Source organism: Hylobates moloch, unplaced genomic scaffold (assembly GCF_009828535.3).
Source record: "Hylobates moloch isolate HMO894 unplaced genomic scaffold, HMol_V3 SCAFFOLD_19, whole genome shotgun sequence".
Classification (NCBI taxonomy): domain Eukaryota; kingdom Metazoa; phylum Chordata; class Mammalia; order Primates; family Hylobatidae; genus Hylobates; species Hylobates moloch.
The window spans coordinates 13869921-13939861 of NW_026652294.1; the positions used below are offsets into that span (position 1 = coordinate 13869921).

Below are 69941 nucleotides of genomic sequence, written 5' to 3' on the forward strand. Positions count from 1 at the left end.
CTCCTACACCTTTATTCTAGCATTAGTCACACTGTGTGACAGGTGCCTTTCTCACTCCACTGAGAGCTCCTCAGCCTGGGGCACCTTTGTTTCCTGATGGTTTAACACAAAGCCTGGTGCTTCACAAGGGCTCACAAACACTGCTGAATGAATCAACAAGTGGACTCACCTGCTTCGTCCCCCGCCTGTCTCCCTCAGCCCGAACACACACACTCTCATACCCACTCCTCTCACCTGCCCACCCACCATCACCCACGTCTCCCAGGAGAACATTTCTATTTTTGCCACAGCAGCTCACCATGGGCTGGCCAGCAAATAGCTGTTTCCCTGGAACATACTGATTTTAAGTGAGGAGAGGGATTTCTCTCAAGGTAATAATTGGACAAATCTGCGGGGAGAAAAAGACTAACATTTTGCTATGGTGGATTTGAAACACAAGAATTGGCATTGTAGCACAGAAACGTAAAAATCTTTCCTAATGAGCCATTGATGTTCGCAAGACACAACCCTGACTCTTCACAATCCCCATTCCTCCCCATCCCATCTCAGCTCCAAGGTGGTCACTGGAAGGATGGTGAAATCTGTATTTAATGACACTGAAAGGTGTCCACTTTATAGCATTAAGGGAGAAAAGCAGATTCCAGAAGAGTGTGAATAGCGCGATATCATTTTGTTAAAAAATTACATCTACAGACAATGTGTATGTATGTGTATATACATACATACATAGGTGTACGTGAGTTTAGGCATAGAGCAGAGACTGGAAGATTGGTGAAGATGTTAACAATGGTTTTATGGGGGTTATGGACAGTTGTTTTGTCTGTATTTTTAAAATGGTTTTACAAAGAACAAGACTACTAACATAATGGGAAATAAAGTTCAAGTAATTTCAACATTTAAAAAGTGGAGCGTTTTGCGCGGCAGGGCTATTTTTTGTGTCTCCGTTCCTGGACAGCCCCAGCTCGATCCCCCGCCCCTCCTCAAGTGGGAAGCTGGGATCTGGGCTCCCCAGAGCAATGGCGGAAGCTTCGCGCAGCTGCGGGCGGGGAGAGGGACGCGGCCGGGTCGGGGGGCCGGGAGGGGTGCTGGGAATCGGAAAACACAGACATGACCGCGAAGGCGGCTTCTGCCGAATGACCAGATGATGACCCGCTGTGGGCCCAAGGCGGGGTGCGGGGAGCCCGTCCCTGCCCGCGGTCCCTCTCCCTCCCCCACTGCCACACCGGCCCCGCCGAGTCCTCCCCGGTCTCCTGGGCGAGGGCAGGTGCCGCCCGAGACCCCGGCCGCAGACAGATGCCCACGGTCACTCCGGCCTTCCTCGGCCCCATTCGCCGCACACCCCCTTCCTGCGGTGGCGTTTTTGTTTTAACTCTTCTGAACTGGTTACAAAACCACACTCCCACGAATACATAAATAATGGGTGGGGGGCGATGTTTTAAAGAAATTCCTGCAAGGCCTGGCAAGGCAACAGCAACTGCATTTCTGCTGCATCATATTTAACTGTTTGCAGGCTGCTGCGGGAGATGCGCAGTGGCGGCGAGACTCAGGCTCCACAGCCCTTCTCCGCCCGGGGCCTGGCGAGACTCGCGTGGGGATTAAGAGGCGAGGAGAGGGTGTCAGCGATCGGGCGCCGGCAAGATGTGAGGGGGGGGTGATAAGCGTAAGGCCGCAGCGTGCCCACTAGCCGGGCACCCATCGGGTCGGCCGGCAATTGCTCCCTCCGCCGGCGCGGCCCCTTTAAGAGCCGGCGCGCGCCCCCGCCCCGCGAGCGCCGACTTTCCCTAGCAACCGCCCCGGGGGAGGGGGAGGTCCTGGCAACCGCGCGCCAGCCGCGAGGATCACGTGACGGCCCGCAGCTGGAACGCGAGCGCGCGCCCCGCCGCGCTCCCGCCCGCCGGGGCCTGGGCGCTGCGGCGCGTGCGCGAGCGGTGCCGCACCGGCCGCGGGCGCAGGGAGTATTATGGGCTGTGGGTGCCGCTGAGCAAGATGGAGCTGTCTGCAGTGGGCGAGCGGGTCTTCGCGGCCGAATCCATCATCAAACGGCGGATCCGAAAGGTGAGCCGCCGCCCGGGGCGGGCCGCCGCTGTCCGCAGCCGCGGCCGGGGCCGGAGGCCCTCGGGGCGAAGCGGTCCCGCTAGCCCGGCTCCCTCGCCCAGCCCCGCGCCGCCGCCTCCTCGCGTCCCCGCATCCTCCCCACCCCCACCCCCGTTTTTCTCCCCTCTGTTTTTCAGGGACGCATCGAGTACCTGGTGAAATGGAAGGGGTGGGCAATCAAGTGAGTGTCGCGAGGTCCGGGGGCGTCGCGGGAGGGGAGGCAGCGGGCACCGGGGCCTGGGGTGGGGGTGCGCGCGCTTGCTCTCGCCGCGTGCCTGTCCCTCTCTGGTCTTCATCCTGATTTTGTGCGTTTGTGACTCGGCAGGTACAGCACTTGGGAGCCCGAGGAGAACATCCTGGACTCGCGGCTCATTGCAGCCTTCGAGCAAAAGTGAGTTGTTGGGGAAGCTGGCAGGGGCTGCGAGGCCGAGGCTCGGCTGGGGCGCCGCGCGGGGAAACGGGAGAGCCGGGGAGGGCGCGGAGTGGGGCCCGGGAAGGGGCTCTTTTTAACCTCTGGTGTTTTTCGGCCGCAGGGAGAGGGAGCGTGAGCTGTATGGGCCCAAGAAGAGGGGACCCAAACCCAAAACTTTCCTCCTGAAGGTAACCTGGCCCAGCCCCAGCAGCATCCCCCTCTCGGGCCCCCAGCCACGGCACAGCACGGGGCCTGGAAGGGAGGGACAGATACGCGGCCGCCCAAGCGGGCGGGCCTTTTCAGAGGGGCCCCAGCTGGGCAGGGGGTGGTTGTGAGCCCCCCCAGAAGCCCCTGATGGCAGGCCTCAGCCAGCTTCAGCTTCAACAAGAGGGTCCTGGGACTGGGGATAATCCTCCCTGTTGAAACCAGGGGCTGGGGTTGCCTTTAGGGCTCCAGGAAAGGGGGTGGCTGAGGCAGGTGGGGGATGCCCATGGGAAGGGGGCATTTGAGCTGTTATGACTGTGCTGGGAGTTGGAACCCAGAGGGAGAGTGAGTGGGGTCTCACCTTCTGGCAGGGCACAAGGAGAGGATTTGGGGGACCACCTGCCTCCCTGCCCGCAGCTTCCCCCGTTCCCTGTCTTTCAGGATTTGTTCTTCATGGCTCCCCTCCTTTCTTGGGGATCCAACTTGAATTTGACCTCAAATCATTTCACTTTGAATTTATCGCCCAGGCTGGGCCACTAAGTTTAGGGCTCTGAGCCTCAGTTTCCCCCCAGTCCCGGCCATTTCTGGGGGATGGGGATGTGGGAGTGAGAGCATAGCATATTAGCCTCTGCTAGGGAGGGAAGAACTTCCAGAGGAAGCCATCTTGGAGGATTTGGGTTTTTATTTTATTTTGACAAGGAAAAACAGAGTCTGGGAAAGGAAGGGCAAGATGGCCCTAGGTGGCAGGCACGGCTGCAGGTGGGACTCACTGGACCACCTGTCTTCCTGTAGTGCTACGGATGCCTCAGGGCCCCCTCCCACCCGACAGCTGGTGACTTTATGGGAGGACTCTTTTTCGGAGAAGAGAAGCAGAAGTGAAAGAAATGTTGGTTTCCAGAATTTCATATTTTTATAACCCCCACCCTCAAGCGACGCGCATCCTAGGGGATCCGGGGAGTAACCTTAACCCTGATGCTTCTCTTGGGGAGGGATGGGCGGAGCAGCTGGAAGGCTGGTGGGCTGTGTGACAGCCTCTCAGTGCAGCTGGGGCACCCTCTAGCGGCGAAGCGAGTATGACCATGAGCGTTGACACACACAACGTCTTTTTTTCTTGATAGTTCTTTTGGTTCCTGAGCTGGCTGTGGGCCTAATACAGGGCTGAGCCTCCACATGGATTATCTCCTTTAATTCTCTCAACAGTTCCAAGAAGTAGGGAGTATTATCCCCATTTCACAGATAAAAAATCAAGGCCCAGGAAGGGAAAGTGACTTACCCGAGGTTCAGCTTCCTGGCTTCATCCTGTCTCCTTTTCTTCATCTTGTGCCTTGAGGAGTCCATGTCAGGTTAAAGGGGGAAGGCAGACACACACAGGAAACTATGAAGGCTGCAGAGTTGGCATGGCAGGGGATAGAGACGCAGATAGTAGGACTTTTTTCTCTGGACCCTAAGAAACAGGTAGCCTGAGAGTGGTGTGGATATTTGTGAGGGGCCATGGAGATTAGCTTGGGCCGAACACATTGCTCTGGGGCTCCCTGAGAGGCAGTATGGCAGAGTCAGCAAATTACACTCAGCGCTTTCTGCCAGGAACTGCTCTGAAGCAAACAGGAGCCCATGAGATAGCTTTCATCCTCCCTGTTTTATGCATGGGGAAACAGGGCCAGAGGTGTCCAGTAACTTGCCCACAGACATGGGGAGGCCATGGTAGAGTTCAGGTGCTTGAACCTTCACACCATCTGCAGTGCATGCCAAGCCCACAGAGCTATGCCTGTCACCTGGTCAGGGTGCAATAAGCATGTGGCTACAGTTATTTTTAATTCATCAGGCAGACCCAGGTCCCACTTTCAAAGAGTTCTCCATGTGGGGAGGAAGAGGAAGAGTGAACCCTTTAAAAAGTAATAATATATAGGAAGTATAAAGTAAGAAATGTCAATGTATGCCAAGCATACATTGGAAAAAGATCACTGCCTGTAAGTCCACCACCCATGGGTAGGTCTGTTCAGTTATTTGCTGCATGCCAGGCACTGTGCTGAGCAGGTGCCATGTACTCTCTGATCATCACAGGAGTGCCCGTAGTAGGCTCTGTGATGGTCGAGCAGATAAGGAAAGGAGACTCACAGAGCCAGGGTTTCTTTCCGGGCCTGCCATTTGCCCACACTCTGCCCCTCCCCCAGGAACAGTCCGTCACCACTGGACTCTTGGAAGCATAATTGCAGAAGTCAGGAAGCTCAGGTAGTTTGCAGAGAGAGTAAACACTTAACTTTCTGAGAGTCAGAAAGTGTGGGGATGCACCTGCAGAATGTCTGCTTACCACGCCAGAAAAGCCTGGGCTTTTCCCTGCCTTTGTGTGGGAAGGGGTCTGAGGGGCCCAATCCCTGGGAGCTGGGCTGGCAGCATTGGCATGGGCAGGCCCGACTTCATGTGCTGCCACCTAGTGGCGGAAGGGATCGTTAACCAAGCTGCCCCAGGAGGCCCTGCTGGGAGGACCATGTGGAGTTACAGTCCCTTCTCCCACGGGGCTGAAGGCCACGTTCTAAATGAAGACATCCTCGCTTAGCCAACAAATAGGCCAGCAAACACCTCTCCTGGGAGTTGTGGTCAAATGTAATCTAGTCTTGTCTGAGGGGCATGTGGGCTACCTCCAGGTACTAGTTAAGCATCCAGTGCTTTGGGGAGTGGGAGGTAGAGAGACCTCACAACAGATCCCACCCTCAAGGACCTCACAGACCAACCATGAGGACATGGCCTTCCTCTCGGTCCCAGCCATCTCCCACCTAGATTGAGGGCAGCCATGACCTAACAAGCCTCCCGCCCCAGTAGGATCTGTAAAACCCATGCCCCTTGTGGCACCCCACATACACCCCAGCCTCTGTCCCCAGCCCTTGCTTTCAGTCCTGTGACTCCTCACCATCTTCTCACACCACTGGGACCTTGCCCAGAGGACTCTCTGCCTCTACCATTTGTCGTCTTAGCAGGCTCCGCGGCCTCTGGAACTGTCTGGGGTGCCGTCAGGGCTCAGTAAGGACCAGGATTTTCTCCTACTTAGGTGTCCGGGCCAGGCTTCGATGTTTCATTCTCCAAGCCTGGGGTCTGTGCTTCTCTGGGCTCTGTGGTTCTTTCGCTGCACGAAATCACTTCATGTTCCCGCTGCCCACCGTCCTCCCTGTAATAGGGCAGCTCTCCAGGGGAGACTCTGTGTGTGTGCAGCTGTAACCCCAAGCAACTGGTGCCTGGCGCCTCAGTACCTTCCTTAGCAAAGAAAGGACTGGCCATGCAGACAGCTTACGTTGGCCTTACGAGTCCCTTAGCCTCTCTCCATTTAGTGGCATCTGACAACGGGTGGGTTGGACTGGAACCTGGGGTCTCTTGAGAGCCCTGCGGCTTTAGAGAGATGTCATGCCTGGAAGGACAGCTGGAAGGACAGGCCTAGGAGCCTGGGGCCGTATTCCTGGCTGCCCACAACCTCTGCACCACCATCCTGCCCCAGAAAATAGGGAGTGGTCGGGCCCACCTTTAGGCCTATCCCCACCAAACTCATGTCTGACCGGGTTGGGTTCCAGCCCAGGCTTTGGGGTGCAGGCTTTGGGATGCATAGGTACCAGTTCACTCTGAGCCAGGCACTGGGCAGACAAGTAAATGAGACCCATCCAGGGAAGTATGGTGGCTGAGGTGCTAGCCAGCTGAGGAGGCAGACTGGAGCCGGAGGTCAGCCTGCTCAAAGGCGAGAAAGTACGGGGCATTGGGGACATGGTGGCTCAGCGGGACTGGGTGCGGGGGAGCAGGGAGGACCCACCTCCTCCTTTCTGTCACCACGAATGAGCCCGTGGAGGAGTCCCCGCTTGGGCTGGATCTGCCACAGAGCAGGGGTTTGGCAGGGGCTTCTGAGCAAAGGGCTGCCCTCCCCACACTGTGTCCCAATTGTCGACACTCCTCCGTGTCAACAAGGGCAGCCGTGGAGTGTGGCCCAGGGCCCTCCGTGGAGCTAGCAGAGGTGGTGGGTGGTGGAAAAAACACAGTTTTGGAATTGGGCCTGGACAAGGGTGTCCTGACTCTGACCTTGGAGTCAGAGGCAAATTGCTTCATCTCTGAACCTCTGTTTCCTTTTCTAAGGCGAGGTCATAAAGACCAGTGATTCTCTTAAGTGCTTTCGGGATCGCTGGCTGAGAGGCTCTACTTAGGGCTGGCTGGCGCAGGGACATCCAGGGGAGGTCAGCGGGCAGCCCTGAGGTCCCACCCACCCCTCCCTTTGCCCGCAGGCGCGGGCCCAGGCCGAGGCCCTCCGCATCAGTGATGTGCATTTCTCTGTCAAGCCGAGCGCCAGTGCCTCCTCGCCCAAGCTGCATTCCAGCGCAGCCGTGCACCGGCTCAAGAAGGACATCCGCCGCTGCCACCGTATGTCCCGCCGTCCCCTGCCCCGCCCGGACCCGCAGGGGGGCAGCCCCGGACTGCGCCCGCCCATCTCGCCCTTCTCGGAGACGGTGCGCATCATCAACCGCAAGGTGAAGCCGCGGGAGCCCAAGCGGAACCGCATCATCCTGAACCTGAAGGTGATCGACAAGGGCGCTGGCGGCGGGGGCGCCGGGCAGGGGGCCGGGGCGCTGGCCCGCCCCAAAGTCCCCTCGCGGAACCGCGTTATAGGCAAGAGCAAGAAGTTCAGCGAGAGCGTCCTGCGCACCCAGATCCGCCACATGAAGTTCGGCGCCTTTGCGCTGTACAAGCCTCCGCCCGCCCCCCTGGCTGCCCCGTCCCCCGGCAAGGCTGATGCCTCAGCCCCGGGCCCTGGGCTGCTTCTGGCCGCCCCCGCCGCCCCCTACGACGCCCGTAGCTCTGGTTCCTCCGGCTGCCCCTCGCCTACACCACAGTCCTCTGACCCCGACGACACGCCCCCCAAGCTTCTCCCCGAGACGGTGAGCCCATCCGCCCCCAGCTGGCGCGAGCCGGAGGTGCTCGACCTGTCCCTCCCTCCCGACTCGGCAGCCACCAGCAAGCGGGCACCGCCGGAGGTCACAGCTGCTGCCGGCCCGGCACTTCCCACGGCCCCTGAGCCCGCCAGTGCCTCCTCCGAGCCCGAGGCTGGGGACTGGCGCCCCGAGATGTCACCCTGCTCCAATGTGGTCGTCACCGATGTCACCAGCAACCTCCTGACGGTCACAATCAAGGAATTCTGCAACCCTGAGGATTTCGAGAAGGTGGCTGCTGGGGTAGCAGGCGCCGCTGGGGGCAGTGGCGGCATTGGGGCGAGCAAGTGAGGGGCTCCACCAAGGAGGGGGGGCTTGGGGGGGCCCTCCTGCCCGAAGTCATACTCTTGCTCCCACCCCGCCCTTGCCCCCAGCCCTCTCTCCCTGTGCTTTGCTTGTCTCAAATGGCTCGGTGTTGACCCAGGGATGGGGCTGGGTAGTTGGGGTCCCAGAAAGCCAGGGGGTAGGGGCCACCCTGGAATGGGGCAGGGGAAGGGCACACCCCCTGCCCATGCATGGTAGGGCCCACTGGGTGGTTTCTGGAAAGCCCTAGAACCTAGGGTTCCTCTGCCCCTTCCACATCCCACCCGTCTCTCTAGCTTGCTTCCTGCTCTCCTGTGCGGCGTCTGATTTCTCGGTGCTAACCTGGCAGCTGTGGGGCCCTTAGGAGACCCCCACTGAGGGTGGACACAGCCCCTTTCCTTCCTGCAGATGCCTAGGCAGGAGGAGGGCATCCTGCCTGTTTGGCAAAGTCCCAGGCAGAGGCCAAGGATGAGGCCAGACTCGGCTCCTCCCTCCACATCAGCCAGGGCATCAGAAGTTGGGCCAGGGCGGGGTCTTCCCTGCTCGATTTTGGATGAGGCCTAAGTAGACCCCCTATGCCCTGCCCCAGCCCTGTCTCTTTCCAAACCCCCTCAACAGTGGGAGGAACTGGCAGAGGGTGCACCTGGCCACAGCCTCCCCGCATCTTAAAGGCCCCTTCAGTTCTTGACCAAAGGTGCTACGAGAACCTGCCGTGGAAACTTCCAGTTGCGCGTCTGCCCCACTTGCTGTGTTTGTCCGTGGGTTCATACGTGCATTGGGTGCTAGGCCCCAGGCTGCCAGGTGGCACCCTTTACAGTTCCTTTGAACAGGGGCATTGAAGGCCTGGACCGCCTCTCGCCTCAGTAGGCCTGGGGACCAGGCTTGGGTCTGGAGGTTTGCTGTGGAAGTCACCAGGCCTCCCCTCCTGGCCCAGGTGTGGGGGCACCATGCCCCCCACCCCCCTGCCCTCCTCGGGGTGGTCAGCCCAACCTGTCGGACCTTCACTTCACATCATGTTGGGAACCGAGATAGAGAGGGAGACCCCGTTCCAAGCTCCCCCTTCCTCCCGGTGTTTGGGGAGGACGCCGAAGAATCCATTCCCGAGGGCCTCCCGGCTTGTCCCAGCCCCTCTTTTGCTTCTGACCATGGAGGCTTTCTCACAGCCCAGCCTGCCTGAAGCAAAGGAGCCTCCCGTGTCCTGGGCAGCTTCTGTTTCCCTCTGCTGCCGGAGAGCTGAGGCACCCATGCCAGTGGCAGAGGCCACAGCGCCAGCCTTAGGCCAGGCCCTGGGAGGGCAGGCAGGCAAAGGTGAGACCAGAGGGGCTGTGTTCTCCAGGAGAATGAGGGTGTTGGTCCCAGGATTGGGACTGGGGCCCCGCTGGCCAGCCCTGGGCCACTTCCCGGGTCTCCGTTGTGCGTGGGTGGCGTGTTCCAGGCGTGGCTGGAGCTGGCTTCCTGGCTGTGCTGCCATGGGCCCCTCCCTCAGAAGCACGTTGGCAGGAGGCTGATTAGAACCCTAGCGCCTTTAGTCCTAAGAATGGGAGGCTGCCTTCCTTCCCAATCTCCCTGCCAGGGCCCACAGCGTGGCCCTAGCCCTCCCCTCCCGGGGATGTAGAACGGGGACCCTCGCGGGGTCGGGGCGGGGACTGATACTCCTCGGCCCCTCCCTACCCTGCCCTGTGTGTTGGCTTTGTGGCCGTCCAAGTGCCAATTGGCTTTTCCCCCAAATAAGGGCTGGTATTTCTCCTCTGTCCTTGGAGGTGATTTCCCCCTGACCCCCTCCCCCAGGTGAGTGACCACCTGGGTGCCAGTTACAGGTGTTTCCAGAGACCATAGAAATGTGTTTTCCTGAGAGATCGTGTCATTCGTGACTTTTTTGTAAAGAAGTTGTGTTTTCAGAGGTGATTTTATGACAGGAAAGTGAAAGAATTAGTTTTGCAAAAAAACAAAAACAAAAAAAGAGGAAAAAAAAGAAATAGAAAAAAATATTGTGGGATTCCTATGGGGGGGTGGGGGGGAGAAAGAGATATTTAAGAAAAAATAGTAACGCAGTGATTGCACAGGTGAGGTGGCAATGTCAGGATGGGGCGGAGGCCTGGGCCCAGCTGGCAGGTCCCCTGGCGTCGCAGGCACTGTGGAGAGGGCCTGGATCCAGATCTCCACACCCATGCTTGCTCAAAGGGAAGGGCAACAGTGGGTCCCCGGGGAGCTAACCCAAGCTGCAGGTCCCCGCAAGCTGAGGTTTGGGAGGGTGGGGGTTGTCACTGGTGATTTTCTCCAGGGGGCTGGTGAGTGGGCAGTTTGGTTTCTTGCCTCCTTCTGTTCCTTTGCCAGTTGTTGGGCCATCTGGTCCCTACCACCGCCACCCTATGGGGGAGACCTCCCTCCCTACGGGTCACCCTAAAGCCCACAACCTCTCTGAGTCTCTGTGGCCTGAAAGGGGATGCAGGCTTCAGGAGGCAAGAAGCTGGGCCCTGGGGGTGGCTGGGGAGAGGGAATGCATTTCCCTTGCCGCAGGTGGTCTGCTTCTGCTGGCCTGAGCTTCAAGCGGAGCAGCCCGGGCCAGCCTTGGTGCATGAAGAGGCACCAGGCACACCGCCTTGAGGTGGGCAGTGCCCATGGGGGACCGAGGGTGAGCAGAGGCCTCCTTCCTCCCCTCTCTAGTACCCCCGCCCCCCACACACTTGCACGGATCAGCCTCCCTTGGGAGATCAGCCTCCATGGGCCCCTCCTCCACCCTTGCTGCTTTCCATTTGCCTAATTACCAAGCAGAAGTTGCAATCTGGTTTGCTTTATTTTTGTATGTGAAATAACCCCCAAAGCCCGATCTCCTCCTACGTTCAATATTGGTTGGGGCATCCGTCATCTCCCCTTAAGTGCACCCCCTCCCCACCCAAGTATCATAGGAAACAGGTGAGGTCTGGTGTCTCTGGTTTGAGACGGTAAGTTGGGACCCATCCCTGTCTCGGTCCCCACCCTGACCTTTAGTTTGCCCTTCTGTGAAATGGGTACACTGGGCAGCAAGGCCTCTTCAGAAAGTGCTGCTGGTGTCAGAGCAGCTGCCCAGTACCAGGTGGGGGTCAAGGTTGCTGGTACTGGGACCCCCAGCTGCCCACAACCCTCTTTGTTCTCACCCTGCAAAGGGGTCAAGGTCAAAATGAGCCTCGTCCTTCCTATGATCTGGGAAGAGGTGATGATCAAGTCCCCAACTTCAGTGTGAGGCGGACAGAGTTGGGGGGATGGCCCCTTTTCGAAGAGGTGAAAATGGTTTTGGAGAAGCGCAGCAGCTTCACTGGGGGGATGCGGCAGGGACTGGGGCCCAGGATGCTTTGGCCTATGGGGAAAAGCCCTTTAAAAGGCAGGGCCCAGGCCCTGGAGCCAGCACAAGACTGGCAGCGAGCCCCTGAGCCAGGAGGTCCTGGAGGAGAGCCAGGCCGGTGGGCCTGCCCAAGGCTGGAGGGTCAGCCCCAACACGGAGCTGGGTGGGCTAGGGGGCTGGGCTGCTACCAGCCTCTCTGGCCTATGGGGACCCAAGAGGACACATCCCCCTTTTGCCCACTTTTCTGTGTCGTTTTGTTGTTTTGGTTTGTGGTGGTTTTTCTTTTTTCTTTTGTTTTTCTCTTTTTTCTGTTTTGTTTTTTTTTTTTTTTTGCACTTCGCCCACACGGGACAGTGGAGCCCCACCTGGTCAGTTCCACTTCCGGGCTCCCATGCACTTGCCCAAGGTGGCCTCTTTGGGACAGGGATGGTTTGAGAATCACTTTTAAAGAAAAAAGGAAGATATTGAAAGGTTTTAGTTTCTTCCCTATCTGCATGTCCTCTCATATAGAAAGCCCAGAATTAGGGGCTAGAACTCCAGGAGAGGGTCTCCCCGACTCATCTCTTGCTGACAGTCACCAGGATGCAGAAACAGGGAGATAGTTAGTGGGGGCCAAAGATGCCCCCTCCCAGGCCTTCGTGGTTCCCTCCTCTGCCCCCTGCAATCTTTGGAGGAGTCAGTGCCTCACTCCAGCAGTGAGTGCCTACTGTATGCAGGTAGTCAGCCAGGCAAAGGGAGACTAACGGTCTCATGGAGGAACCCCCTTGCAGGAGGCCAGGTAGCTGGAGCGAAGCGTTCCGGCTGCCCTTGCTGCTGGGTGGAGTGGAGAGAGAGACTTCTTTTCGTTGGTTTTAATTTAAAAACACAAAGGCCTAAAGAAATACGTATCTTATAATTTTTTTAATTTTTGAGTTCATTTAATGAATTGTGCACGAATGAATTCTATATATATAAAATATACATATATAGCTCTATATTTGGGGAGGGGCACTGTCTCTTTTTTCTCTCTCATTTTTAAAATGAAGTGTTGTTGCCTTTGTATGTGGTTCAACCATCCAGCTCCCAGCTGGCTAAACTTTGCCTCCAGTGGTCAAAGATGGGAAAATAGTGGGGTTGGCAGGAGATGGAAAACGGAGGTGCCGCCCCAGCATGGGGGGCAGGTCCCCCAGTCCACCCTGCCCCTCCCCCTGTGGAGAAGACGCTTAGTTGGGGTTGTGGGTTTGGGCTCCATTCTGGATTCGGCGGTTCCGGGGGAGGGGTGGGTCTGTGCCGATTACTCTGTCTTGTACGTTTGTTCTGCTGCTCTTCAATATTGTATCAACGCCAGGAAAGGGGGGTGAAAAGCCTCTTTTACCCCCCAAATAAATTGTCACATTCCGAAGCTGAGGCCTAGCCCCTAGGTTGGGGTGTGTCTGTGTCTTCTTCCAGCTGTGACTGGCTTTTCAAAAGCAGCAGGCCCATGTCCCTCCAGTGACAGGTGAAGAGGGGGAAGCCCTGTCCCACCGCTGGCACTCACTTGCTTCCCGGTTCCTATCTCCCACACTCCCCCAGCTCACATGTGCCTCAGTGGGAGAAAGAGATGCCTGCTGCTTCTTGGACCCTTGAGAATAACGGGTAGGTGAGAGTGGGAGGATGGAGGTCTCATCACTGCCTGTCCCTCAGTGGGAATCACAGCACCCGCAGAGAGGAAGGGGCCTCTGGGGTTGTGGCCCCAGAGCCCAGGAGAGAGCAGGCCAGAATGGGGCACCAGCTGCTCTTGCCATTGGGTCTTGCGGTTTGGCACCCAACTGTGCCATAAAGTCCGATATCACATTGAGATAATGAGAATGGTGGTCTTCGCGTTTGTTTTCTGGGCGCCATGTGCCTTCTCTCATGAGATGACACACCCTCTCCCCACATAGGTGGGCTTAAAAGCAGCAGCCCCAGGCAAACTTCCATGCCTTCCCCAGGTGCCTGGCGTTCCACCTGCAAGCTCCCGATGACTCCTGTGGCCACCTGTTGCCAGGCCTCGGACAGGTAGCGCTCTGGTCTCCCCTTCCTCACCACCCCACCTCCTGTCTGGCCTCTCTAGTGTCTCCCTGCCCTGCACCCTGGGGTCCTGAGCGCTTCTGCTTTGGCAGCAGCTCTGGCCTGGTCCACCGGTCTCCATCCTGGCCTGCACCTGCCCCCTGTGTCTCCCACACAAGTGCCATAGGGGTCAGGGAGCCTACCGCCTTCAGGATCATGCCCTGGCACCAGGGCCTCTAGGCAGGCAGGAGTGTGATCTAGTTCCTTGTCACGCCTGGTCCCAGCGCTGGGGATATTCAGTGCAGACAGACACTGCTGTTAATTTCCAGGCTGCAATGCCCAGAGGCCCCACAGCTCAACACAGCCTGTGTGCCATCTGCAAATGGCTGAGGTGCAAAGTCTCCCCCAGCCTCCACCTCCCCGCCCCCCTCCTCCTTGCCTCCCTCTGCCTGAATCCCCTCCCCTGCCACCTGCCCTCCCGGGCCCTGCCCTGTCTCCTCCCTTGGTATTGACCTGCAGTTTTGTCCGTCCCCCTTCCTAAGGACAGGGCTGGGTCTTCATCCCTCTTTGCCCACACCTCAGTGTCTGGCACATGGTAGGCCCAGATCATCTCCGTCACCAGTCCTCTTCCTATACTGGCGGGGACAGTGAGGCTTGGGAGTGGCTGAGAGGTAGACCTGGGGCTCAGTGCAATCAACCAACTGCCTCTGAGCATTACCAGTGGGCCTGGCCCGGGCCAGGCAGGGAGCAGCAGGACAAATGGGAGTGTGTCCCTGTCCTGGATACGGGGCTGCCACTGGGCAGGCGGGTGGGAAGGGACCCACAGTGAAGCACCGACAGGGCAGGGGAGGCCAGCCAGTAAGCCAGGGCTGGTCCTGCTCAGTGCCACTGCTGTACCTCACGGCCACCTCTTTGTCATCTTGAGCACCTGCCTTGGTGTTCTACTCCCAGAAAGCCCTCATTCGTACTTATTTTTTTGGACCCCAAATTATCAGTGCACCTACTATCGGCCAAGCCCTGGTGAGCACATCACTGGCCCTAGCCCATGTCCCTCACCCGTGCCCAGTGAGCCCACGAGTTATGAGCAGATGTCATGGGGAAGAGGAGGCCAGAGAGGCGAAGTCATTAACTTGTTCATTTGCCCAAGAGGGCACACTTGGAGCAGGGGAGTCAGCATTCACCCCAGCCCCATCTGTTTGCCACCGAACCCCAAGCTCTTGGGAATGAGGACATGGGGCAGCCCATGCGAGGCGAGTGCATGCCAAAATTAGTCACCGTGTTCCTGATCACAAGTCCTGCCATTGCTAAGCAGGTAAGTCTCCTTATTAGTTGAGGGTTAATGAGTGAGGAGGCTGTGGCAACTTCTCGAGGAATTGAACAGTTTGTGATGAGGACTGGGCAAGACCAAGCAATTGCCCGAGAGCGAGCTGACTCGGCTTAGAGGAGGGGGTGCCTGCCTGGCCCCCACCCCCTCCTTGTCCTATTCCTGGGCCTCTTCCCAGGGTTAAGGGTCAGAGGTGGGGTGAAGCTCAGGGGTGGGGCAAGCCAAGGAGTGGGGGATGGGATGGGATGAGGATGACTATTTTTGCAAAATTACCTAGTTACGTTTGTTTGTTTGTGACAGAGTCTTGCTCTGTAGTCCAGACTGGAGTGCAGTGGCACAATCTTGGCTCACTGAAACCTCCACCTCCTGGGTCTGGGTTCAAGCAATTCTCCTGCCTCAGTCTCCTGAGGAGCTGGGATTACAGGCACACGCCACCACGCCCAGCTAATTTTTGTATTTTTAGTAGAGACGGGGTTTCACCATGTTGGCCAGGCTGGTCTTGAACTCCTGACCTCGTGATCTGCCTGCCTTAGCCTCCCAAAGTGCTGGGATTACAGGCATGAACAGCCGTGCCCGGCCTTTGGTTGTTTTTTAAAAGCTGAAAGTTGAAATTTTTTGGTCCATGTCAAGCCATGCCTGGAGTGAATAGGGAGGTGACAGAGGCCACATCAAATTGCCCAGCCCCCTCCCAAGCCAGCTAACAGGCCTGCGAGCTGATTCTGTGCCCTCTTTGTTCAGGCTGCTGGCTTCTGAGAGGACAGACTTCAAAAAGGCCTGGTGGCCTGCAGAGGCCGAGCACAAGGACACCTGATCCACAGCGGTGGGGTCACAAAGGAAGCAGCAGGGGAGAGGCCTCATCCTGGCCTCCAGACATCTACACACTCTGAGCATCAGCCAGGGAAGCTGTGAGCTCAGGAGGGAGTCCCAGGAGGGACAGAGGCCACTCCAGGGTGAGACTCGAAATGACCCTCGTGAGGATAATGAGGCCTGAGGCAGTGGGGACAACAGGAAGTGGCCAGAGTGGAGGGATGTTTGGAATATTTAGAATTTGGTGAGGGACTGCCTTTGAGAGCTTGTAAAAAAAAGCCTTTTTGAAGAAGCACCTGGGTATGTGGTATAGGCAGAGGAGTGAGTGAGTGCACTCTTCTCAGGTGGAGAACCTGGTGGAGGACACAGCTTGCAGAGAAGGTGAGTTCAGCTTGGGACATGTTGGGAGTAAATCAGCCATAGGGTCCTGGAGGGATTTTCATCTATGGATTTGAGGCTCAGAGCGAGCTCCTGCCCACCCAGGCACTGCTGGACAAATCTGTTGAAGGGTCCTTGTCCCTTAGTGCACCTCATCTCTGAGATGACTGGTCACCAGCCATCCTGGAAGCACCACCAGGGACATAGGTGCTTAGCTCTGGAGGTCACTGGAAATTCCAGGGGTTAATGTCCAGCCCCTTGCCACCCGCCTCTACCCCCTCAATCTCATGCCTTTTATCTCCATGAGCAGCCCCCATGAGGTGAGGCTGGGGAATGATTAACCCCATTGGATAGGTGTAAGGCGAGGCCTGAGAGTTGTAGGGTGGGGATGCTCTGCAAAATCACTCAGAGGCAGAGAGAATGGAACCCAGGTCTGAGGCATGAAAAGATAGAACCGTCTGTCCTGCTAACCTTCTGTCTATACTTAAAGACTGGGTAAAACATAAACATTCTTTCAAATACCCAACTGAGTTTCCAAGATTTAAAAAAAAAATTCCCAGGGACCAAAAACAAAGAGAAAAGCCAAAAATCAGAGTGACAAGCAGGTATTTATTCTTTGACTGTCCTGCAGGGTGGGCGTATGGGTGGCAAAGGGAGGCAGGAGGTGGGCATGGGACGTGGTGGCTTTTGCTAATGTTGGTAATCAAAGGAGCTTGGATTTTATACCTGTGGAGGGAGGGATAGGAGACAAGGCCTGGGACGCTTGCTAACAGAAATTTGGAACCAGAATAAAACTGGACCCATATCCTCAATGAAAAAAGCAAATGGTGGGGAAAAATCCACCCTTTCACAAAGGGAGAAGACAAAAACGTTGTAGTCTCATTTCTGGCTCGGCTGGAAAAAATGTAAAAAGAATGATCTCTTGAGAAATTTTAACTCTAGACCTTTACTAACACAAATTTGAGGTTTGAATTTGTATTACCCACATGGTCCCAGGACTCCCAAGTATAGAAATTAATATAAGAAAAAAACCTGGGGCAAGTTACACCACAGACATGTGGCTACTAGTAGCAAATGCAAGCCTCTGTGGATGGCCCTACCCACAGTAAAGGCCACACAGGATTCTCACAGATAAAACCATTGTAAATGTGAGCTCACTATCCAAAATTACAAAACATGCAAGCCACAAAGACGAATAGCAAAACAACCAACAGTACATACAGAATCCTGCACCCAATACATTATTTTCAAACATGCATTGAAGATTTCCTAAAACTGCCAGGTGCAGTGGCTCATGCCTGCAATCCCAGCACTTCGGGAGGCCGAGGTTGGCAGATCACCTGAAGTCTGGAGTTCGAGACCAGCCTGGCCAACGTGATGAAACCCCATCTCTACTAAAAATACAAAAATTAGCCGGGCATGGTGGCACATGCCTGTAATCCCAGCTACTCAGGAGGCTGAGGCAGGAGAATCACTTGAACTCAGGAGGCAGAGGTTGCAGTGAGCCGAGATCGCGCCACTGTACTCCAGCCTGGAAGACAGAGAGAGACTCCATCTCAGGGGAAAAAAAAAAAAGATTTCCTAAAATTATCATGTATATCATGTAGCAGGAGATAAAGCAAGTCTCAATAAATTTCAAGGAATTGGCATCTCAGATCATGTGTAATTAGTTAAAAATCAATAGCAAACAGTGATGAAAACAGTGTTGTACTGGCATAAAGATGGGCTTATAGACCAAAGGAGTAGAAAGGAGACCCCACCATAAACCTTCACATGTATGGTCAAATGATTTTTGACAAGGGTGCCAAGCCATTCAACGGTGAAAGGACAGTCTTTTCAGTGCTGGGAAAACTGAATATCCACATACAAAAGAAGGAAGTTATATTCTTACCTAGTGCCATATAAAAAAATTAAAATGAATCAAAGACTGAAATGTATGTAAGACTTTAAAAAACTTTTGAGAAGGACAGTTCTCCAAATAGGATATACAAATAGTCAAAGGTCACATGAAAAGATACTCAACATCACTAACCATTAGGGAAATGTACATCAAAACTACAATGAAATGCCAACTCATACCTATTAAGATGGCTACTATTTAAAAAAATAAATGTTGGCAAGAACGTGGAGAACTCGGAACCCTTGTGCACTGTTGGTAGGAATATAAGATAGAATAGCTGCTGTGGTATGGCGGTTCCTCAAAAAGTTAAAAATGCCATGTGATCCAGCAATTCCACTCCTGGATATATACTCAAAAGCATTGAATGCAGAGTCTGGAGAAGATATTTGTATACCCATGTTCATAGAAGCGTTACTCACAATAGCTAAATGTGGAAGCAACTCAAGTGTCCATCAGTGGAAGAATGGAGAAGCAAAAGGTGACATACACATACAAGAAAGGCAATACACATACACAAAAAGAAAGGCAATTCTGACATATGCTACAACATGAACAAACCTTGAGGCTATGATGCTAAGTCAAGTAAGCCAGTCATAAGAAAGACATATAGTGTATGATTCCACTTACATGGGATATTTAGAGTAGCCAAAATCATACAGAGACAGTAGGATGGTGGTTGTCAGGAGCTTAGGAGGAGGAAGGATGTGGAGTTAGTGTTTAATGGGTAGGAAGTTTCAGTTTTATTTATTTTTAAATTAATTATTATTATTACTTTTTTTTTTGAGATGGAATCTCGCTCTGTTGCTCAGGCTGGAGTGCAGTGGCACAATCTTGACTCGCTACAAGCTCCGCCTCCCAGGCTCACGCCATTCTCCGGCCTCAGCCTCCCTAGTGGCTGAGACTACAGGCGCCCGCCACCATGCCCAGCTAATTATTTTGTATTTTTAGTAGAGATAGGGTTTCACCGTGTTAGCCAGGATGGTCTTGATCTCCTGACCTCATGATCCGCCCGCCTTGGCCTCCCAAAGTGCTGGAATTACAGGCATGAGCCACCGCACCCGGCCAATTATTTACTTATTTATTTATTTTTGAGATGGGCGGAGTCTCGCTCTGTCGCCCAGGCTTGAGTGCAATGGCATGATCTCGGCTCACTGCAACCTCCGCCTCCCAGGTTCAAAGGATTCTCCCGCCTCAGCCTCCTGAATAGCTGGGATTGCAGGTGCACGCCACCATGCCCGGCTAACTTTTGTATTTTTAGTAGAGACAGGGGTTTCACCATGTTGGCCAGGCTGGTCTCGAACTCCTGACCTCATGATCCGCTCGCCTCGGCCTCCCAAAGTGCTAGGATTACAGGCGTGAGCCACCATGCCTGGCCTGAAATTTCAGTTTTACAAGGCAAAAAGACTTCTGGGGTGGATGGTGGTGATGGTTGCACAACAATGTGAATGTATGTAATGCCACTCCACTGTACACTTAAGAATGGGTAATGCAGCCATAAAAAGAAATGAGATCATGTCCTTTGCAGGGACATGGATGAAGGTGGAAGCCATCATCCTCAGCAAACTAACACAGGAACAGAAAACCAAACACTTTATGTTCTTACTTATAAGTGGGAGTTGAACAATGAGAACACATGGACACAGGGAGGGGAACAACACACACCAGGGCCCCTCAAGTGGTGGAGGGAAGGGAGAGCATCAGGACAAATAGCTAATGCATGCAGGGCTTAAAACCTAGATGAGGGGTTGATAGATGCAGCAAACCACCATGGCACATGTATACCTATATAACAAGCCTGCACATTCTGTACATGTATCCCAGAACTTAAAATAAAATTTAAAAACTAATAGTTAAGATGGAGCTGAGCGCAGTAGCTTATACCTGTAATCCCAGCACTTTGGGAGGCTGAGGGGTGGATCGCTTGAGGCCCGGAGGCTGAGACCACCCTGGGCGACATGGCGAAACCCCATCTCTACAAAAAATAGAAAAATTAGCCGGGCATAGTGGTGCGTGCCTGTAGTCCCAGCTACTCAGGAGGCTGAAGTGGGAGGATCACTTGACCCTGGGAGGTCAAGGCTGCAATGAGTCATGATCCTAACACTGCACTCCAGCCTGGGTGACAGGGCAAGACCCTGCCTCTAAAAAATTTTAAAAAGAATGGTTAAGATGGTAAATTTTGTTATTGTAACTATTTTACTATGATTAAAAAATTGAAAATCAAAACAAAATCAATAGCAAAAAGATAACTAAAACCCAAAACTTCATCTATGCAGACAGTAACCCAGAGCTCTGTTTCCCCTGCATCTTGCTCCCTCCCCAACCTTCTGAAATCTTTAGGACAATGAGATTCAAAGATGAATGTGAACATTCCTAATAGCGAGCAGACACGCAGGGGGCGCACAGCCAATCTGACTTAAAGCTGGATGGGAACAGGTCCCCCTCTGATCCATCTAGAAGGGATGTGGCCTTCATTAGAGCAGATTGGTACCAAAGTCTTTTCTGTCTTTTCCAAAGGATGAGTGAGCTCAGAGCTTGACAAAGACATGAGCCTCCATTTAAATGACGGCCGCCAGCAATCAGCCTTTATGAACACAAGGGCCTGGGAAACATCGGCGCGGAGCCAGGGTGGGCTGATGGAAACAGAACAAAGCCGGGTGGCAGGGGTCCTCAGTCCTGTGAAATAAGAACAAGCCCCCCACTAGCTTATCCTGCCCACCACGCCTCAGGGTCTGAAACTGCAGCGCCAGCAACAGGCTCTTTCAGAGGAGATCTGGATATCCCTAGGAGCTCTCAGTAAAGGCTCAGATACTCCCAGCCGTGAGCAAGGAAACAGGACACACTTTGGAAAAGGCAAATGTGGACCCTGTCCCCCAAGGGGACTCATTAAAATGATCGTCACTCGCTAGCTCCCTTGGAAGTCTCTGCCGGCACACACGGCTTGGTCTCTGTGCAGTGGTGCCCTCGTGGAAGGCTTCTGCTCTTATCATCTCTGGTTCCCTCTGTGGGGCTCATCTGCCTGCCTGCCTGCCTGCCTCCTGCCTGCCTGCCTGCCTGCCTTTCAAACTCAGGCACCATAAAGAGACCCTTGTCCATGAGACAGGCAGCCTGGTTTGAAGCCTCTCGGTCACTTCTCCAGGCCTCAGTGCTCCTCAGCTGGGAAGGAGACTAGGACCCCCTATTTGGCAGGCTTATTTGGATTAAATGAGGTGGTGAGTAAGAAGAAACACCTTTTAGATCTCTGTGTCCAGATGTGACCACAACTCTGACTTCCACTCTGGCATCCCAGCTATCTGCTCACCAATTCTTGATGTCCCCCTTCCATGTAACAGCTTGAGGCAAGTAGGAAAACAGTGGCTTGAGTCCCAGCTCTTCCAGCTGTGTGACCTCAGCCTGGTCAATCACCCTCTCTGGTCTCTGTATCATCTCCTGTAAAATGGGGGAGGGGGCTCCCTCTAATTATCCTTTCCAACTCAGAATTACTCTAAGGATAGCTAACACGTACAGAGTGGACTTTACACTAACCAGTTCATTAAATACCCACAATCCAGATGTCTTTGTCTGTTTTCTGTTGCTTATAACAGAATACCTGATACTGTGTAATTTGTAAAGGAAAGGAACTTATTTCTTACAGTTATGGAAGCTAAGAAGCTCAAGGTCAAGGAGGCTGTGTCTGGTGAGGGCCTTCTTGCTGGTGGGGACTCTACAGAGTCCTGAGGTGGCACAGGGCATCACAGGGTGAGGGGGCTGAGAGTGCTACCTCATGTCTCCCTCCTACTTCTTATAAAACCACAGCCCCATTCCCATGATAACCTATTAATCCATTAATCTACGAATGGATTAACCCATTCATGAAAGCGGAGCCCTCATGACCCAATCATCTCTTAAGAGCCCCATTTCTCAATGCCCCCACACTGGGGATTAAACTTCAACATGAGTGTTGGATGGGACAAATATTCTAACCGTAGCACCAGAGAGCACAGTACCCACAATATACAGATAAGGGAACTGAGGCTCAGAAATGTGATTACTTGCTTAGAAATTCTGGAGTGGTAGAGCCAGGATTTGACCCCATGCGATCATCCTTCACCACCACGCCAGCACTGTTCTGTGCATAGCACCGTGGTTAAGGGCACAGTCACTGGAGCTGGACAGCCTGGCTGTACAGGGCCCTGGGAATATGTGCGTCTCTGTTCCGTGCCTTAGTCTCCCCATCTATGAAATAGGAAAGGATCGTAATACCCCCTTCCTGTTGGAATCGCAGGGAGCTCTGCTGAGCACTCCACGAGCCAGGCTCTGAGCTGCACACTCGCATTTCACTCTTGCATAAATCCTCCCATGGTGCAGCCAAGGAAACCGGAGAGAGTGGCTGAGTCACTTGCTCCAGGTGACTCTATTAGTAAGTTGTGCAGCTGGGATTAAAATCCAACTCCTTGACTTCAAAGTCCATATTTCAATTACTCCACTCCACCTTGATGCAATGCCCTCAAACTCCACGTTTAAAACCAATCTCCCGACTGAAAAGTGCGCCCCCCAACAGGCTGCCTGACTCATCTGCTTCCCCGATGGGGCCTGAACCCCAGGCCTTGTGTTTGACTCATTCCTTTCCAGCCAGCCACCAGCGTTTGTGACTAACTGACCCCTTAATGGAAATGTCACTTGGATCTGTTCCTTCCTCTCCAGCCCTGCTGTTCCCCTGCACCCCAGACCCCCAAAGCTGAGGACAATGGAGACCAAGTACCCATGCCAAAGTGTAGTGTTGCAAAGGGGCTGAGAAAAGAAATGCTCCTGGTCCCTCATCCCTTCAAGGCTGAGTGGCTAGGGAGCCACGTGCGTGGTGGGAGGCTGGAGAGGGAGGTGTCTTCTTAAGTGGCTGTGGCTAGTGCTGGTGGCAGGCAAACCTCAGAAAAGAGAAAGAGCCAAGCCTGGACCCAGCCCAAGGTGGGCCTGTGGGCTGGCAAGCTTGACGGGCAGGAGCAGGGAGGGGCCCAGCGGGCAGCGCTGCCCACCCCACCCTGGCTTCATGTGTAGTCCCTTCTTCCAGCGTGCAGAATCTCTCAACCTGCCCCCTACTTCTAGGGCTCACCTTGGGTACTTGAGCTAGATCGGGAGACAGATGGTATTTGAGGAGGAGCTGCCAGGCACCCTTGGTTCCTCGCTGGACACACATGAATGGCCACCCAGGTGAGCTCTCAGTTGCCCCTACCTCACCATGGGCAGGTTAGGCTTATGCGTACCCATTTTACAGATGAGGAAAGGAAGTTTCCCCGAGCCCTAGGACTCAGCTTCCCTGCCTCCAAGTGCAGTGGCTGCAGAACCCTGGGAGCCACCTGAAAATGCCTTTCCTAGAGGAGCTGCAGAGGTGGCCACCATTCCTTAGGGTCCACTGGGCAGGAATCAGATGTACCCTGGACATGCTCTGGGTGCCAGTGACCACATATGAAGAACATAAGGTTTGAGGCCTTGAGGAGTCCACAGCCTCACTGGGGAAACACAAGTTACAGACAGTGCAACAGAAACTGGTGCTGGGACCACTGGTGAGCCAAGGAGGGGGCCATGGTGGCAGTTTTGAGACGCGCTCCAGAGGTGGAGGGGGAGAGTACAGGGAGGAGGGGGCTTCCCAGGATGGACTTGGCTGCCTCCTCACCCAGCAGGGGCCAGTCCGCACACCCTTTGAAGGGCAGTGTCAGTATGTGAGCTGGGGAACCTGAGTCTGGCAACTTCTGGGTTCAGATGCCAGAGGTACCCCCACAGACCAGGGGCTTCAAGGCAAATGACCGAATGTCCCTGGGCTTTGATTTTCTCATCTGTGACATGGAAAGATTATACTGTAGAGTTCCAGGGCTGCCAAAGTGAGAGCCCAGTACGGTAAGAAGTGGCAGGAGGAACAGGCCAGCAAACAGGGGCTGCAGGAGGCCCTTGAGACAGTGAGGGCACCCCCACCCCGCCCCTACAGCATCCTTGGCCGGCCACTCCTTCTGGTCTTTCTTTCCTCGGCTTGGACTCAGGCACGCACTTTCCAGCCAACTCCAAGGGCCCCCCACAAGGTGGACACACGTTTCCTCCTTGGTTCTCGGCCCCTCCTGAGCCTGTGCAGGAACAGATGTCCTTGCTTCCTGCCCAAATCTGCAAGCTGGGTTGGCTGCTTTTGCTGCTTCTAGGGAGGCAGAAACTCTGGATGGAAATCTCTGGGCTTCCCCTGAGAGGAAAGCTCTCTTTTCGCTGGCTTCTGCCCTCCTGTCTGGTCTGGGCTCCCAATCCCAGCATCCACTACTGATGTGTGAACACTTCTGGACCCCAGCTGAGCCCTGCACCCCACTTGGAAGCCCTCAGACTGGCGTGTGTTGATTGAATACATGTATGATCCTTCATCTGACTGATTCCCCAACTCTGCTCAGAACGGGGGCGGGAGGGGAACCAAGAAAGGGCAGAGCAACTAGGGAGTAAGCACGGTAGGCACCTGGGGAATCAAAGGCAAAGACGTCCAGAAGGGAATGGACATTTGTTGAGCACCTAATATATGCTAGGAATAAATAAGGAAGGTATAGCAAGTACTGAGCCTTGCCCTGATAGTACACAGCAGCATGGTAGGAAATGGTCCCTGCCTTGAGTCCCTGGGAGAGATTTTACACACATCTCACCTGGCCTCATTTCCTTCCCATTACAATCCTATACATAGGTACCACTGGCTCTACCTTACAGATGAGGAGACTGAGGCAGCTCAGGTCTTGAGACTGGACCTAGATGGAGACTTCAGGATGGACACAGACACTGTCTTTGTCCCCAACCTCTTTACCACCCGCCCTGGGGAAAAGAACCCTTTGTTCACAAGCACACCCCAAAAGGTACAACATGTTTTCTCAATAAATGTTTTTTGAGGCCAGGCGCGGTGGCTTACATCTGTAATCCCACCCATCTCCCCGAACTCCTTCACTGGGAGTTTGAGCACCCACGAGTGCCAGCCCTGGAGTCACAGAGAGGAGGGTGCTGCAGCTGGTCCCTGCCCTCGAGGAGCTCACAGTGTGCAGGCAGCAAGGAAAGAAGGAGATGCTAGAGGAGAGGGAAGGATGGAGGTCGAAGGAAGAGAAAGACATGTGTGTTTCATTGCTATGTGATATATACCAGCAGTGAGACAGTGTGGTGGGAGAACGGGTTTGAGGATAGCCAAGGTGACCAACTGTCTGTGTTTGCCCAGGACTGAGAGGTTTCCCAGGATGCAAGCACTTGCCATGTGCCTGGTGAAACCACCCGTTACCTAATTAGCATCCAATCACCCATCTTTTAGAAATGACTTTATTACAGTCTAAAGGCCTTCCCTGTGCAATTCCTCTTTCTCCCTCCTCCCCCTTTTTAAAAGTGTATCTCAGTTCAAAAAACTTTTATTTTTATTTTTGTATTGAGACAGCATCTCGCTCTGTCACCCAGGCTGGAGTGCAGTGGCACAATCACAGCTTACTGCAGCCCCGACCTCTTGGACTAGAGATCCTCTTGCCTCAGCCTTTCAAGTAGCTGGGACTACAGGTGCGTGCCACCACGCCTGGGTAATTTTTGTATTTTTTGCAAAGACGGGGTTTCACCATGTTGCCCGGGCTGGTCTTGAACTCCTGGGCTCAAGACATTCTCCTGTCTTCGCCTCCCAAAGTGCTGGGATTACAGGCGTGAGCCACCGTGCCTGGCCTCAAAAACCATTTATTGAGAAAATACGTTGTACCACAGGCTTTCCTAGGCTCCAGGGAATGAAAGAATGTTCTTCCCCCTTTTACCAGCAGAGACAATGACTGGGAGAATGGTTAGATGGACAGGGGAAGAATCCATGACACCTCTTGCAGCCTGTGACCAACCGCAGTAGCGGAGGCTGATGTTCTTCCCACTAACCTCCCCCTTCCAGGTGTCCCTCAGGAAGAGAGGCCACGGGCACCTTGGAGGGACTACTCCTGACCATGTATGGAGAACTGGACCTTGGTGTAAGGAATGGACCATGGCAGCCAGGGAGGGGCCCCCTCAGGTCTCCATTCAACAACAACTTTGCCACTCAGCAGCAGGTGAGGCAGTTAGCAGATGCTCTCCAACTTCGTGATCCACCTCAGCTTCTGAGCTGAAGCCTTGCTCTTCTGGGACAACTCCCAGCCAATGACTCAGGGTGAAAAGGGTACCATAGAGACAGGCCACTTGTGCCTGATGCAAAAACTCCCTCGTGGGCAGTCTCGGCCCCAGAGCTCCCCACTGGGGTGGCCAACACTTTTGTTAGATCAGCACTGAAGTCGGAGGTTCTCCCTGCCGGATTCTGTTTCTGGCCCTCTTATCTTTCACAGGACATCACCCTCAATAAAGCACTTGCACTTCCAATCCCATCTCAGTGTCTGCTTTTCTTTTTTTTTTTTGAGACGGAGTTTCGCTCTGTCACCCAGGCTGGAGTGCAGTGGTGCGATCTCGGCTCACTGCAAGCTCCGCTTCCCGGGTTCACGCCATTCTCCTGCCTCAGCCTCCCGAGTAGCTGGGATTACAGGCGCGTGCCACCGCGCCCGGCTAATTTTTTGTATTTTTAGTAGAGACGGGGTTTCACCGTGTTAGCCAAGATGGTCTCGATCTCCTGGCCTCGTGATCCATCCGCCTCGGCCTCCCAAAGTGCTGGGATTACAGGCGTGAGCCACCGCGCCCGGCCCAGTGTCTGCTTCTTGGAGGACCCAACTGACAAACACTACCTGTAAAACAAATCTGCAATCCATGCACGTCTCTCCGCCACCACCAATTCCAGTCGCCATTACTTGGAGAAGCACCTGGATAGAGGCATAGCCCTCCAATTGTACCCCCCTGCCCCAACTTCCTCTTTTGTTTTCGTTTTTGTTTTTGAGACAGGGTCTCTGTCGCCCAGACTGGAGTGCAGTGGTGTGATCTCGGCTCACCGCAACCTCCGCCTCCCAGGTTCAAGTGATTCTCTTGCCCCAGCCTCCCGAGTAGCTGGGATTACAGGCGCGCACCACTACCACCTGGCTAATTTTTGCATTTTTAGTAGAGACGGGGTTTCACCATGTTGGCCAGGCTGGTCTAGAACTCCTGACCTCAAATGATCCACCCGCCTTGGCCTCCCAAAGTGCTGGGATTACAGGCATGAGCCACCGCTTCCGGCCCTCTCTTATCTCTTTGTAACCCAGTCTCCAGACAACTGCCAGAGTGGTCTTTTAAAAACACAAACCAGGTGATATCACTTCCCTGCTTCAGCCCTCCAGTTGGGCTTCGAATCAGACCCACTCCCTTCCCGGAGCCTGTAAATCTCTACATGGCCCCCACCTTCCTGTCCAGCTTCCTCCCTCCCCTACATCTCACTGTGCTCTAGCCCCACTCTGTTCCTTCTGTTCCTGAAAAATACCATGCTCCTTTCTGCCCCAGGGCCTTTGCACTAGCTGTTTCCTCTGCCTAGAACACACCATCTTTCCCCAGACTTCTGTATGGCTGGTTTCCCAGGTCATTTAGGTCTGAGCTCCAATGCAGGCCTTTTCTGATCACCTTATAAATACTGCCCACCTCCCAATCCCCCCCCTTCCTACATCCTGTAACTTTCAATAACATCACTTGAAGACTTTTCTTTGTCATTCTCATCATTATTGGAAATTAATTTGTTTACTTAGTTATTCATTTGTTTACTGCCTGCCTCCCCACTGGAATATAAACTGTGTGAGCTTATCTTGTTCCCAGCTCTCTCCAATGCTTGGCACTATGCCTGGCACAATGTAGGTCTCAAAACATATTTTCTAAAATGAATTCCTATATTTGTTATATATGGCAGAATTCCCTTGGCCTAAGAATGGAATGAAAGTGAAGAAATTAAAAAAAAAAAAACTAGGAGTCATGACAATTCAGAAGGAAAATATAGGAACTATTCCAGTTTTAGGGAAGTTCCCCCGAGAATACTTCTCTGCCCATCCCTGGAGGAATCCTGTGTTAGGATTAAGGGGGGGGTCTCTCCCAGGACCCAGGAGAAACGAGCTTTGGGACCTCTCCGTCCTCTCCTTCTTCCTCTGCCTCCAGCAGCGACATTAGGAAACTAGTTCAGCAAATATTCACCGAGAAGCTTCCCCGGGTAGGCTTCACGCTGAATGCTGGGGATAGAGATGGGTCAAGGAAGAAGGGAGAGGCCGGCGCCATGGCTCACGCCTGTAATCCCAACACTTTGGGAGGCCGAGGCAGGTGGATCACCTGAGGTCAGGAGTTCAAGACCAGCCTGGCCAACAGGTTGAAACTCCATCTCTACTAAAAATAGAAAAATCAGCTGGGCGTGGTGGCGTGCACATGTAATCCCAGCTACTTGGGAGGCTGAGGCAGGAGAATCGCTTGAACCTGCAAGGCAGAGGTTCCAGTGAGCCGAGATCACACCACTGCACTGCAGCCTGGGTGACAGAGCAAGACTCTGTCTCAAAAATAAAATAAAATAAAAAATAAAGTCATTCAAGGAGATCAACAGACCAATTTAAACACTATTTGACTCCAGCCTCTGGACCCATTTATCCAAACTGTCCCCAAAGTCTCAGGGGGCAGCTCAGGAAAAGGTGGCACCATTTGGTGCCCAAGTCACAGTGGCTCTGCTGCTCTTGGCAGCAGCCCTCTCTCTTGGCATCTCTTGTCCTTCCCTGGACTTCCTATGACAGTTCCTCCAGGGGATGCTATCTCTGTGTTTCTGTCTTCACGGCACACGTGTAGATGTACCAGGAGTCCCGATGTCTCATGCATCCCCAGGACTTTAGCAGGGCCTACCGCTGGCCTTTGCCTTCCAAGAGACCAGCCCATCTCTCTGTCCATGAGATGCTTCCTCCAAGCCCAGCTGCCTGCCCTGGGTTTTGAGGTCACGGCTTCAGTGAGCGCCAGCACATATCCACGCACACACAGCGCTTGGGTTCCTGGCATACAGCACTTGTGTTTGCTTCTCTCCTCTTTCACAACTCAGGTATGGATGAAAATCCCTGGCTCCTAGAGATGGGTGAGCAGGATGGACATCATCCTAACGTGTGTGGAGGGAGGGAGGTGGAGCACATGTGCCTGGGAACACTGGACAAAATCCCAGAGGCTGGAGAGCGTCCCCCAGGGCTGTGCCTCCTGGGAAACATTCCGGTCTCTCCCCACCACCAGCGCTATGTGAAGTCCACTCGAAACCACAGTGGTAGCCGCGGTGGTCCAGAGATCCTGGTTTGCGCCTTCCCTTCAAGTCAAAAATGCAGGCTTGGAAGGGAGACAGGGCTGGGAATAACCACAGCCCTCCCAGCGCCCTTCCAGCCCTGGGAATCCATATTGGTCAGGAAAGACCTCATGGAAAATTGGAGCTGGGGATAAAGTGTGGAGGATAGTAGGATTGTTTTTAAGTTTTTAATTGCAAAGCTAATTTTCAACAAAATATATATAGACATTTTTGACAGGAGAAAGTAAAACGCTCCTCCGCCACCCCCACAGCACAGCCCACTCCCATTCCTGCTGTTCCTTCTGGGCCTGGTCCACATGCCCAGCAGGCACGTGGCACTGCTTGCCAACGAAGGCAGACTGCAGTGGGGGTGGGGGTGGGGGTTTCTCTGGACCCGTGATGCTCTAAGCCCCCAAGGATTCAGAGGAGAGAATTTCCATCATCCTCTGAGATCACAGGAAGATTTTGTAATGAGGGTGGTGGGGAGTGAACTCTGCTCCTTCAGAAGGTTGGAGGTGGGGGTGACGGGCAGGTGGCCGCAGTATAAACAGAAGTTAGGTCAAAATCCGCGCCTCCCCCCAACCCCCAACACTAGCCTCTTCTCCTCCTCTAACCGCTCCCACTCCAGCCCCATCCACAGTCTGGTCCAGTGAAATGTGCCTAAGCTCGCAGGCGGCTCCAACGCAGCCACCTGGTGACCTTGGACAGCGGCCTGACCTCCGGTGCCTCAGTTTCCTCATTTCTATTGTGAGCCTGTCCAGGGCGAGGCTCAATTGCGACCCAGCTTGTGGCGCGCCCAGCGCAGAGCCCCACCCGGAGGAAAGCTCCCTCCCAGGTGGCTGTGAGCATAACCGGCTTGGGGAGGGGGCCCGAGCACGGGAGGGCTGGGATGGGGGTCACCCAGGAGCCCCGCCGCGCGGCCCTCGGGTCGCCGCCCCCTGCGCTGTGACCGCGGCGAGATAAGGTCCCAGGCGCTGCCCTCGCTCCTCGCCGCATCCCCGGCGGCGCCCCCAGCCCGGCGCCCGGCACTGAACGGGTGCGGGGCTGGGCCAGGGCCAGGGCCGGCCCTGGGGAGCGAGTGGGGCGGGGCCGCCGCGCCCGCTCCCCCTCCCCGCCGCCTGCCGCCTTCTCCTCCTCCCGCCGCTCGGGCTCAGAGCGGCGGCAGCAGCGGCCGCGGCGACAGCTCCGGCTCCGGCTCCGGCTCAGGCTCCGGCTCCGGCTCCCGCGCCTGCCCCGCTCGGCCCAGCGCGCCCGGGCTCCGCGCCCCGACCCCGCCGCCGCGCCTGCCGGGGGCCTCGGGCGCCCCCGCCGCCCGCCTCACGCTGAAGTTCCTGGCCGTGCTGCTGGCCGCGGGCATGCTGGCGTTCCTCGGTGCCGTCATCTGCATCATCGCCAGCGTGCCCCTGGCGGCCAGCCCGGCGCGGGCGCTGCCCGGCGGCGCCGACAACGCCTCGGTCGCCTCGGGCGCCGCCGCGTCCCCGGGCCCGCAGCGGAGCCTGAGCGCGCTGCACGGCGCGGGCGGTTCAGCCGGGCCCCCCGCGCTGCCCGGGGCACCCGCGGCCAGCGCGCACCCGCTGCCGCCCGGGCCCCTGTTCAGCCGCTTCCTGTGCACGCCGCTGGCGGCTGCCTGCCCGTCGGGGGCCCAGCAGGGAGACGCGGCGGGCGCTGCGCCGGGCGAGCGCGAAGAGCTGCTGCTGCTGCAGAGCACGGCCGAGCAGCTGCGCCAGACGGCGCTGCAGCAGGAGGCGCGCATCCGCGCGGACCAGGACACCATCCGTGAGCTCACCGGCAAGCTGGGCCGCTGCGAGAGCGGCCTGCCGCGCGGCCTCCAGGGCGCCGGGCCCCGCCGCGACACCATGGCCGACGGGCCCTGGGACTCGCCTGCGCTCATTCTGGAGCTGGAGGACGCCGTGCGCACCCTGCGGGACCGCATCGACCGCCTGGAGGTGAGCGCCGCGCGCCGTCGGGGGAGCGGTCCGGGTGGTGTGAGGGGCCGCCCGGCCGCGGTCGCCCCGCGGTCCCGGAGCCTCCGGTCTCCCGTCTGTGTTCCGGGGACGATCGCGCCTTCCTCGCTGGCGAGGCGGGGGGATTTCGATAGGGAACGCGGGCAGGCGTCTGGCACAGTGACTGAGGCACAGGGGGCGCGCCAGAAAGATTCGCTCCCTACCCTTTTCCCTCTCGAGGCACCTCTCTGAGCCTCAGTTTCTGTGTCTGTAAAATAGGTATAACAGTGTCCACTTGAAGTGGAGATTGAATCAAATGTAGGTGTGTGAAAATGCTTGGCACGTGCTAGGACCTCATTAAATGTTCCTTTCATTTCCTTCTTCCGGACACCCCCAAATCAGCACCAGCTCCACGCTCACACTTTATGGCCGGGAGATGGATGCGCCGTCCAAGGGACTCGGGGTCCTCCCCTCATTACACAGAGCCGGGAACAGAGTGCCCCATAACACAAACCTGGGTGCCCCTCACCACCTCCCTACCCTGAATCTCCCTCTCTGGCTCAGACTATGACCCAAACCGCAGGAGCTCAGGTGCTAGGCACCCAGCCTCACACACCTGGAAGCCCACAGCTCTTGGGTGGGGGCTGAATGGAGAACAGGGCCCCCCGAGCTCCTCCTCCTCCACGCACCTTTTCCAGGATTTCCTGACTCAGGCTTGGGGTCAGACACAAGGGGTCCAGCATGGGGGAACCCACTCTTGGCTCTCATGTGACCCTGGGCCAGTCATTTCCCCCCTGGAGTCTCATGGCCACCTTCCTCCCTGTGAGAATGAATTTGGGCTCCCAGAAGTGCAAGGCAGACAGACTGGGCAGGACAAACATCCGGGACATATTCACTACCCCAGCCATGGACTGACTTCCAGACCACAAGGAAGGGGGTTAAGCAACAAAATCAGATCTGTGGAAGGAAGAGGGAGAAAGAGGCCAAAGCCCGCACTGCCCTCTCTGCTACCTCCACCCAGGTGGAGTGCAGCAGGCAAGTTGGAGGGAGGAGAGAGGCGGGGAGTAAATGCAGGGACCCCTTACTCCCGGGGCTGTTTAAGTTAAATCCTGGGCAAGCAGCACTGGCCCATTCGCAAGGCTGAGGATGTCGTGGTCTGACAGCCCTCCAGGACGTCTGTACTGGTGTCAGCACCCTCCCCACAGGGTGTCAGAGTGCAGCCAGGCAGCCATTGTAGCCAACCCCGCACCTTACAGATGAGAAAACTCAGCTCAGAAACGTCCTAAGAGAGGCGGCAGAGGCAGGAGAAAAGCCGGGCCCATACCCGCCTCTTCCCCGACTCCAGCTCTGGGGGATTTCTAGAATGAGAGAACCAAGAGCAGGAAAATAATCAGGAAAAAGCTGAAAGTATGCAATGAAGGGAAGTCTTAGTTTTCTCACCTGTAAAATGGGGATAGTAATAGCACCTACCTCACTGGAATGTTAGGAGGATTAAGTACTTTATATAAAAGGCCAAGAATAGTGCCTGGCACACAGGTATGTTCAGTCAATTTGAGAGATTGCTATTTTTATCATTAAGCTATAATATTACTCATTTTTAAAATACAGCCGAAAGTCAAAATAGGAACAAACAGGTTTTAGGCAACAGGTTTTAGTCATGTAAAAAACAATTTTTGACTTTCATTAAATAAACTTCCTCGTGCCTGCCATAGCCCCTGCCCCCACGCCCAGATGGCACAGGTGGCTCCTCCCACGTCTGGGGCTGGCAGGCTTGGACCTGCCTTGGACCTGTGCCCCCAGCACCTGCAGCACTTGGCAGGGTGGCCTTCCTTCCGGTTAGCCCGCTGAGGTTGGGGGGATCCTGGCAGCTGGAATTTGGCAACAGGTCAGCCTTCCAGGCTGGGGGAGCCCTGGCTTCCCCATGTATACCTTCTCCTCTTTTCTGAGTGCAGCAGCCACAGACAGAGAAGGGCGGGGGCCTGCTTGGCCACCAGGTCTGCTTTCTGAGCGTGGCAACAGCCACAGCTAGTCATTTGGGGGCCTCTGGGAGGGGCTGGGGCTGGAGCTGGAGCCCAGCAGACACAGGGTGAGACCACTTGTCTCAGCGGAGTCCCATGCACCCGTTAGCCACTGTCCAATCTCTCCCCTGTCTTCTCATTCAGTATCCTCAGAGTGCCCAGATTTTCAGGGTCTCCTTTCCCTCCCAGGATACACTGAAAGTGTTCTTGCTAATGTCCCCAAGATGATAAATGAGGACTTCTCAGTCCTTATCTTGGGGGAACCCTCTCTTACACCTGACCCTGCTGATCATCCCCTCTTGCAGGTCTCCATGCCCTGGGTTTCCAGCCGCCTCTCACAGCAGCCCTCCTCCTCCCTCTGTCTGCTGCCTCTGTCTCCTTGCAGGGTCCTCCTCCTTTAAGGGGTGTGCCCGTCTTGGCCCTCACTTTCCCTGGGTGCACTCAGCCATGTCCTGAGGCTTCCCACACCCATTCCACGGAGGGGCCCCAAACCAAACTCAGTGTCCAGCCCAGGTTTCCATTCCAAGCTCCAGACCCATCAACACATCAGCCTCCTGTGCATCTCCCTCTGGTTGTCCCATCAGCCCCCTAACCACACTGTGTTTCAGCTTGAACCGAGTACTTCCACGTGCCCTGAGAAACCATCCTTGGCCCCTCCCTCTCCCCCCAGTTCTGATTGGCCTCATCTCTGTACACGCTTGCAGCAGGCTCGTCTCTGGTCTCACGACTCCAGGCACACCCTTCCCTCCATCCTCCTCCAGGCAGCCCCAACGGTCTTCCTTAAGCTCACCATGGGGCTCTCCTAACTCCTCGGCCTGCTCCTAGGCTACCACTTCGGATCTGGCCCCCGCTCCTGACCCCTCTCTCAGTTCATTCCTGCCTCTGCCTGGATCACCCCCAGCACATCCCTGCTCCTCATCTTAGAGTCTGCTCCAAGGACACCTCCTCTCAGGAGCCATCCCTGTTCACACCCTGTCCCCTTCCTATCCCCACCTGGGCTTCCATAATCGTCACACTTCCCTGCTGATCCCCACCAGGCACATCCTTGCATCACCACCCCTCCTACAAAAGGGAAGGGAAGGTCTGATTGGCCTGTCCTCTCCCCAAAGCTTCGAGTGGGATCCACATTTAAGGGCTTAGGGGAAAGTGTCTTCTTTTCCATTTTTATTTGTGTTGTTATTGTTGTTCATTGAAATAAATCAGAAGGTTTTGGGGAAAATACTGCATTCGATTGCGTCATTTTTTCCCTTTTTGCAACCCTCTTTCAATCCTTATCCATATGCAGCCATTGTTTGAGAGCTGCTGTGTAATTACCATTTTAATGATGCCATAATATCCTGGGATTCATCTGCAGCTCCCCATCCATCAGTCACCTGACCGCCTCCTGTTACTGGAGATGTAGGTTGTTTCTAATTATTTTTCTCCCAGATGTTCATTGCAGGATCCATTTCATGCAGAGAGCTGTTTGTTTGTTTGTTTGTTTGTTTGTTTGTTTGTTTTTAAGTCTGTTGATTTTTTTAGGCTGAATTCCCAGGAGTGGTATTACTGGGTACTGGGTCAGAGGATATTGACTTTTTTTTTTTTTGCTTTTGAGACAGTCTAGCTCTGTCGTCCAGGCTGGAGTGCAGTGGCGCAATCTTGGCTCATTGCAACCTCTGCCATCTAGGTTCAAGCGATTCTCTTGCCTCAGCCTCCTGAGTAGCTGAGTCTACAGGCATGTGCCACCACGCCCAGCTAATTCTTGTTTTTTAAATAGAGATGGGGTTTTGCCATGTTGGCCAGGCTGGTCTCAAACTCCTGACCTCAGGTGATCCGCCCACCTCAGCCTCCCAAAGTGCTGGGATTACAGGCGTGAGCCACTGTGCCTGGCCAATATTGACTTTTTATGGCTGAGGCCAGGAGCCACTTTCCAAGAGTTGGCCCATTGATGCGTCTACAGGCCATGCATGCGTGTTCCCCTGTTCCATTTTTGTGCTAATTTAATGTATGTATACTACGGAACTTCAAGATTAATTTCAACAGCATTTCTTTGGCATAAACCACATCCTTAACCCAGACCGGCAAGCTGATTGCCTCCTCCCATCCTGGAGTGGGAGCCAAATAACCATTATAGCGAACACTTACTGAGCACTTACTATGCGGCAGGCACAGTGCATTATCTTATTTAATCCTTGTAAAATCGCTATGAGGGAGGTACAAAGAAACCAAGGTTCAGAGAGGTTAAGGAACTGGCCCCAAGTCAGCAGTGGAGCCCACTGTCTGGCTGTAGAGCCCTCGTTCTTCATCATCAACTCTAGACCCATCTGGAAGGGTCAGACGTCACTCACCTTTGGGGGCATGAGAAAGACAGGTGAGCTGGGTGCAGCGGCTCACACCTGTAATCCTAGCACTTTGGGAGGCGGAGGTGGGCAGATCACGAGGTCAGGAGATTGAGACCATCCTGGCTAACACGGTGAAACCCCGTCTCTACTAAAAATACAAAAATTAGCCGGGCGTGGTGGTGGGCACCTGTAGACCCAGCTACTCGGGAGGCTGAGGCAGGAGAATGGCGTGAACCCGGGAGGCGGAGCTTGCAGTGAGCCGAGATCGTGCCACTGCACTCCAGCCTGAGCAACAGAGCGAGACTCCGTTTCAAAAAAAAAAAAGAAATAGGTGAGGGCGGTGCCTGTGCTAGTCACTGTCCTGGACCATTTCTGCCTCGGAGCCCAGAGTGAGAGGGGTGGAGGCCAGTCCTCAAGGCTTGTCCTGCTGACTGGCTAGATAGCCAGGAGACTTGCTGCAAGACCTTCACTGCTGCTGCTGCTGCTGATAATAACTAACACTTATTAGACACTTACTGGATACATATTAGCTTATTCAGTCTTCAGTCCAATGATAGAGGCTGAACGCATTCCCATCTTACAGATGAGCAAATAGAAGCTCAGAGACAGTGAAGGACACAGACCCAGGCAAATCCCTGCCCCGCCCCCACCAGCTTCGGTTTTCCCCTCCGTACAATGGGTGATACAGCAGGCCAGATACTCCCTAAACATGCTTCCAGCTCTAAAAAGTCTCTGAAATAGGTCAGGCGCGGTGGCTAACCCTGTAATCCCAGCACTTTGGGAGGCCGAGGCCAGCAGCTCACTTGAGGTCAGGAGTTCAAGACCAGCCTGGCCAACATGGCAAAACCCTGTCTCTACTTAAAAATACAAAAATTAGCCAAGTATGGTGGCGCGTGCCTGTGGTCCCAGATGCTTGGGAAGCTGAGGCAGAAGAGTCACTTGAACCCAGGAGGCAGAGGTTGCAGTGAGCCGAGATTGTGCCACTGCACTCCAGCCTGGGCAACAGAGCGAAACTCTGTCTCAAAAAAAATAAAAATAAAATAAAAAATAAAAATAAATAAGTCTCTGAAATAGAAAGGCTGGGAGGCACAGGTTTGGGTTCTTGCTCGTGACTTTAGACTAATTACTTTCCCTCTTGGTGCCTTGGTTTTCTTCTCTGTAAAACAGGCGGGAAGAGGAGCTAAGTCCCAGTCCCTTTAGGCTCTACATTCTGAGTTCTTGGGCAGAAGGCTTCTAAATAGGGATTGTGTGGGGTGTAGGTGTGTTTATGGGGGTTACAGGTGTGTACCGCCCTCGAGCCCCTTCCACCCATTCCCAGCACTGTTTCTCTGGGAAATCTGCAGATAAACAGCAGCTTCGAGGATCTCTTGGCATCTTCTCTAAATTCCATTGGTTGTCTTTGCTTTTCTCTGACTTTGCTGCCCATTCTAGAAGCTTCTGCCCAGTGGGCACTGGTTCCCCTGACCCTGCCTATTTGGCAGTGAGGAGGGTTTGGGAGAAAGGAATGGCTGGGGGCTGTGGAATTTGGAGAGAGGGCTTCTGCTATTGGGCTTTGGTTGGAGGATGTGGACCCACAGTGTCCTCCCTCCCCCACAGTGCCCCCTCCAGCCTTGAGAAAGCTGCAGTGTGGAACACGTTCCTGGTACAGCCTCCAGGGCCAGATCACCTGGGTGCAAATTCCAGCTCTGTCACTTGAGGGTTCTGTGACCTCAGGCAAGGTGCTTAACTTTCTCAGCCTCAGTTTCCTGTCCGAAATGGAGATTTGAAAGCCTGTGGGTGCCGGGCGTGGTGGCTCACGCTTGTAATCCCAGCACTTTGGGAAGCTGAGGCGGGCAGATCACGAGGTCAGGAGATCAAGATCATCCTGGCTGACAAGGCGAAACCCCATCTCTACTAAAAATACAAAAAATTAGCCGGGCATGGTGGCAGGCGCCTATAGTCCCAGCTACTCGGGAGGCTGAGGCAGGAGAATCGCTTCAACCCGGGAGGCTGAGGTTGCAGTGAGCCGAGATTGCACCACTACACTATAGCCTGGGCAACAGAGCAAGACTCCGTCTCAAAAAATAAATAAAATAAAAAAGCCTGTGTGACTTGTTTATTTTGAGGTTTATCTTACATTCAAGATATGTAAGAGGTCACAGATCTCACTTAAACAGACACAAATCGTAAGTGGACAGCTCGATGAAAATTTATAGATGGATACCCCTGTGAAAGGGCCAGCCCGATCAGGAACTGGAACACTTCCAGCACCCCCGGAAGGCTCCCTGGTGCCCCCAAAGACAGTAGCCTTCCAAAGGCAACGGCTATTCTGGCTCCTGTCACCGTAGTCAGTTTTGCCTGTGTTTGGACTTCGTACAAATGGACGCAGACAGCTGTGCACCCTTGCGTCTGGTGATTTTTCATTCAATGTCACGTCTGTGGCACCTTGGCTTGTTGTGTGTACCCACGGAGGATTGCTGTTTTCATTGCCGTGTGGTGTTCCGTTGCGCGGACAAGCCTTAATTCATTTACCTGTTCTTCTGTGGATGGATCTGTGGGTTGTTTCTGATTGACAAATAAGGCTGCTGTAAACATTCTTGGGATATCTGTTGGCAGCTGTCAGCCCTCATTTCTCCCTGGATCGAGCCACAGGAGTGGGTTGCAAGAGGGGCATATATTTAGTGTCGGAAGGTACAGCCAAACATTTCCCCACAGTAGCTGAGAGGGTTTACAAGCCCGCCCGCGTGTAAACCTCGCCAAACTCAGTATGGTCATTTTAAAAACATTCCGTTTCGGTGGGCGTGTAGTGCACTCACTGTGGTTTTAATTTGTATTGCTCCAATGATTCATGATGTTGAGCACCTTTTCTTATGTTTATTGGCCATTTTGTAAATCTTTACCTGTAGGAGGTGGAATGAACTCAGAGGTCGGTGCTCCTCACAGAGTGAAGAATGTGAGGTGCTGGGGCGGGGGGGCATCTCCCCAGGACAGTCTTGGGCACATCATCCCCGTGGAACTCTGGGGACAGGGATAGAAGCAACCAACCCAAGGTGGGAGCACTTATGTGCTTCCACAGCCCTTGTTTCACTCCAGGGGAAGCTGAGGCTCAGAGAGGCTGAGGGACCTGCCCACAGCCACAGAGGCTGAGTCAAGACCACGCCGGGATTTCTCACTGAAGTGGGCTAGGGGTGGCGGACCTCCATCTGCTGAGGATTTTGGCTGGGGCCCAGAAGGCGTGTGGGCAGGCAGGACCTCAGCAAAACTCCCAGCTGGGCTTCTGGAAGCAGCAGCCTGACAGGAGGGACTTTTGAAGGGAGGAGCAAGGGGCCTGGGGCCAGAGGGGTCTTTAGACATGGTCTGGGGTCTCGGACCCGGGAGGTACACGGCCAACCCCATCCCTGCTCCCTCTTCCTCACCCTCCTCCCCGTTCATCTTCTTTCCTTCAGCTCCAAAGTGGCATTAGGAGACCAGGAGGATCAAAACCACCCTGTCCTTTGCCCACCACTCACCTGCTCCCAGCCTGGGTGAGAGGAGGCAGAGCCACCTGCTGGGCCTGTCCCTGGAGAGGAAGGCGGGGTGGCAGCATGGGGTTTCTCTGAGAAGGCTTCCTGACCCCAAACTTCCACCTTGGCAAGACCTGGTGGCCTGGCCATCCCAGAACGGCCTCTGCCTCACCGCCAGCTGGGAGTACCGCCACCTGCGGAACCATGGGGCCCTATTTGCCTTTGGGGCCACAGCACCTGGAACTTGGCAAGAGGCAGCAGGGGTGAGCTCACCCTCTGCACCAGGCCTGTCAAGGGCCTTACAATTGAATCCCAAAGAACTATGGGACTATTACTATCTCTGTTTTACAGATGAGGAAACTGAGGCTCAGAAAGGTTAAGAAGCTTGTCCAGCTCACTCAGCTGGCATTTCCATGACGCACTATGCTCTCCTGCCTCTCAATAACAGCAAAGAATAATAGTAATGGTGACAACCACGTACTGCCTCTTATGGTTGACCACACTTCATATCTGTTCTTTCATTTTATCATTATTTATATCCCCAAATGTAGGTACTATTATTACACCCATTTTCCAGATAAGGTAACTGAGGGCCAGAGAAGTTAAGCAGCTTTCCCAAGGCCATGGATCCAGTAAGCAAGGAGCTGAAAATGACGCTGGCCTGTCTAACATGAGAGTTTGTGTCTGCAACCACGACGCCATGTTGCTGCGGCACACATGGATGGATGGATGGATGGATGGATGGATGGATGGATGCTGGATGGATGGATGGATGAGTGCTCTGCAGCCCTACCAGAGAAGCTCTCAGGGCCCTCTTCTCTCTGTATAGAGCATCTCAGTTCAGGCATCAGGGAAGCTGCCATCTGGAGGGTGAGCAGGCAATGGGCAGAGGAGGGGTGGGGGTGGGAAGAATGTTCTTGGAGAAGGAACAGCATGTGTGGAGGCCTTAGGGTGAGAAGGAGTTTGGGGCAGTTGAGCAGCAGAGGACTTTCAGTGGGCGTGACCTATGTCCTGTCGGGGTGAGGGCTGAAGCCAGGAGGACAGGGACTTTATTGGCAGGGAGAGGGGGCTGTGGAAGGATTTTAAGCAGGAGAGCAACGTGGCTGGATTTGCCTCTGGCCGCTGTGTGGAAGGTGGGAGTGGAAGCTGTGGCACAGTCCAGCGGACAGTAGCCAGGACTAGGGAGAAGCCTAGGAGCTGAGTGAAGCTCTGGGCGAGATGCAGGGTTAGATTCAACCATTAGAGACACCACTTTATGAAGCTCTGGGTAAGATTCAGGGTTAGATTCAACCATTAGTGATGCCACTTTAGGATTGTTTTCTTGTTTTTAAAAGAAAATCATTGTCAAGTGTTTCAGATGGGCAAAAAGGCATAAATACTACTACCCAGGTCCCTGCCCAGGCTCAAGAACCAAACAAACATTTCCAATTAGCTGATCCCCATCCAGAGCCTCCCCAATGCCAGCCACAACCACACACCCCTAAATGGCCACCACGGTCCCGAATCAGTGTTGATCCCTCCCATGCATTTCTCATGCATTTAGCACCTAGTCATGTGCCTTTTAACCACATAACACATCGAGTTGAATGTTTTACAACTTTGTATCAGTGATATCCAGCTGCTCTGTAACTTGGCTTTTCTCCCAATATAATTATTCAACAAAAAGATTTCGGGCTGGAGATAGAGAAAGGTGAAGCCCTTCAAGAACTCTTTAAAGAATGTTAGTCACTGCCAGGTGTGGTGGCTCACGCCTGTAATCTCAGCACTTTGGGAGGCCGAGACAGGCAGATCACCTGAGGTCAGAAGTTCGAGACCAGCCTGGCAAACATGGCGAAATCCTGTCTCTACTAAAAATACAAAAATTAGCTGGGCGTGGTGGCAGGCACCTATAATCCCTGCTATTCTGGAGGCTGAGGCAGGAGAATCACTTGAACCGGGGGGGTGGAGGTTGCAGTGAGCCGAGATCACACCATTTCACTCCAGCCTGGGCAAAAGAAACTCCATCGCAAAAAAATGAATAAATAAATAAATAAATAAATAAATAAATAAATAAATAAATTGTTAGTCACGACATTAATAGTAGACACGCCTGTGATGCTTCTTATGCCTACTGCACGCTAAGAGCTTTCTATCTATGAACTCAGTCAATCCGCACCACAATGCTATGATATTTACTATTTTACCCTTTGGGGCCAATGGGGAAACTGAGGCACGACACCCTGACATAACAAGGCACTCGACTGTGGAGCCCAGGTGTGAGCCCCAGCAGGTCTCAGAACTCAGGGGATGGTTGGATGGGGGAGGTGAGGGGCCATGGTCCACACTGCTCCCCCTGAAGGCTGCTCACTTTCCACCTGGTCCTGCTGCCCTTGCGATCTGCCCCTGGAGAGGGAGGTGGGGTGGCAGGATGGGGTTTCTCTGAGAAAGCTTCCTGACCCCAAACTCCCACCGTGGCAAAACCTGGTGGTCTGGCCATCCCAGAACAGCCTCTACATCACTGCCAGCTGGGAGTACCACTACCTGGGTGATCCTGGGCAGGGGCAGCTGTGCAGAGGGTGGGACCCTGACCCTCAACAGACCCAGACCAGCAGTGTAGGCCTGAGGAATGAGCACAGTCTGTGGGCTGTGCAGAGGATGGGACCCTGGCCCTGGAGTCCTGCACCTGCCTTCTGCTCCCTGCAGCAAGAGAATAGACCCCGAGTGGGACTAAGATAGTGGGGCTTCCCTGCATCCTCCCAGCCTCAGCCACCCCACGCTGGCAGGACCCTCCTATCAGTCTCCCTTTGTGAAGCTGCCCTGCGCCATAGTCTCACACAACCTTCTGGACCTTCTAGACTTCCCGTGGCCATTAGTACCTCACCTGCTTGCCTTCGAGTTAGGCAGGGCAACCAGCACTGTGCCCACTTGGCAGATCAACCAACAGACCCAGACCATCAGAGTGAGCCTGAGGAATGAGCACAGATTTCAGGCTCAGGAAGGCCAGGCTGGAGTGCTGGTTCTGCTGTGACCTTAGGCAGGCACTGAGCCTCAGTTCCCTCATCTCTAGGTGGGCCTCCCTACTTCCCCAGGCTGTTGAGAGCGGCCTAGAACTGTTTGCACAGAGCTTCCCTAGTGCGGGGCCTGGCATGCAGCGAGTGCTCGATGGAGACAGCTGCTGCCGTTAGCATTCTGATTGAGTGCTAATGAGCCCAGCACATTATGGCTGAGCTGGGCCTAGAACAAGGGGCTCTGGCTCTAGGCCCAGCACACTTAGGCCAAACCCCACCCCAGACTCCCAGCGGGACAGGCCATGGGTTCCTAGCCTCCACCTTCCTGCCCCAGCCGGAGCTGAGTGGGCGTGCTGGCGTCATCATTATCCCCATCATCTTAGGTGAGGGGCCCAGTTGGCATCAGGCCGGGAGCCCACGCGGCACAGCCTGCGCCCACAGCAGATGGGAAGTGGGGGTGCAGGAGTCGTGTTCTTCTGATTCAGACACTGGGACGGGAGGGACTCACACACGATCCGGCGAGCCCACCTCCTCCATGGCCTTCCTGGCCGCTGCAGAGCCGGTGGCTCTGACAAAAGAACAGCTTGAGCGCACACCCCCTCAGCCCGCACGTTTTCTCCTCCAAACAGCGTCTGTTTAAATAGCCTCGACTCCCTGTTCTTGCTGGCAGGCCTTCCTCCCTCTGTTCTTCCTGGCAAGTCTTCCTCCCTCTCTCCCTTTGCTGGAGAGAGGAGATGCTGGCTCCAGGGGTATCAGCTTGGCCCAGCCCCATTGCTTATAGACAATTCAAAACGACTCCTGCCTCGGTTTCCCATCTGTGAAATGGGGATACGAAGAGTGCCAGCCTCAGCGAGCAGCTGCAAGGATTCATGAGTAAACACATGCCAAGTGCCTATGATGGGCCTGGTGCACAGCCTCACTCCCGCATGCCCCTCTGGCCTGAAGCTTGGCACAGAGCAGGTGGGGAACTGAGGACAGAATAGCGCCTGAGACCAGGGACACCCTGCCCCAGCCCTTCCAGCCCTGAGATGAAATGCACCCCTTGAGCTGATTGCCTCAGTCCAAGGCTTCCTGGAAGTCCAGCCATCTCAAATGCAGTGGGTGGCTGAACCTGTCACCCTGTGGGCCATCCAGTGTCACTTGAAGGCTCTGGAGGTAATGAGCGACCCATCAGCTAATGTAGTCAAGCCCCACAGTTGGCATTATGCTTTTATAGTCCATGAGGGCCTGTCACTTGTCCTCCCATCCTTCCATCTGTCCTGGGAATGGACAAGAGGAAGCCTGTTTCACTCCACACACACTTTTTTTTGAGTCTCGCTCTGTTGCTCAGGCTGGAGTGCAGTGGTATGATCATGACTCACCGCAGCCTCAACCTCCCGGGCTTAAGCAATCCTCCTGCCTCAGCCACCCAAGTAGCTGGGGCTACAGGCATGCACCACCATGCCTGGCTAATCTTTGTATTTCTTGTAGAGATGGGGTTTCGCCATGTTGCCCAGGCTGATCTCGAACTCCAGGGCTCAAGCGCCTGTCTTGGCCTCCCAAAGTGCTGGGATTACACACATGAGCCACCATGCCCAGCCTGTTCCCATTTTAGAGGAAGGGAAACCAAGGCTTTGTGGTTAGCCTGCACCAGAGCCAGGGTTTGTAGGCACCTTGGCAGAAGGAGCCCTCAGGAAAGCAAAGATGAATGTAAGCGGTGAGTGCACTGTAAGGCTCCTACGCCCATCCCATGCCCGCCTTCACCTGGCCTCCACCTCAGCCTCGTGGGCCAAGTAGGCATCTGCGTGGATGGGCGGCCGTGACCTCTTACACAAGAGGTGGTGGGGGGGTGCATAATGGTGGCCAGAGTCCCCCTTCTCCCGCTGCTTTCATGGGTCCCTTTCCAGAGCCAGCCTGGACGACCTCAGTGACTTGTGTCTGTTGTCCCATCTTACAGCCTGGAATGGAGAGGTTGATCCTCAGCCCCTCCCCACTGCCAGCAGAAGAGAGGGGTTGCTGAGTGTGAGTGGCATCAGACCCCCAGCCCTGTGAAGCAACCTCACCTTTCCCATGGGAGCCAAGGGACAGGTGGGACAGAGAGGGAATAGGGCTTCTGGAGAAGCCGCCTGGCAGATGCCAAGAGAGGCTGCAAGGCAAGTGATGCAGAGGGGGCGGGCGAGCCAGACTGCTAGGCTCAGATCCCAGTTCTGCTCCTGCTCCTGGTGTGATCTTGGTTAACTCACCCCAGTTTTCCTGCCCCTGAAATGAGGACACTGGCATGTTAAGTGGATTCAGAGAGGGAATGTTTGCAAGGTGTCTGCTAAGGCTTAGCCGGCAGCAAGAGCGTCCCATTCAGTCTTCCCACCTACCCCATGCACCCAAAACCATGCCCCCGGCACCCACTGTGGGCCAGGCTCTGGGCACTTCCCTTACACACCATCATTTAATGCTGACCAGCCCTGGAAGCTGAGCATTCCAAGTCCCCGTCTTATAGAAGGGGAAAAATGATCCCAGAGTGTTAGCCCACCTGCCCCTACTCTCACCAGGCAGTGGCAGAGCCGAAGCCTGGTTCCTGCAACTCCTCAAAATGAGGTCACATTGCTGTCCACACTGGCAGCTCCCAAGTCTCGGGCACTGAGCATGGCAGTGGTCCTTTGCCCCCAACACTCTGACACAGGGGACGCACTTCTCCCCTTGTCCCATGGCTAGAAAACAGGCTCAGAGAAGTTAAGGAGGAGTGCACAGCTCAGAAGGAACATGTGGCCCTCAGTCACAGCAGCCGCCAGCAGTGTCCAGTGTCACCCAGCAAATGACTGACAAGGCCATTGGCTGGGCCAGTGAGGCTGGGCAAGGGATTCTACACTTGTCCCAAGCTGCAAGGCCATCCCCTCGAAGCTTAGGAAACCGAGGAAAGGTGGGGTTCTTGGTTTTCTGTTTTACCTCCAGCCACAACTTCAGCATCTGGGGCAGTGCCTAGCACAGTGGGGATGCCCTCTGAATGTTTGCTCAGTGACTGAATCACAGAATGCAATGAGTTCGTGTCTGGGGCCTAAGCCTGGGAGCAAGGAACTGACTGAGCAAAAGCTTCCCAGGCCCCTGGGGAGTTCGCAAGCATCAGGCCTGGTAGCGGGGACCATGGAGGAGGGGGAAACCAGGAGGATGGCGGAGGATGGTGAAGGTTTAATTTAGCTCCTAGCAGCTCATTGAATTATTAATCTCCTACTGACATTTCTGTGACATGTCTGCCACAGACTGTCCCCTCGAAGAGTCTGGACCTGCGGCCTCACCTGCCTTCCTCCACCCCAGAGGGGCCTTCTTCCAGCAGGAGAGGGGGAAGGAAACCCTCCCAGCTCCTGCCCCAGTTCTGCTGCCCTTGGGGTCTTAAGATAAGACAGGCATGTGGTGGGGAACGCTAACACTTAGACCTCATCCTGGGCTGGATGGGGGATGTCAGAGCCTACCCCGGAACACTCTGCCCTAAACAGCAATTGCAATAAGCAGGCTCTGTTTATTGATATTTAATCCTTAGTCCTCCCCACAACTCTCCAAATAGGTGCAGCTCTCTTTTGAGTAAACAAGTTCAGAGAAGTCAAGATGTTTTCTCAGAGTCACATAGCAGATTGGTTACCGAGCTGGTTTTGAACCCTGAGCTGTCTGACTCCAAAGTATGTGATTTTAACCACCTGTCACCCTGGTATGGTCAAGCCACCAGGGTCCTGCTCCAGAAGTCCCTGTTTCACGCCCTGGGTGGGCCCAGTGGCCATACAGAGCCTTTTGCCAAGGACCATTCTAGAGAAGCTTGCTGAGTGAAGGAATGAAGACTAAGATGGTTTGCCCCTTTACCAGCCCATCAGTGTCTAGCCTTGCTGCTATGAAGGACTAGGGCGGGGCACTCAGCCCCGACTGCACCCTGAAACCACCTGGGGGACCTTCACAGCACTCATGGTCAGGCCCCACACCTCCGTGGGCTGAGCTGTCCTTGAGGGCCAGGGCCAACTCTGCCTGCTGCTCACCGTCATGCGCCAGCGTACAGGAATAGAGCCTGCCAGGGACCCAGGATGCATCTGTTGCCTGCTGTTGACATTGTCATTCCCATTTTGCATATTGGGGAAGCTGAGGCTCCCCTGGGGTCACTGAGCAGGGGCGGTAGGCATCTGAGTGTTCCAAGCCTTTCCTTCCTCCCCTCAGTTGATTTCTGTTTCTCTGCCCTGTGAACAGCAGGAGCTTCCAGCCCGTGTGAACCTCTCAGCTGCCCCAGCCCCAGTCTCCGCTGTGCCCACCGGCCTGCACTCCAAGATGGACCAGCTGGAGGGGCAGCTGCTGGCCCAGGTGCTGGCACTGGAGAAGGAGCGTGCGGCCCTCAGCCACAGCAGCCGCCGGCAGAGGCAGGAAGTGGAAAAGGAGTTGGACGTCCTGCAGGGTCGTGTGGCTGAGCTGGAGCACGGTGGGTCCTGGGTCCTGCAGAGGGCATTGGAGGGGTCCTCCAGGTGACAGAGCCACTCAAAAAATGTATCCATGCTCCCCAGAGGCTAACATGGTCAGACAGGAGGGTGGGGAGGAGGCTGTGGAACACACAGTGGAGAGAATCATTGGGGGATGTTATTATCATTATCAACATTATTAACGGGTCTCATTTTCTGGCACTTACTGTGTCCTGGGAGTGGGCTAAGTACTTGATACATCAGCTGATTTAATCTTCACGGTTTTCACAGATGGGAAAACCGAAGGTCAGAGAAGTCAAGTGACATGCTCAAGGTCACACAGACAAAAGTGGTAGGTCTAGACCTCAAACAAGGTCTGACTCCACAGCCATACATTTAGCCACCCACAAAATAGCATTTTCAATTAATTGGTCAGGATTTTGTTTAACACCTGTGCCTGGCACTGCCAAGGGGTCAGAGGAACATAATGGGCAGGGTACAGGTATGAGCATAAGGAGACCTGGCTCCTGGTTGCATATCTGTCTCTGGCTTGCTCTGTGACCTCAGAAGGTCACTTCCTTCCCCAGGCCTCAGTTTTCCTCATCTGAGAAATGGGGATTTAGGACTCATGAGCTCTCAAGGACCTTTCAGCTTTGAAATCTTGTGAAGACCACCCTTAAGAGGCTTACAGACGAGTTGGGGAGAACAGGGGAGATGATGAGCAGTTAGCTGGGACCAACTTACATGAGGAACAGGGCTTCAGGAGAAGAAAATCCAGGGCCAGGCATGGTGGTTCATGCCTGTTATCCCAACACTTTGGGAGGTTGAGGTGGGCGGATCACCTGAGATCAGGAGTTCAAGGCCAGCCTGGCCATCATGGCAAAACCCCATTTCTACTAAAAATGCAAAAATTAGCTGGGTGTGGTGGTGCATGCCTATAATCCCAGCTACTCAGGAGGCTGAGACAGGAGAATTGCTTGAGCCTGGGAGGTGGAGGTCACAGTGAGCTGAGATTGTACCACTGCACTCCAGCCTGGGCAACAGAGGGAAACTCTGTCTCAAAAAAAAAAAGAAAGAAAAAGAAAAGAAAGAAAATCCAAGCTGCTTCCTGGAGGAGGCAGGCCTCAAGCTACTTCTTGAAAACAGAGGTGGGGAGCAAATTTCAGAATGGAGGGGCCATTGCAGGGGCACAGCTGCAGGGGAGGGACAGGTCTGGTGCCTCAGGGCCAGCATCCTGGCTGGAGCACAGGGACAGAAGCAACCTCCAGCCCTCCTCAGCCCTGCCTCTGGCCCGTCTACCCCAGGTCTCCCAAGGGGTCAGGAACAAGTTTAATTTGTTGAAGGTCACGTGGCTGGGAAGTGGGGGAGGCGAGATTTGGTCTCAGGACATCTGAGGTCCAGACCCCCTGCACTTTAATCATGCCTCTCAACACAGAGGTAGAGCAGAGAGGGCCCTGAAGGCACTGGGCATGCAGCAGGTGCCTGGGAGCTGTTAGCCTTCTTTCTGAAGTGTGCCCTGTCCACCCCACCCTTTTCGGTGTCCACCGACCTCCACCATGTCTGCCTTGCCCACCCTCAGGGTCCTCAGCCTACAGTCCCCCAGACGCCTTCAAGATCAGCATCCCCATCCGTAACAACTACATGTACGCCCGCGTGCGGAAGGCGCTGCCCGAGCTCTACGCATTCACTGCCTGCATGTGGCTGCGGTCCAGGTCCAGCGGCACCGGCCAGGGCACCCCCTTCTCCTACTCGGTGCCGGGGCAGGCCAACGAGATTGTACTGCTAGAGGCGGGCCATGAGCCCATGGAGCTGCTGATCAACGACAAGGTGGGCAGGGCTGGCGGGGAGGGCTGGCTGGGGGACAGCCACCCTTCCAGAAGTGCCCACTCCACACTGGGCTTTTTCATTCTCCTGCTTATTCTCCTGCTCTGCATATTCAGCACACATTAAATACCTACTGTGTGCCAGGCTGGGCTCTGGGAATATAAAGACAAGCCAGACATGGGGCTGCCAGAAGAGAGGCTGTGTCTAATAGAGGCTCTAAGTGTTGTTCCATTTTACAGAGGAGGCAAGTGAAGCTCTTGGAGATCCAGTGACTTCCCCAGTGACCCAGCTATGGGACAGGGCTGAGGTGTCTGCCCCCAGGGCCTGCTCATCTTCCTGGACTTAAAGAGAAGAGAGGTGGCCGGGTGCAGTGGCTCATGCCTTAATCCCGCTGAGGCGGGCGGATCACGAGGTCAGGAGATTGAGACCATTCTGGCTAACACGGTGAAACCCCGTCTCTACTAAAAATACAAAAAGATTAGCCGGGCATGGTGGCGGGCGCCTGTAGTCCCAGCTACTCAGGAGGCTGAGGCAGAAGAATGGCCAGAACCCAGGAGGCATAGCTTGCAGTGAGCCAAGATCGCGCCACTGTACTCCAGTCTGGGCAACAGAGCAAGACTCAGTCTCAAAAAAAAAAAAAAAAAAGAGAGGGAGAGAGAGAGAGAGAGAAGGGAGGTGCACAGACCTACCTGGGGATGGAGGAAGGAAGGGAGTGCTCGTGGCCTCCTCGTTCCTTCTACTTCCCTGGAGCCAGCCCCTCGGGCCCTCCCCACTATGGAGAGTAGAAAGGTGTTGTTCTCAGGCTCTGGGACCCAAATGCTGGTTTGAGTCTTGGTTCTGCATCTTCACCACTGTGTGACCTCAGACTAGTCATCTACCTGCCCTGTGCCTGAGTTTCCTTATCTCTAAAGCAGGAATGATAAGAACTCTTGCCTGTTAGGGTTATAGTGAGAAGTGGCTTAAATGCATGTAGGGGGCTTTGAGCAGAGCCTAGCATTTAGCAGACATCAATAACTGTGAGCTATTTTTATTATACTGGTCACTGTGCTAATAAGCAGTTTACTCACATTATTACCCTTGACCTTCCCAACAGCACTGGGAAGTAGGTACCCTCATTATCCCCATTTTGCAGATGGAGAAACTGAGGCTCAGAGAGGGAAAATAATGCACCCTGGCCACACAGCTGCTGGGGTGTGATGTGATTCAGGGTCTTGGGCTCCAGAAACCACCTCTTAACCCCTCCCCTATTCTGCCCTTGGGCCACCCATCTTCCTCATGCCCAGACCTCCCTCCCTGATGCCCCTCCTTCAGCCTGGCTGGAAGGCAGGACAAGGACAAGGCAGGGAGAATGATGTGGCAGGAGCACGGTGATTGAGGGAAGAGGAAGGGGAGCATCTCATCACTGTCATCCACTCCTAAAGCTCTTCCCCCGCCTGCCACTTTGTTTTGGGCCTTGCAGGCATGGTGGTCTATTGAGAACCCCCTGGAAATGCAGATACCACATGTTGTACCCACCTGTGACCAGCTCACAACACATAAAGCCACTAGGAGTGATTGACACCCATCAGAACCCAGCTTAGCAGAAGGTGCATTTCATGGCATTCTGGAGGGGGAGGAGGAGGAGGAGGGAGGAGATGAGTCCAGGGACCAGTGACTTTCCCTTGTGGCCCAATAAACCCTACGACCACCGGGCTGGCTGGACTACATCTAGATCCTGCTGCCTTGTGCCCTTCATCACCCCCTGGCTGCTGTCCTTGGCCTGGCCCAAGTTCAGCACTCAGTTCGCATTAGAAGGAATTCAGCACCCTGGACAGGGCATCGGGCAGCCCTGTTCTGGGACGCTCTAGAGTCCTTTTGAGAGCCAACCTCATAGACTGCTCACTGTTCCCTTTTTATTCCAGCCTCTAAGCCTTTACTCCTACTGTGCCCACCACTTGGTTTGCCTAGCAATGGAATGGTGGATCCATTGTCCTTCCGGACGGGTTTCGACGTGGCTTCTGTTCCCATATCCCCTCTACCTCTGGGCCTCGCAGCCTCTGTACCTCCCATATGCCCTCCGTTATTTTGTCTTATAGCATTGCCCCCGAAGTCCTTCCCTTCCTGCAGACTCAGCTCATTTAAGGCGAGGACCAGCTCCACATCCCCAGCGTCCACAACAAGGCCAGGCACCACGTCCGCCTCAGAGAGTGTTACATTAAATTGTGATCTCAGGCCAGGCGAGGTGGCTCATGCCTGTAATCCCAGCACTCTGAGAGGCTGAGGCAGATGGACCACCTGAGGTCAGGAGTTCAAGACCAGGCTGGCCAATATGGTGAAATCCTGTTTCTACTAAAAATACAAAAAAAAAAATTAGCTGGGCATGGTGGTGCATGCCTGTAATCCCAGCTACTTGGGAGGCTGAGGGAGAATTGCTTGAACCAGGAGACGGAGTTTGCAGTGAGCTGAGATCACACCACTGCACTCCATCCTGGGCAACAGAGTGAAATTCCATCTCAAAAAAACAATGTGATCTCAGAAAACTCATCAGACGAGGGAGCCCTTTGGGAGCACCAAATCCACAGACAGCAAGCACCTTTCATCTTACAGGCCAGCTCTAACCCATCAGCAGTGGCTTCCCAGAGCACCGTGCTGAGGGATCTGAGCTAAATCGAGGCTCATGATTGATTGGCTCTGTCTGCCCTGGGTGGAGGAAGAGGCAGCAGCTGTAGATTTGCCATCCCTTGTCTGACCTCACTTTACAGATAAGGAAACTGAGGCCCAGGGAGGAAGGAACAACCTCTCCAGATCACACAGGGGTTGGTGGCAGAGCCAGGGCCAGATGCTGGAGCCTGGCGTCTGAGTCCAAGGCTCATTCTATCCCTGCCAGTACTTCTTTGAGCCCCAGCTGTGTGCTGAGTGCTGTGTGAGGTGTTCAGGGGAAGTTGGGATTATGAGACATCCCTCTCTCCCCAAGTGACCTTAATAGGCCTGTTGGAGAGTGAGTGAACTACCTTGTGACAACTGAAAACCAAAACCAGAGAGTCCCTTGTGATCTGGTTTGGTCTTTGAGGAAAGAGGAGAGAGGAGTCAGGGAAAGACACTGGGCAGGAGGATGGAGAGGGTCAGTTCTGTGGTCGGGCCCTGGAAGGATGGACATGGGTCTCCCCAGCCCCACCCCACTGCCTCAGCCATGGGCCTTGGGCCTTGGGGCACCTCTGACCTGGGGTTGGGGGACCTGTGTCCAGGTGGCCCAGCTGCCTCTGAGCCTGAAGGACAATGGCTGGCACCACATCTGCATCGCCTGGACCACAAGGGATGGCCTATGGTCTGCCTATCAGGACGGGGAGCTGCAGGGCTCCGGTGAGAACCTGGCTGCCTGGCACCCCATCAAGCCTCATGGGATCCTTATCTTGGGCCAGGAGCAGGTAAGGCTCAGGCTGGTATTGGGGCTGGACCTCCTCATTGTGCAGATGGGCAGACTGAGGGCCAGAGAGATCAGACACCTGCCCAAGGAACTAGAATCTTGAAGGTGGGGCTAGAGCCTTGGGGGCAGGGCTTCAGTGGGGATGAAGGTGGGGCTTCCTCGGGGACAAGAGCCTGACTGAGCCAGCCTGCCTGTCTTTTCTGCTCCCTCACTCCATGCCTCTCCTTTCTCTGCTGCTGTCTTGGCCCAGGATACCCTGGGCGGCCGGTTTGACGCCACCCAGGCCTTTGTCGGTGACATTGCCCAGTTTAACCTGTGGGACCACGCCCTGACACCAGCCCAGGTCCTGGGCATTGCCAACTGCACTGCGCCACTGCTGGGCAACGTCCTTCCATGGGAAGACAAGTTGGTGGAGACCTTTGGGGGCGCAACAAAGGCTGCCTTCGATGTCTGCAAGGGGAGGGCCAAGGCATGAGGGGCCACCTCATCCAGGGCCCCTCCCTTGCCTGCCACTTTGGGGACTTGAGGTGGGTCATATTCCCTCCTCAGCCTGCCCACGCACTGGCCTTCCCTCCTGCCCCACTCCTGGCTGTGCCTCCCGTTTCCCCTCACCTGTACCCACACCTCCAGAATGCCCCGCCCTGCGAGTGTGTCCCCTGTCCCCACCCAAGTGAGGAGGAGCGTCTCAAGTGAACAGTGGGAACCTGCCCGCCTGGCACTGCACTGGAGTTGTCTCTTACCCCACCCCTCCCTGCCCATCAATTGCATCTGATTTCACTAATTTTGACAGCACCCCCAGTAGGGTAGGGTTGTGTATGAGGGGGACTCCACTATCTCAGTGGTGGGGGTGGCCGCCTGCCCCCTTGTCCCCCACGCAACAGGCCCAGTGGCTTCCCCTTCAGGGCCACAACAGGCTGTAGAAGAGGATGACAAGGACATCAGAGGTTAGACTTACCCTCCTCCCTCTTTCCACCAGCTGCCAGTCAAGGGCAGTGGGATCTCGATGGAGCCTCCCCACCCCGCCCATGCCTCCCTCTTCCTCCTCTTTCCTCCTCTCTTTGTGTGTAGTGGTTTGAATGTTGGTTCCATGCCTGGCCCAGCCCCACCTCAGTCTCCAGGACATTCCTTTCCCAGCTCCAGCCTGGAGGGAAGGGGCAAAGACCCCAGGAGGCCAAAAGGCTGCAGTCACCCCTTGTGCTCACCCATAGTGATAGCCACTGGTATAGTCATCCCTCTCCCTCCATGCCAAGGACAGGACCTGGGCCACTTCAGCCTGGGCTGGGAGCAGCCCTAAGGTAGAGGCCTCATGGCCCAGGAGACCCCGCCTCTGGCAGAGCCACATTACCTACGCTGTGCATGGTCCTGGGGCAGGAAGGAAGAAGCTGAGAGGGTGGGGAGAAGCATGAAGCAGTGGGCAGAGCACTGGGTGAGAAGGAGAAGACCGTGGTTCCTAGCCAGCCCTGCTAATGTGCTGTGTGGCCTTCTATAAGTCCCTGCCCTCTCTGGGCCTGGCCTTCCTCATTGGTGAGCTGAGGTCCTCGCTTTGGTCATTTGCTCTCCAGATTGGGTGTGAGCTTCTCTATGATTCCAGGTGGATATGTGGGGAAAGCCCTGGTGACCCTGGGCTTAGCAGGGGTAGATCCCAGGACTCGGCAGTAGATGGGATGAAGCCAGTCATGGGTTAGGGTCAGCAGAGACTCAGAGTCCAGGGCAAGGTTCAAGGCAGACCTACCTCATGCATGTACTAACCCTCTGGATCACCCCGGCCTGGCACCCTTGCCTGTCTGAGAGTGTCTCAAAGGGCTGATGGCGTCCTGGTCCCCTTGAGTCATCACCAGCTTCCCCAAGAGAGTGTCAGAATCTTAAGAGCTGAGAGGCCGGGCACGGTGGCTCATGCCTCTAATCCCAACACTTTGGGAGTGCCTCTGAGACAGGCAGATCACTTGAGGTCAGGAGTTCGAGGTCAGCCTGGCCAACATGGTGAAACCCCATCTTCACTAAAAATACAAAACTTAGCCAGTTAGGTGGTGCACGCCTGTAGTCCTAGCTACTCGGGAGGCTGAGGCAGAAGAATCTCTTGAACTGAGGAGGTGGAGGTTGCAGTGAGCAGAGATCACGCCATTGCACTCCAGCCTGGGCAACAGAGCAAGACTCTGTCTCAAAAAAATAATAATAATCTTAAAGATGAGAAAAGCCACCCCATCTGGCACCACATCTGCATCTTGTTTGTGAGAAATGGGGAAGAGTTCAGGGAGGACACGTGACCTGCACCGGATCACAGAGCACGATGGGGCAGAGCCAGGACTAGAGCTCAGGGCATCTGACTCCCTCTTCAGTGTTCTTCCCCTTCCATGTTGCCTGCCCCTGAAGGCCTTTGAGTTCAGTCTACACCTAAGCAGGTAGACATCCAAGAGGTCAGATGCTGTCCAACATGACACCTGAACATCTCCCTTTATGCAACACCCAAACATCTTGGCGTCCCCACCCCAGGAAGTGCAGGGAGGAGGTTATGATCCCTGGGCGCTTCGGCAGAATGGAGAGCTGAGGCGTCCCTCCCCTGCTAGTCACCTACCAGGTGTCTGAGCAGCTGCATGCTCCCTGGCTCAAGTGGGCACTGTACCTTTTGCCTGCCTTTTTGTTCCCTATCTCCACTCCCTGAGGCCACTTAGCCTGAGACATGATGCAAGAGCTGCAGGCCGGGGGGCTCAGTCTCATGGAAGCTCCTCCAAGACGCATTGCCTCCGGCGCCCAGATCCTTCTTTCCATTTCGAGAACATAAATAGATTGCCCAGCCCCTCCAGTACAATCCCACCGGAAGAAAAGGTGATGGCGGGCTTCAGCCAGACCTGCTGAGACCTAGGTTGCCACGGTAACAGCCAATGACATCAACCCAAGTGCTGGGTCAAGTGTCTCATCATAATGGCACTGTTGCTGGGGTGACGGCAGAATTCAGAACTTCAATTTCAGCGAAGCCGAGCTTGATGTGTTTCTGTTATTGTTTTGAAGAAGGTAGCTCTTGTGAAGGACTTGGGAGAAGGATGGGGTCTTAGGAAGGAGGTGACAGCACTTGCGTGGTCACTTGAGCCCACCCACACGCACAACCCCAAGTCCTTTATGCTTTGTCACAGTGAAGATGAGACCTCTGACGTCCAAGCCTTGTTCTCGTGCCGCATCACCCACTCAGCCTTCCAAAGGGAACAGGAACAAATTTCCCCAGCACCACTGTTTGGGTCCCACTTTTCCTATCTTCTGCTGCCCCTGAGCACATCCAAGCAGACAGGGAAAGAGGAGTCAGACATGGCCCAGTCACATCCTGAGCTGCTCCTGGCTGATAACCACGATGGAGCCCGTGTTTGTCGTGCCGTCCAGCACTGCACTGAGTGTGGCACAGGCACCGTCCTGTTGATCTTCACAACACAGTTCTAAGTTAGGACGTTCTTGGCTCCGTTAGACAGGTGAGGAAACTGGGGCACAGAGAGGTGCTGTCATCTGCCTGGTGTCAATCAGCTAGCAAGTGGAGCCCAGATTTCAAACCAAAGGGGGTTATGTCCAGGGGCCGAGTTCCCACTCACCTGTGTAGAGTGCCATCTGGGCACCATTGCTCCAGATGTGTTCCGACCCCTTTCCCCAGCCCACAGGGCTTGAAGTGAAGGAACAGAGGCAGGGGGTGGGCCAGCCCCAGAGCCAGGGTCCCCTTGGTGAAGCCATGCCAGGGGGCTCAGCTGCTTCAGGGAATGTGTCCCTCCCACCATGGGCCAGAGCTTCAGCCCTTCTCTAGCTCAGCTAGAGTTCACAGGAGAGCTGAAAAAGAAAAGGAAGCTGAGCATTTCCCAAGAGTCCTGGGCAGGGAAGGGGAGGGAAATTGCTGCTCCTCCATCTCTTGCTTGGGGCCAAGCCCTGCACCAGGTGCTTCCCAGCTGTTATCTGCCAGATCTTCCCATCTTGTGGCACGTGGTGCCCCCACCAACATCCCAAGGGGACCGATACCCTTGCCACCACTTTGCATCACCTGGGACCACAGATTTGGGCAGGAAGGGCTCTGAGAGGAGGCCAAAGTCCTCGTTTTACAGATGAGGAAGCTGAAGCCCGGGGAGGGGAGCAACCCTCAAGGCCACCCAGCTGGACACGGGAGACTTGAGCCCAGCCTTCTGACTGCGTTCAGCCCTCTCTGGGACACAGCAGCCTCTCCCCAGCACTGAGTGCCCCCTCCTTTGTGTGTCCCAGCACCCTTGGCCTGAGTAAACTTGGAAAGGGGCTCCCTCCCAGAGAAGGGATTACTCTCTTCACCCCTTTATTCCAGCTGCCTGCCACCCCAGACCCCCACCTCCCACCCTGACCCCCGACCCCTGGGTGGGGAAGGGGCTCACATGGGCCCAGGCTGAGTGTGAGTGAGCATGTCAAGTTGTCTGACACTGTGACATTAGTGCACCCTACTGACAACCCCTCCCCAGCCTTGCCCCTTTCTCCTCTCCCTGTTTTGTACATAAATTGACATGAGCTGCAACATGTGTGCGTGTGCGTGCGTGCGTGTGTGTATGTGTGTGTAATCTGTGTCATGGTTTTGTTACCTTTTTGTTTTTGTAAACTTGAATGTTCAAAATAAACATGCTGTTTACTCTGAGGCTCTTCTTTGCAGGGATGGGGCTGCCCTGGGTGGTGCTGTGCAGGAAGGAGGGGGCTGCTTTGGACAGGGCCACAGGGAAGGGCAGAGGAGACGCCTGATCCTGGACTGCCCCAGGGCCACACACGCCCCTAAATATGCCCCCCAGCTGACAAGTTCTCCCTGTTCCAGGCTTAGACACACCCCATTTCCCAGGATTTGTGCAGGAAGGATGTAAAGAACCCAAGTCCCACATGGAACGTGTCCCAGTTCTGATAACTGGGCTTTGGCCTCATTCCCAATACCCCGTCCACATCTCGTGCTCTAGTTCTGGGATCCGGGTCCCTGACTTGTTTCCTGGGACCTAGTCTGTCCCAGTCACTTGCCTGGACCCCCAGAGTGTTTCATCTCTTGGAGTCCTAGGGAGGGGTGCCGGGGTGAGGGACCCCGGTTGTTGTATTTCAGCCGCTCCCTTCCCCACACTACCCAGACTCCTCTGATATGTTTGGCCTCTAGACTGGACTCTAAGACCAGCATCAGGGTTGGCTACCCCACCCCACCCCTGCAGCACCTGCCCCATCCTTAAGAGGGTCTTGATTAGTCCCCAGCCCTCCCTGCACACATCTTAGAGGCACAAAGGCTTCATCCTCCTACTCTCTCAATACTGTCACCGTTCTTGGTTGGATGTCGTCCTCAGATGATCCCTGTGAAAAGTCAGGGTGCTAGCCAGGGGTCAGGGGATCACATCGGCAGGACAGGGCTTTCCAGACTTTTCCAAAGCTTCCCAAACTTCCAACAAGAGTAGATTCACCACATGAGGACCAGGGGGTAGGTATGGCTGGAAGTGGCACTTCAAAACAGAGAAACTGCATTTGAAGTCTGTTAAGTTACCTGAAAAATTCATGTGCTTTTTTTCATTCTACTCCAGAATGAATCCAGATTTGTTTTAAAATAAAAATATTTTAATTACCACTGAGGAAAATTAAATTACAGGCAGCTATGCCTTGTTTATCCTCTCTTGCACCAGTTTACTTGCAAACACTCTGTCTCCCTCTATCCCACTCAGCTGGCAAGGTCCAACCCTGGTGAAATCCTGCTGTCCACCTGCTTCGTGCCAGCACCTGCACAATTGAATGCGGGTGTGAAAAAGCAAGGATTTTGATGTGTGTTGGACTCTCATTTTCTATTTATTTATTTATTTATTTATTTATTTATGATACGGAGTCTTACTCTGTCTCCCAGGCTGGAGTGCAGTGGCTCAATCTCGGCTCACTACAACTTCCACCTCCCAGGTTCAAGTTTCTCCTTTCTCAGCCTGCCGAATAGCTGGGACTACAGACGCATGCCACCATGCCCAGCTAATTTTTTTGTGTGTGTTTTTTTTTAGTAGAGGTAGGGTTTCACCATGTTAGTCAGGCTGGTCTCGAACTCCTGACCTCAAATGATCCACCCGCCTCAGCCACCTAAAGTGCTGGGATTACAGGTGTGATCCACCGCGCCCAGCCTGACTCTCATTTTCAGTCCTTGGCCAGAGATCTCCGACCCTGCCCTGCAATCTTAGTACACATTCCTTGTTTGGGGTCTTGCTCTCCAAAGTGACTGTATCATATCCCCCCTCTCCTCAAATCTACAGCCCTCCACTCCCAGTCCTGCACACTAAAGGGTGGCCTCACCTCCTAGTTCATTGAGAAAACCATTAGTTCAGTCTTCCCCCATCACCCTACCACCAAGTCTGCCTGCAAACCCGCACTGTACCCAGATTTTCTGGCTTCCCCTGGTTACTCTGAATAAACTGTCACTGCTCCTATCAGAGGCACTGTGTAATGGATCCCCTTCCACTTTATCTTCTCAAGAACATTTCTCCTGCATTACCAATCTATCCTTGTCTACTTTGTCATTTCGATGGGCCTCCACGTCTGCCCCAGTATCTCCTCTCTTACATAGAATCCCCATCTTGGGCCAATACCTCCTGCAGCTGTCACTCATTCCTTTTCTCCTTTCACTGCAAAACTTCTTGAAAAATCAGGTGTTATCAGGGGTCCCCAAGACCACCCACAGGTTTGATGATTCACTGGAAGGACTCACAGAACTCAGAAAAGCCACTAAACTCATGGTATGGTTTATTACATTGAAAAGATATAGATGCAAATTAGCCAAGGAGAAAGGCATATAGGGTGGAATCCAGGACAGACCAGGAGCAGGATTCCAGTTGTTCTTTCTCAAAGTCCTACAGACAGCACTTCATTCTCTCAGCAACGACGTGTGACACACGCACGAGAGACTTGTCCATCAGGGAAGCTCACCCCAGTCTTGGTGTCCAGGGTCTATACTGGGGGATGGTTATGTAATGGAGCACCCGTATGACTGACCTTAACTACTCAGTCTCAGGACCCACCTCCAGAGGTCAAACTGATACAGTGTGACCAAGGGCATTTGGCATAAAAGACTTTGTCAGCATAAATTATCTGGCATGGCCCAAGGTAAACAAAGATAGTCTCATCAGGCAGGACCTTCCAAGGGTTTAGAAGTTACCTGCTAGGGAGCTGCTCTAGGCCCAATCCTTTCTTTGGAATGCACAGGGTTCAATCAGCCCAAGCCTGCTGAGTTAACCCTTTGTTAGACAGTGGGTCTACAGTTTTTTGGGGGTTTGGGGGTTTTTTGTTTTTGTTTTTGAGATGGAGTCTCGCTTTGTCACCCAGGCTGGAGTGCAGTGGCACCATCTTGGCTCACTACAACCTCTGCCTCCTGGGTTCAAGCGATTCTCCTGCCTCAGTCTCCCGAGTAGCTGGGATTACAGGCATGTGCCACCACACCCAGCTAATTTTTATATTTTTAGTAGAGATGGGGTTTCGCCATGTTGGCCAGGCTGGTCTCAAACTCCTGAGCTCAAAATAATCCTCCTGCCTTGGCCTCCCAAAGTACTGGGATTACAGGCGTGAGCCACCACAGTCAGCCAGGTCTACAGTTTTGATGCCACTTCATCCCACTTTCATTCACACCTTGTCCAGTTCCCAAGAGGCTGCTGTTACCCCCACACCCCCACCGCACCGAAGTCTTACCTGTCCAGGCCAACAATACCGTCCACGTTACAAAATCCAAAGGCCAGGCCTCTGCCATTGTCTTAGCCACACTCTCAGCTGCATCTAACATACTCCTTCCTTCTTGAAAAATGTATCCTCTTGCCTTCCAAAACACACCCTCTCCTGGTTTGTCTTTCCCCTCAGTGGTTCTCAAATTGTAGCCTGCATTACAATCGCCTGGAGCGAGTTAAAGCACTGGTCGCTGACCTCTGGGCCCCACCCTGGAGGTTCTGAGGCAGTAGATCGGGGGCGGGGCCCAGTAGTCTGCGTCTCTAACAAGCACCAGATGATGCTATGGCTGCTGGTCCTGGGACTGCACTTTGAGAACTACTGCTCTATTTCACTGGCGGTCCCTTCTAGGGTTCCTTCTGGTGCCTCCTCATCTCCCTGGTCCCTAAATGCTGCAGTACCCCAGGGCGCGGTTCTGGGTCTCTTTATTCTTTCTACCTAGACGCTCTCCCTAGGAAATCTCATCCAGGCCCATGGCTTTGACTCCCTCCTAGATTTTTCCCTGAACTCCACATTTGCATATCCAGGTGTCTCAAATGGAGTCTCAAAATGTAGGCATCCAAAACTAAGCACTTGATCTTCCTCTCCCTACCCCACTCGCCCCCTTCTCAATAAATAGGCTCAAATAAATAGGCTCAATTCCGGTTACTCATTGACTTCTCTCTTTCTCTTGCCCATCTGTTCAATCCATCGCCCATTGACTCAACCACTAACCCATATATCAACCCACGTTCACTACTCTCCACTCTGCTACCGCTCTGTTCCAAGCCATCATTGTCTCTTAAAAATGCAGTTTCCTCTCTTAAAATCCATTCTCTGGCCGGGTGCAGTAGTAACTCACCCCTGTAATCCCAACACTTTGGGAAGTCGGGCAGGAGGATTGCCTGAGCTGAGGAGTTCAAGACCAGCCTAGGCAACAGAATGAGATCCTGTCTCCACAAAATGTTTTTTTTTGTTTTTTTTTTTTTTTTTAATTAGCTGGGCTTGATGGTGCACACCTGTAGTTCTAGCTACTCTGGAGGCTGAGGCGGGAGGATCACTTGAGTCTGGGAGATAGAGGCTACGGTGAGCCTTGATTGTTCCACTGTACTCCAGCCTGGGCCACAGAGTGGGACTCTGTTAAAAAAAAATCAGTTCTCCTTATGACACCTACAATGATCATGTTGCAGTCAAAATATTGTCACTCCCCTCTGTAAAACTCCAAAGCAGCCCAGGCATGGTGGCTCACGCCTGTAATCCCAGCACTTTGGAAGGCCAAGGCAGGTGGATCACCTGAGGTCAGGAATTTGAGACCAGCCTGGCAACACAGTGAAACCCTGTCTCTACTAAAAATACAAAAATTAGCCGGGCATGGTGGCGGGCGCCTGTAATCCCAGCTACTCGGTAGGCTGAGGCAGGAGAATTGCTTGAACCCAGGAGGTGGAGATTGCAGTCCAGCCTGGGCAACATAGCCAAGACTCTGTGAAAAGAAAAGAAAAAAAGAAAGAAAAGAAAAGAGAAAAGGAAAAGACAAGACTCTCCAAAGCTTCCCAGTTCGCTTAAACTAAAATCCACGCCCTTGTGGTGACTCTCAAAGCCCTCTGGGATCCTGTCCCTGCCCACCTCCTGGATTTTATGTGGTCACTCTCTCCCCTCTGCTCGTTCCACTCCGGGACACACTGGCCTTCTTGCTGCCCCTCAAACGTGCCAGATTCAGATAACCTGCATGTGTCGTTCTCTCAACCTGGAATGTTCCTTCCCCAGGTCTCAGTGGACTTGCTTCTTTTGATCATCCAAGTCTCAGCTGTCATGCAGCAATCACAGATGTGTTTGCTGACCACCTGGCCATAAGTAGCTGCCTGGTCGCTCTCTGTCATTTGCCACATACCGTCTATTACCACAGACCTGGGAACCAAGCCCTCCCTGCTCAACCCGGAACCAAACCTGCCAGGGTACCCTGCTCTATCATCCTTTTTCATTCTCACCACAGCATGAGTCTCTCTTTGACAATGGCAGTTTACTAACTTCCTATGATAAGTCACCAGAGTGTCCTCCTGAATAAACTGTCAGCTCTACGAGGGAGTATTTGTCTTTTTCACCACCATATAGATCCAGCGCCCTGGCACAGAGTAGATGTTTAACACTGATTTGCTGAATACTAATAACTGGTATATACTGAGTGCTTTTATATGACAGGCACTCACTTCTCTGAGTACTTGACATATTAGTTTATTTAATCCAAGTAGGCAAGTTCCATAAGAAAACTGAGGCCCAGAGAGGGAGACTTCCCCAAGATCACATGGCTGGGAAGTGGTAACACTAGATTTTTATTTTTATTTATTTATTTATTTATTTGAGACAGAGTTTCACTCTTGTCACCCATTGCCCAGGCTGGAGTGCAGTGATCTCGGCTCACTGCAACCTCCAACTTCCACCTCCCAGGTTCAAGCAATTCTCCTGCCTCGGCATCCCAAGTAGCCGAGATTACAGGTGCCCACCACCACGCCCAGCTAATTTTTTGTATTTTTAGTAGAGATGGGGTTTCACCATGTTGGCCAGGCTGGTCTTGAACTCCTGACCTCAGATGATCCACCCACCTCGGCCTCCCAAAGTGCTGGGATTACAAGTGTGAGCCATCACGCCCAGCTGCAACACTAGAATTTAATCCAGTCTGACTCCTGAACAAGTACCCAAATGCTGCACAATGTGGTCTGTAATTAAGGAGTTCCCCTTAGTCCCTCAAGGATGTCAAAACATTTGTGTGAGAAACAAAGGCTGGTGCAGATTTCTGTTGCAGACCAGCTCTCCCACTGAGAAAACCTAGAAAGACAGAACATATGTAAGACATCCAAGGAAAAGGCAGGTACAGTGGCTCACACCTGTAATCCCAGCACTTTGGGAGGCCAAGGCAGGCAGATCACTTGAGGCCAGGAGTTCAAGACCAGCCTAACCAACATGGTGAAACCCTGTCTCTACTAAAAATACAAAAATTAGCTGGGCATGGTGGTGCATGCCTGTAATCCCAGCTACTCGGGAGGCTGAGGCAGGAGAATCACTTGAACCCGGGAAGTGGAGGCTGCAGTGAGCCGAGATCGCGCCACTGCACTCCAGCCTGGGCAACAGAGTGAGACTCTGTCTCAAAAAAAATAAAAGAAGGCATCCAAGGAAGGCATTGGAGAGTTATCAAGACAAGTCAGAGTTGAGGGACAAAGATCCCAGGAAGAAGAGAAGTTCAGAGAGGTGAGCCTGGATTCTGGGGCAGCAGCCTTCCTCTTATGGCCCCTATCCACTAACAACAAATGGCTAAGTTGAGCAGCCCGTTAATATCTTCAAGAAATTACACGACAATGAGAACTAGAGCTTCCAGCTAAAAACTGAAGTTTAGGATGAGGAGCAATGGTAAATGACCCAGGCTTTTAGTGGGTTACACACTCTGAGTAGGGAAATAGTCCAGCCCTCCCACACACAGAATGGCAGTTTCCAAGCATCCCATTCATTGATTGAATTAAGGTGTCTGCCTCTTCAACAACAGCTTGCCAGAAGCCAAGTAAATTCTCTGGAGGAAGAGAACAACGTCATCCAAACTCTCACATTATATTTTTGTTACACAAAGTTTGGCATTCAATAAAAAAAAAATTACCAGACATATCTGGAAATGAAACTGAATGACTGAAAATCCAGACAGAGGGGGAAAAATTTTTTTAAGGCCACTAGACCTACACATGTGATAAAATTGCCTACAATTAAATCTCACACACACATACACACATACACACACATACACATATACACACAAATATACACACATACACACACATGCACACACATACACATACACACACATATACACACATATACACATGCACATATGCACATACACATACACACACATGCACATACACACACATGCACATACAAACGCATACACACAAACACACACACACATGCACACACATACACATACACACATTACACACATATACACATGCACATACACATACACACACGCACATACAAACACATACACACAAACACACACATACACAAACATGCACACACACACATACACACACACACACATTACACACATACACACACACACGACTACAAGTAAAACTAGGGAAACCTAAGTAAGACAGTATTAATGTTAATATCCTGGATGTGATGTTGTACTGTACTCTCTTAGGATGTTACCATTAATGGAAGCTGGGTAAAGGGTACATGGGCTCTCTCTGTGTTATTTCTTACAACTGACTGAGTCTACAATTATTTTGAAATAAAATGTTTCATTTAAAACAGGCCATGATGGGCCTGTTATCCAGATAGTGGTGTTATAAGACATAGACTTGAAAATAATTATCATTAATATATTCAGGGCTTTTTTTGAGACAGTGTCTCACTCTTCCCCCAAGGCTGGAGTGGCTCCCTCTCAGCTCACTGCAACCTCCGGCTCCCAGGCTCCAGGGATCCTCCCACTTCAGCCACCTGAGTAGCTGGGACTACAGGTGTGCACCACTGCACCTGGCTAATTTTTGTATTTTTTGTAGAGATGGGGTTTCACCATGTTGCTTAGGCTGGTCTTGAACTTCTGGGCTTAAGCGATCCTCCTGCCTTGGCCTCCCAAAGTGCTGGGATTACAGGGAAGCCTATTCAGGACTTTAGATGACAAATGGGAGAATTTCAATGGAGGATTGTAAACTGTAAAAAAGAATCAAATGGAAAGGATAGAACTGAAAAATACATTAAAAAACTTATGAACTCAATAAATAGATTTAACAGCAGATCAGATACAGCTGAAGTGAACTCTATTAGAAAGACCAAAAGAAATTACCCAGAATAAAGACTGAGAGAAAAGAATGAAAAGTGCAGAAAAGGGTATAAAGATTAATATGGGACACAGTGAAAAGGTCTAACATGTAAGGAGACCCAGAAGAAGTAAACAGCACAATTAGGGTGGAAGTAATGGACTTTTTGTTTTGTTTTGTTGTGAGACAGAGTCTCACTCTGTCACCCAGGCTGGAGTGCAGTGGCATGATCTTGGCTCACTGCAACCTCTGCCACCCAGGTTCAAGGGATTCTCCTGCCTCAGCTTCCCAAGTAGCTGAGATTACAGGCACCTGACACCACGCCTGGCTAATTTTTGTATGTTCAGTAGAGATGGGGTTTCACCATATTGGTCAGGCTGGTCTTGAACTCCTGACCTCATGATCCACCCACCTCGGCCTCCCAAGGTGTTGAGATTACACGTGTGAGCCACCAAACCTGGCCGGAAATAATGTTTTAACAGAGACCGTCTGAGGATTTTCCCAAATCTGTTAAAAGACATTAAGCCACAGATTCAAGAATCTCAGGGAACCCCAAGCATGAAAAGAAAACCACAACTAGGCCCCTAATAGTGAAACAGTTGTAAATAGTGAAACATTTGTAAATCAAACACAAAGAGAAAAATCTTAAAAGCATCCAAAGGAAAAAGATGCATTACCTTTCAAGGAGCAGTAGCAAGACTGACAGCTAACTTTTCAACAGAAGGAATGGAGAAAGGAAGACAATAAACTAATATCTGCAAAGTGCAGAAAGGAAATTACTGCCACCCTGGAATTCTAGAGTCAGTGAAAACATCCTTCAGAAATGGAGATGAAATAACCATGTTTTGGCCGGGCGTGGTGGCTCACGCCTGTAATCCCAGCACTTTGGGAGGCTGAGACGGGCGGATCATGAGGTCAGGAGATCAAGACCACGGTGAAACCCCGTCTCTACTAAAAATACAAAAAAAATTAGCTGGGCATGGTGGCGGGCGCCTGCAGTCCCAGCTACTCGGGAGGCTGAGGCAGGAGAATGGCGTGAACCCAGGAGGCGGAGCTTGCAGTGAGCCAAGATCGCGCCACTGCACTCCAGCCTGGGCGACAGAGCGAGACGCCATCTCAAAAAAAAAAAAAAAAAAAAAAAAGAAAGAAAAGAAATAACGATGTTTTCAGGCAAAGAAAAAACTAAGAGGACTCATCACTGATGGTTTTTGTCATCAACAGAACTTTACTAAAGGAAGTGCTTTAGGGAGCGGGAAAATGATCCCTGAAGGAAGCATGGAGATTCCAGTGAAGGACAACAGAAAGGGTACATATGTGGGTAAATCTTACTTAACATTGATTGAAAATAAAAGCAAGTACGTCTTGTGAGTTTTACAATTCATGACAATAAAAACAAAAATTGGGACGAGGTGAATGCAATTAAAATATTCTAATGTGCTTACATTGTCCTGGAAGTAGCAAAAGTATTAATTTTATATCAAACTCTAATATGTCCAGGATCAATGTTATGTAGGAAAAAATCGTAATAGAAATTAGACAATTTTAACTAAATGATAATGAAAATGTGGAACAGCAAAGCATGTGAGATGCAGTTGAAGCTATGTTTGTTTAGAGGGATATTGATAGGCATAAATGTTTACATTAGGAAAGAAGGAAGGCTGATAGTCAATTAAGGCTCCATCTCAAGCAATTGGAAAGAGTAAATCCAACAGAAAGAAAGTAGAGGAAGTAATAAAGATAATAGCAGAAATTAACACAATAGAAGACAAAAAAATTTTTTTTTTTTGAGACAGAGTCTCACTCTGTCGCCCAGGCTAGAGACTAGTGGTGTGGTCTCAGCTCACTACAACCTCCACCTCCCGGGTTCAAGCAATTCTCCTGCCTCAGCCACCCGAGTAGCTGGGATTACAGGCACTACCACACCCGAGTAGCTGGGATTACAGGCTAATTTTTGTATTTTTAGTAGAGACGGGGTTTCACCGTGTTGGCCAGGCTGGTCTCAAACTCCTGACCTCAATAATTCACCCATGTTGGCCTCCCAAAGTTCTGGGATTACAAACATGAGCCACCGCACCTGGCCAGAAGACAAAAATATTATAGAGAGAACCAATAAAGCCAAAAATTGGTTCCTTCTAAAACAAGGATTTAGGATGGTTAAGTTTCAGTGAAGCAGAAAGAAGAGAAAGGGGCCTGGCATGGTGGCTCGTTCCTGTAATCCCTGTACTTTGGGAGGCTGAGGGTGGAGGATCACTCAAGGCCAGGAGTTCAATATCAGCCTGGCCAACAAAGCAAGACTCTGTCTCTATATAAAAAAGAAAAGAAAAGAGAAAGAGAGAAAGACAGAAAGACAGAAGGAAAGAAGGAAGGGAGAGAGAGAGAGGAAGGAAGGATGGAAGGAAGGAAGGAAGGAAGGAAGGAAGGAAGGAAGGAAGGAAGGAGGGAGGGAGGGAGGGAAGGGAAGGGAAGGGAAGGGAAGGGAAGGGAAGGAAGGAAGGAAGGGAAGGAAGGAAGGAAGAAAGGAAGGAAAGAAAGAAGGAAAGAAAGAAAGAGGCCGGGTGCGGTGGCTCACACCCATAATCCCAGCACTTTGGGAGGCTGAGGGGGGTGGATCACGAGGTCAGGAGATCAAGACCATCCTGGCTAACACAGTACTAAATTTTTTTGTACTAAAAATACAAAAAAATTAGCCGGGCGTGGTGGCGGGCGCCTGTAGTCCCAGCTACTCCGGAGGCTGAGGCAGGAGAATGGCGTGAACCCAGGAGGCAGAGTTTGCAGTGAGCCGAGATCATACCATTGTACTCCAGTCTGGGCGACAGAGTGAGACTCTGTCTAAAAAAAAGAAAATAAAAGAGAGAAAGAGAAAAAGAGAGGGAAGGAAGGAAGAAAGGAAGGAAGGAAGGAAGGAAGGAAGGAAGGAAGGAAGGAAGGAAGGAGAAAGGCAGGAAAGAAAGAAAGAGAGAGAGAGAAAGAAAGAAAGGAAGGAAGGAAGGAAGGAAGGAAGGAAGGAAGGAAGGAAGGAAGGAAGGAAGGAAGGAAGGAAGGAGAAAGGCAGGAAAGAAAGAAAGAGAGAGAGAGAAAGAAAGAAAGGAAGGAAGGAAGGAAGGAAAGAGGAAAGAAAGAAAGAAAGAAAGAAAGAAAGAAAGAAAGAAAGAAGAAAGAAAGAAAGAAAGAAAGAAAGAAAAAGAAAGAAAGAAAGAAAGGGAAAATTCTGGAAGCTAGGGAGTGCCCAGGGTGGGGAGCTCCAAGCCCCAAGGAGCTGTAACAAAGACTTTGTCACAGCTAACCTGAAGCTAGCTGTGCTCTGGGAAAGGATCCAAGCTTACAGCTGAGCCACATTCCCCACCATTGGGTCATCTGGACCTAGCATGAAGCGACCCCCAGGAAACTGGAGAACTGCCTGGTCAGGAATGGAGTGAGAGGTGCTCAGGAATGGGGTTAGGAGAGCCTAACACCTCTTCCCCTCCCGCTCAACTCTGGTCCACCCAAGGCTTTCTCTATTTTTTTTTTTTTTTTTTTTTGACAGTCTCACTCTGTTTCCCAGGCTGGAGTTCAGTGGCACAATCGCGGCTCACTGCAACTTCCAACCTCCACCTCCCGGAGTTCAAGCGATTTTCGTGCTCAGCCACCCGAATAGCTGGGATTACAGGCATGCACCACCACGCCTGGCTACTTTTTGTGTTTTCAGTAGAGACAGGGTTTCACCATGTTGGCCAGGCTGGTCTCAAACTCCTGACCTCAAATGATCCACCCACCTCAGCCTCCCAAAGTGCTGGGATTACACGCATGAGCCACCGCTCCCAGCGACAAGGCTTTCTCTATTTTAAGAATTCATTAAACATTTTCTGTGCTCTAGAAACCATACTGAGAGCTGGGGATTTGGAAATGAACAAGGCAATGGGAGCATGGTGCAGGGGGAAGAAAACGGGCTCTCATGATGCCGTTTGGGTCTCAGATTCTGGCTCTGCTACTGAGAGACAGGTGACTCTAGTAAACTCAGAGCCTCAATTTCCCCATCTGCAAAATGGGGACAATAAAATTGTTCTTGCTAGGTGGCAGTGAGAACTAAACAAGAAAATATAAATCAAGTGGCAAATAATAGCTGCTCAATAAATATAATGATTTTTCCTGCTCCCAGGAGCTTTCAGTCCAGGACAAGGCAGCCATATAGACAAACAAGTGACACTCAAATAGTGGAACTGGAGGTATATCCCTGCAGTACCTGAACAGAGAAACTGTTGTTCAAGTCTATCCGTTTTGCCTGAGTAGCACAACATGTGTGTGTGCTGTCTTGGGAGAAGCTTCATAACATTCAACACACACTCAACCCAGGTGTCAAAAACCTATACTATAATCTCAGGTTCAGATCTTTGCGTCCAGCCCCCTATATGATCTTGAATCTCCTTCTCAACTTCCTGCTAAGTGATCATCCAGCCAAGCCTTAAATACCTCTTCCTCCAGCAAGAGGACCCAGGAGTCTAGGTCACATAGAACCTTAGAGACAGGGCCAGAATTCAAGCATGAGTCCTTTTGCTGGAGGGAAAAAGAGGAGAGCGATAGACATTTAATCCCCCATAAAGTGCTGAGTGCAAAGTTAAGCCATCCAACCCTCACAACCCTTCCCATTTTACAGATGAAGAGGGTTGGCCTCAGAGAGGTTTAGTGACTTGCTGAGATCACAGAGCTGAGAAGCTGAGATTTGAAATCACATCTGCCTTATTCTGAAGCCCCACTGTGGCAGAGGCGCTAGTTGGACATCAATACCTGTTCTCCTATCTCCTTCATAGATATAGAACCCCTCACACACACTTAGTTTTTAGCTAGGCGCAAATATGGCCATCCAGAATAAAGACTACATTTCCCAGATTTCCTTGTGGCTAAGCCGCATGACTAAGTACTGGGCAATGGGATGGAGTAAAATGATGCACGTTGCTTCCCAGCTGAATCTTTAAATGGAGATGGCATGTCCTTCCCCTCCTCTCCCTTCCTTCCTCCATCCTGTCGCGTGGGATGGGATGTGGTGTGAAATAGCTTGGGCCATGAGGGCAAAACCCTAGGGATAAGAGCATTGACCATAAGCTATATACGGTGAAAAGGCTTTTTCCTCTAACCAAATTGGTACATGTGTTCATTCATTCATCACACCAACACTCTGTGCCAGACCCTTTGTTAGACACTAGAGTTATGGATTAGTAAGTTCTCGCACTGCTATAAAGAAATACCTGAGACTGGTTTAGAGAAAAGAGGTGTAATTGGTTCACAGTACTGCAAGTTCTATAGGAAGCATGGCTGGGAAGGCCACAGGAAACTTACAATCACGGCAGAAGGTGAAGGAGAAGCAGGCATGTCTTCACATGGCCAGAGCAGCAGGAAGAGGCGTGGAGGGAGTTGCTACACACTTTTAAACAGCTAGATATTGTGAGAAGTCACTCACTATCACAAGAATAGCAGCAAAGGTGGAAATCTGCCCCTGTCATCCAATCACCTCCCTCCAGGCCCGCCCCTGCAACACTGGGGATTATAATTTGACTTGAGATTAGGGCAGGGACACAAATCCAAACCACATCAGGTTATAAAAATAAATCAGTCACCTTGGCCTGAGGTTTTCCGTGTCTTGTAGTACTTGCCCCCCCAGGATTGTGACTGTCTATATCTGTCTTTCCATTGGGTTGTGAGGACTGAGTCTCAATAATCCCTATGTCCTCAGCAGCTAACTCCAGCAAAGAATTGGCTATAAAAAGGCAACCAAGTGGAAATTTGAAGGATGGGAAGGACTTAGGTAGCGGAAGAAGGAGGTTCAGGCCCCATGTGTGTCAGAAGTAACAGAAATTCAACTTGAACCAGTGTAGGCAAAAAGTGGGGCATCTATGAACTCTCATAATCAACCTATGGGAACAGCTGGCCTCAAGGACAACTGGACCTCCAGCAAGACTCTTTGGTTCCCTGTCCCTCATACCGTCTGAGTGTCTGTTTATTTCTCCAGGTTGGCTTGCTCTAAGAGGCTCCTCAGCATGCTCAAGTCTATGCTTAGTTTAAAAAAACAATCTCAGGGAAGGATTATGACTGCTCTAGCTTGGATCAGGAATCCTTCCCCAGGGAGGATGAGGTACAATGAATACCATCCCCAACTAGAACCACAGGGTTGAGTGAGGATAGAAGTTCCCCTAAAAAAGAAAGGGTGCTATTTCCCAAAGGGAAGGATGCTAGACAGACAAATCACAAATAT

General features: G+C 53.1%; 2 protein-coding genes across 3 annotated transcripts; both read left to right on the forward strand.

The window, feature by feature from the left end:
- Nucleotides 1-1863: 1863 nt before the first annotated feature.
- CBX6 (chromobox 6) lies at nucleotides 1864-12673 on the forward strand. Of its 2 annotated transcripts, none has more exons than XM_032139909.2 (5): nucleotides 1864-2055; nucleotides 2232-2275; nucleotides 2420-2485; nucleotides 2628-2694; nucleotides 6964-12673. In XM_032139909.2, exons 1-5 carry the CDS (start codon nucleotides 1987-1989, stop codon nucleotides 7954-7956), a joined length of 1239 nt encoding a protein of 412 aa, XP_031995800.1. In that variant the 5' UTR covers nucleotides 1864-1986; the 3' UTR covers nucleotides 7957-12673. The 2 variants fall into 2 exon arrangements, with proteins under 2 accessions (XP_031995800.1, XP_031995801.1); XM_032139910.2 differs by having other exon boundaries at nucleotides 7018-12673.
- A 1852-nt stretch (nucleotides 12674-14525) lies between these two features.
- On the forward strand, nucleotides 14526-55860 carry NPTXR (neuronal pentraxin receptor). The gene is made up of 8 exons (XM_058431902.1): nucleotides 14526-14606; nucleotides 15770-15806; nucleotides 15950-16010; nucleotides 29772-30813; nucleotides 45816-46041; nucleotides 47598-47845; nucleotides 51067-51246; nucleotides 51496-55860. Exons 1-8 carry the CDS (start codon nucleotides 14526-14528, stop codon nucleotides 51718-51720), a joined length of 2100 nt encoding a protein of 699 aa, XP_058287885.1. The 3' UTR covers nucleotides 51721-55860.
- Nucleotides 55861-69941: the final 14081 nt, after the last annotated feature.

Excerpts from the sequence above, each read along its gene's own strand:
- CBX6 (XM_032139909.2), top strand. The coding sequence starts at position 1,987 with ATGGAGCTGTCTGCAGTGGGCGAGCGGGTCTTCGCGGCCGAATCCATC. Across the intron at positions 2,276-2,419 it reads TGGAAGGGGTGGGCAATCAA|GTACAGCACTTGGGAGCCCG; the intron begins GTGAGTGTCGCG and ends GTGACTCGGCAG. Across the intron at positions 2,486-2,627 it reads ATTGCAGCCTTCGAGCAAAA|GGAGAGGGAGCGTGAGCTGT; the intron begins GTGAGTTGTTGG and ends TTTCGGCCGCAG.
- NPTXR (XM_058431902.1), top strand. The coding sequence starts at position 14,526 with ATGGGGCAGCCCATGCGAGGCGAGTGCATGCCAAAATTAGTCACCGTG. Across the intron at positions 15,807-15,949 it reads GGACACAGCTTGCAGAGAAG|TGCACCTCATCTCTGAGATG; the intron begins GTGAGTTCAGCT and ends CTTGTCCCTTAG. Across the intron at positions 51,247-51,495 it reads TTATCTTGGGCCAGGAGCAG|GATACCCTGGGCGGCCGGTT; the intron begins GTAAGGCTCAGG and ends GTCTTGGCCCAG.